General features: G+C 39.0%; 4 protein-coding genes across 4 annotated transcripts in view; 2 read left to right on the plus strand and 2 right to left on the minus strand.

Annotated features, from left to right (window-relative positions):
- Positions 1-7,524: 7,524 nt before the first annotated feature.
- On the minus strand, positions 7,525-10,231 carry LOC117424428 (haptoglobin-like). The gene is made up of 4 exons (XM_034040750.3): positions 10,112-10,231; positions 9,485-9,582; positions 8,929-9,200; positions 7,525-8,205 (listed from the first exon to the last, which is right to left on the minus strand). Exons 1-4 carry the CDS (start codon positions 10,114-10,116, stop codon positions 7,699-7,701), a joined length of 882 nt encoding a protein of 293 aa, XP_033896641.3. The 5' UTR covers positions 10,117-10,231; the 3' UTR covers positions 7,525-7,698.
- An 11,109-nt stretch (positions 10,232-21,340) lies between these two features.
- Positions 21,341-29,331, plus strand: LOC117424150 (trace amine-associated receptor 13c-like). The gene is made up of 3 exons (XM_034040266.3): positions 21,341-21,719; positions 24,378-24,754; positions 25,643-29,331. The coding sequence occupies exons 2-3, from the start codon at positions 24,493-24,495 to the stop codon at positions 26,563-26,565; spliced, it is 1,185 nt and encodes a 394-aa protein (XP_033896157.1). The 5' UTR covers positions 21,341-21,719; positions 24,378-24,492; the 3' UTR covers positions 26,566-29,331.
- Positions 29,332-42,295: 12,964 nt separating this feature from the next.
- Positions 42,296-67,840, plus strand: LOC131698775 (polycystin-1-like protein 2). The gene is made up of 23 exons (XM_058992688.1): positions 42,296-42,723; positions 50,842-50,961; positions 51,547-51,593; positions 52,176-52,236; positions 52,802-52,863; positions 53,437-53,499; positions 54,305-54,472; positions 54,705-54,832; positions 55,218-55,341; positions 55,802-55,930; positions 56,717-56,939; positions 57,447-57,628; positions 58,670-58,900; positions 59,476-59,577; positions 60,951-61,129; positions 61,332-61,478; positions 62,297-62,499; positions 62,625-62,827; positions 63,064-63,199; positions 63,915-64,113; positions 64,614-64,836; positions 65,373-65,457; positions 65,794-67,840. The coding sequence occupies exons 1-23, from the start codon at positions 42,408-42,410 to the stop codon at positions 65,853-65,855; spliced, it is 3,393 nt and encodes a 1,130-aa protein (XP_058848671.1). The 5' UTR covers positions 42,296-42,407; the 3' UTR covers positions 65,856-67,840.
- Positions 67,841-71,447: 3,607 nt separating this feature from the next.
- Positions 71,448-72,089, minus strand: part of LOC117424059 (IST1 homolog) — a 7,181-nt gene continuing 6,539 nt past the window's right edge. The window contains exon 10 of the mRNA XM_034040085.3: positions 71,448-72,089. This exon is cut by the window's right edge and continues 1,578 nt beyond it. The gene's annotated coding sequence lies outside the window, so the exon portion shown is untranslated.

Genomic DNA, 72,089 nt, shown 5'->3' on the forward strand with positions numbered 1-72,089 from the left:
TTTTTGATACTGTCTTTAAACGTTTAGCCATAGCTGTATCTTAGCACAAATACACCCACTGCAGTCTACATCTGTTTTATTAAACTCTTTATTTATTAAAGAGCTTACTGAAAAGATATATTTTTGCTAAATTAACAATTTGTTAAATGCTTCTTACAAAAAAAATAGAAATATATATATATATATATATAATTCATATTTGGTGCATGTGTCACCCCCCTACACTTTCAAATCACTTATGTAAAAAAATAAATATATATATATATATATATATATATATATATATATATATATATATATATATATATATATATATATATATATATATGACAAGAATAATTTGAGTGCGTTTTCCAGTTATGGACGTTTTGCAAATCTAGATGAATAATTTCCCTTTTTTTTTCTTGTACTGAAAGGAAGCTCGCTGTTGCACAGCTGGTAAACAAGGCTTATCTGTTGCCCTGTGTGGAAATGCAGATTCCTGTTTTAACATCTCGTCCCATTATGAATGCATGAATTTATTTAGAGCTCGGAATGTAAAATGCTTTTGAGGAGCTCACAGCAGATGTATTGTTTGCAGTTCTATTGGCCTCCTATAGATTCAAAATACAGGAGGTCCTGGAATGAGCCTGATAAATCATTCGGACAAGCAGAGGGTCTGAACACGTTGCACAGTGCTGTAGCAGGGGGGAGGTGGGGAGCTGCTGCATTAAAAGCAAACCCACTGATTTTCTACCTCATCCACACATTATCTGTGGAATCTGTGAGCTGTGGAATGTGTTTTGGTGATCTTTTCAGTTACATGTTGAACATATTACATAGAACATACCTTAGCACTACACTGTCGTGACACTGTAACCACACAACATTATTACACATGTCCTTGTGTAGTTACAATGTGTAATGATCAGTGATACACTGCTGTAATGCAACAGCATGCTTAATTACACAATTAAAAAGGTTCATATTTACTATAACCACATGTGTAATTACATTGTAATGTAATAACAATTTGGGTACGCTACTTTTTTGCAACTGATCAAGTTCACTTGCGGTTACTATAACTCTCCTCCTGTTGCAAACAAGTCACTTTTGGAGTAGAAATGTCTGATAAACTAACATATCTTCCTGATTCAATGCCGCTAAAATAATGGATGTTGCATTCCTCCGTATAATAGTGATAACACTGGGTAAACAAAAGTTCAGTCAGCTCTGATTTTTGCTTTTTTCAGGTTTTATTTTCATTATTTGCTGATATTAGTTAAATAAGCACAGCACTACATTCGATAGATTTAGTATTACCTTTAAAGAAAAGCAGATTTCACTTGGGCAACGCACATTAATCAAACAAGAATGAATAAAATGAGTGCTTTGCTTTGAGAATATGGGACAGAAACGCCAGTGAATCTGCAAAAGGAAACCAATAAACGTCACAGCTCTTTCTGGACATACAGCGACAAATTCCATTTAAATAGTTTGAAGATGTGAAGTTGCATGCTGTAAGATTTGATGTTGTTAGTTCATTAATGGAAGCTTACTGAAGGTCAGGAGGTGAAACTTAATTTAGCAGAGTTAGAATGAAGGAACAGCTTGGGTAATAACAACCCCTTTGACCCGAACTGCCAGGAACACTGGAATGGTTTAAATGAAAAATAACGAGGGGAACTTATTCTCATTAGATTTGATTCTGGTGAAATAGTGTGGATTGATCTGTAGGTTCTGTGGCTATAGCCAGCACATTAATTTTACTGGGGATTTCATTAGGATGCCAGGAGACAGCCCAGAGCAGGTGTTCCTGACTTATCATATGACCAAGCATTACAAACTTTACAATATTTGTTCTGAATCTGGTATTGTTTGCTGGGTTAAGGAGTTTCTTCAGAGTAGCGTTGGGATTAATATGGCACATCCTTTTGAAATGTGGCATAGGTAGGCCAGTGCTGACTGCAAAGTTTCAATTGTCTCATTTTCCATTCGTTTCTTTTTCTCTTATAATGCAGCTCTAAGTAACAGAGGTTATTAATCTTACCCCAGAAAAGCTTCTGCATAATAAATCTCTTTTAACTCAAGCAACTTTATTTTAAGGCAGTATTTTCCTAAGCTTTATTAAAGATCAGAAATACATGCACTTGTGACTTACCAATTAATAACCAAGATTTACTTCCTGTGCAGCTGTAATACTATCCTACCTTACTTTACATACAGAAAAGGGAGTTCCTTGTTTCTTGTGGGGTCCTTATAATTGTTCTACAGAGGCTGACTCTACAGTGTGGTGGTGGCAAGCTTTATGGAATTCACCAGTCAAGTGAAAAAAGACTGGAAAAAAATAAACGATCTACAGAAAGATAACAGACTTAATGAGAGGTAGGAACAAATCTTATTTTATTAGGACTTAAACCATAACTGCCAGAGTCCCATACAAGGACATTTCCACGGCTGGCTATAAAATCTATTCTTACTTCTTATTAGATTATTAGCGTACTTAGTCCATTAAGAAGTATTTTAAAGTTACACTGTAATTGTGGTTCCTCGCTATTGACCCGTTGGGAGACCCTGTAAAGGAGGCCTCTCGTAAAGGGTGCTGAAGGGTTTACAATGTGACTCAACACTGTCCTTTTGAAAATGCTCAATGAGGACTCGATCATATTATTAACAGTATAATTCTCCTTCTCTTTGTCTGTAGAAAGATAATTCATTCTAAATTAATTTACAGAGATGTCACATCTTGTTTTCAAGACCCTTCTAGGATTACATGAGAGACAAGCAGTTTCTGTTCAGTCATTATACGGGACTGACATTTTCAGCAGACTGCAATGCGGTTGTGAATGAAGGTGCTCTCTGACCAGCTGAAATGCCAATGTCATCTAATGAATCCTGACAGAGTGATCTGTACATGCATTCTGTATAAAGTATATTGAATATATATTAGACATTGATGTGATGCAGCCATCGGAAATGTCTTTGTATGAGATTGTATCAGATGGAAATGTAGTCAAATTAAGCTGTACTGTATTAAGCTATAAGCTATACTGTTTAATTTTTCTTATTTAACCATATCATAACCACAAAAATATAATACAGTGTGCTGTCTAAGATAAAAGTAGATTTTTACCCATTTAAATTTGTTTAGATTTTAAGATTTCTTATTATTTCTAAAGTTATTTTTAAAGCAATGTCATCTGCCAGAAAGTTTAGCCTAGATAGCTTTTCAACTGCATTTGCAGACTGTTTGAATTTTCAATTTCCAAAGAATTACTAATCAAACCATAAAAGAAAACTTCATTCATTTGCGAATGGGATGAATAAATGCTCACTTTATTATTATTTATTTATTTAGCAGAAGCCTTTATCCAAGGCGACTTACAGAGACTAGGGTGTGTGAACTATGCATCAGCTGTAGAGTCACTTATAACTACGTCTCACCCGAAAGACGGAGCACAAGGATGTTAAGTGACTTGCTCAGGGTCACACAATGAGTCAGTGGCTAAGGTGGGATTTAAACCGGGGACCTCCTGGCTATAAGCCCTTTTGTTTAACCACTGGATCACACAGCCTCCTATAAACTTGAATGTATTCAATAAACTTGAATGTATTCAAATGAATTATAGGATGGGGATCCTCACAACAATTGTAAAGCAAACTCAGCACTGCAAGACAAAAGTAACTGTCATGCAAAATAAAACCATATCTCAATCTATTCAGAAGTTTTCTAATATATCATTGGAGGGAGTTAAGATGGAGAAGCCCTAGGATCCTGACACCGTTACTGATAGGGCACATTGCTACTGAAATGTCTAAACAATTTGTTTTTCTCCAGTACTGAAAGTCTTTTTATTCGGCCCCTGGGTTTTGTGGTCTATGACACAGGCAGGGGCAGGAGGGCGTGGGATTGGGATTGCTAAACAGACAGATATAATAACCCTGCAAGCACGTTTGAAGACCCCCATTCCTTTATGGGATGTAACTGATGTTGCAGAATGACTGTGCTGTGCTGTAATCTCCATACAAATTGAGTAAACGGAGCATAAAATCTTGCATGTATTCCAGCTTGAACAGAACCAGGATATGATATTAAATATCAGACACTCCTGGTCATTTCTCTGATTTAGTCCTAACCAGAATAAAACTTCTAAGAGACTCATTCTTATTTAGAGGAGGCTAGGAGGCAAAGAGTACATGCTGAACACAACACAACCTCATATTTGTTTTAGCGAGAGTGTTTATCACTGTGGGTCGTTGAGGCATGGTGTGGCGAATCAATACCAGACGATTTTCCTCTGTATCCCACGGGAGCCCAAAGACCAGTCCATGCTCCCTGGATCCCCAGCCGAAATCTCAAAACTCAGCAGCCAGCCAACCTGCAAGCTCCTGATCACAGTACTTTGAGTATAACTTTTAAGCAGTGCTTTTATGGGGTTACATAGGACCAAATTTACTGCAGGGGTTGACATTATGTTGTAGGGACTTTAGGCTCCAGCAACTCCATGTTACAAACATTTCTGGTAGGGACTGCCTATACAAAGGCTATTGTCTATTGTTTTGGCTATGCTTGTGAAATATATCAACCAGATATCCTCACTTTATAACTCATTTTAAGTATGGCCTTGCAATCCTTATAGCAGTACGAAATAACACAATTAAATGACATTATTTGATATTAACACTACATACATGCCCCAAACCATCAGTTATAATTGTATTGTTTTGGCAACTACAGATAAATTATACAAAACGTTAGTTTTCTAGTCTGATTTCTAAATTACACTGAGAAGTATTGCATGACAGGCAGAATCTTTCCATTATCAATTTATCATTTTTTAGTTTCCAGAAGCTTTTTTTATGGAATGCGCTGTTTTATGTATGGTATCTCAAACTGATTTTTAGACATATTATTATTGTATTTATTTGAATGGGTTGTGTACGTATTTACGTACTGGTGGAATACAGTATAACAAATAAAAACACCCTTTTTCTCCCAATGAACATGGTAACTGGTACTGTAATACTGTTTGCCATTCAAATGATGGCCCATAAAAGGATATTGATAGGCCTAAGAAAAGTTTGAAACATATACACTGGGAAAAATAACTGGAGCTGGTTGATGCTCCATTGCCTTTCTCCTGTGTGTTGTGTGAATGAAATATGTGCTGACAGGATCCTTTTTCTCAACCAAATGTAGAAAATCATGAACTCTGACAAAAGTGGCATATCTGGTGGCTGTAGTACTATTGCAGGAGGGCATGTTAACATTCTGAGTTCCATAAAAGTGTCATCATGCGTACACTGCCCACAAACCCCCTCCTCTCAGCGTATGCTTTGTACACTTTCAGAAAACGATGATCATTTTGGCCCCTAAATAACGTCTTGCATGTGAAGAAACGCAATAGACTAACTTTAAATACGTTCAATAGGCAGAGCTCTTCAGAGCTTCTCTTTGTCAGTTTATATATGAAATTGAGATTGAAACGCTTGGGGCCTGTGTTCTGCTTTTGCATGCCACAGAATCTTGGAAGATTTAATTTATTGGGTTTACATTTTATCTGCTGCTCTTAATAATCTCAGCTACTTCTTCTACCGAATTCAACTTCAGTTGAATCTCTCAATTTCAAAATGAAAAGAGAAACGTTTTTAATTCGATGTTCATCAACAGGTGCATACAATTTTTGCAACTGTGATCAATTGCTTTATGCAAATAGAAGACGGGATAGCTTTCATAATAAATTGATGAAAGTAGAAGATTGAATACCATGTGGGACATTATCTAATGATGACGCTCTTATCAGTAAGTCTTATTTTAATAGATGATAAAGCTATATAATATTACAGGCCTGTCAGGAATCTGTAAAAGAACACTGTATAATCACAGTCATATTTGTCACGACCAAAGTCACTTTTCCTTAAAACCTAATTCTATATGAAATGTATCAAATACATCCCTCATGTTTGTTAATGGAAATTAATGGAAATACTTCCTTGCTGGGACTGCCAAAACTCTGTTGACAAAACAAATCCCAAATGTATAATTGCCCATTAACAGCCCAGCAAGACAATAAACTGTCATCCTTCCAAGCTGGAACTGTTTCTGACAGGCACGAAAAAACAGGATATATCCTCTCCCTCAGCAAGCTTAATATTTTTCTAAGAAGGTTGGTGTTTATCTCCTCTGTTACATGTGGTGGCTGTCAGTTTTCACTTAAGTATCAAAAAAAAAAAAAAAGATTACATCCATCGGTCAAGCGTTTAGGAAGCCTTTTCTTTCATTAACTCAAAGCAAATGTGAAATTAATTTATATGAATGCCTTTTGGGATTGCTTAAAACGCTGCCACCTGTAACTACAATGGAAACTAATTATAAAGCTGTGTTTGCTATTCTGGAAGACAAAGTGAGGAAAGTCATTTTCTGGTTCAGTGGTTTAAGAAAATGAATTTGAGAAGGAGTTACCCTTCACTCAGTTTCAGAGATGTGATTTCATCCTTGATGCCAGGAAGGAAAGAGAAGAGTAAAGAGTGCATTGAGATCATAAAACATTTACATTGAAGGCTGGCTGAAAATTTGCATCATTTTGAAATCTTTTTTTTTATAGGAATCCATACAGTTGGGCTATATCTGTTAAATTCACAAAGCAGTGGAAACACATCTTATAAGGTGTGTTTGTGTGTATTATATACATGTGCTTCCAGTTTGGATTACATTATGGTACATTCTGTACTTGGCTACAGAACTAAATTTCTTTATTTTATTCAGATTTTATGATTAAGTGTTCAGAAAATGAAAGCTTGGATGAAAACTTCTGGTGTGACGATTATATCATGTGACACTGTGGAACTCAGCAGCAGGATATTTATTTCAGAATAAATCAATACTGTTCTCATAGTTATATGAGCCACATCTGAAATTAATACATATCTCACTATCACCTATATCCCAATCTGTGGACTGTGAGAAAATCCCAAGTGGTCTGTGAAATATGTTAGAGATCTGCAACCGCAAATTCTCACACTACCAAACAATTAATATACTACCCCACGCAATGCAATACATGTAACACAGCATGTCATCAAATAAGCTCATAACTGCAACACAGGTGCTGTTTCTATTGCATAGATTTTTTTCACATGCTGAAATAATTAACTGTTAAAAGGTAACCACATATTACCATTTGTGATTTGTGTCTTAACAACAATACCTATAGTAGGTTATCAATATAGCCGATGTAGCATAAATATGTATGTCCGGAAGGGAGTGGTTTTATATTCTCAGTCACTTCTTAGATGTAATTAGAGTTTGGATTTAATTTGCTGTAAACATTAAGCCCTGAGCAAGAGAGCTCTATTTTCACTAATTGTAAATTGCTCAGGTGCATCAAAATGGAATGCATTGATCAGACAGAACAGTATTTTTTGTGCTAGACTATCAGACCATCACATTGCCATAAGAATTGAGCAAATTGTGTTAGCTTTTGTTTTAGAGGCGTTAAGGTAAGTTACTGTTATGAAACTAACAAGAAACAAATTAGGCGTGCATACAGTAGGAGCTTTTCATTTATTTCTGTAGTTTTAAAACACCATATTTTTATTAAGTTAATCTGATCCTATACCAGTGTATAGTAAATTACAAAAAACCTTCAGAGAGGAAAGATCACTACAATGGTGTTTACTTCAAGTATAAAGTTTACTCCCAGCTGTGCTCTGCTCCTCTCAGTAATTCCCCAGGACGTGGTATATCCAGGGCAGGTAGCTGGACAGCTTCATGAAGACACTGTAGGTCTCCACCGAACAGCTCTTGTCGAAGGAGAGGATTCCGGCCAGATACCAAGCACCATCCTGGGGGTCCTGCACTGCAAAGGCTGCCCCTGCATCTCCCCAGCACGTGTTCTCACTGAATCTGGTGACCTCAGTGCAGAACATGTTCTCATTCAGGACTGGCACGTTTCTGAGCAAGTGGGCACTGGAGTTGTAATAGTCATGGCACTGTGTATGGTCAGCCACAGCCAGCATCAGGTACTTGAGGTGCTTAGAGTACTCAAAGTATGCGCCCATCCCAAAGCCCGCCACGTGGCCTTCTCTGCCTTTCACTACGTACTCCTTGAGAGGCAGACAGATGGGCATCACATTTTGGCCCAAGGACACTTTCTCCCCAAGCTTAATTAGTGCCAGATCGTTTTCCCACTCTGAGCTGTTCTGGAAACGGGGATGCATGATCACCTGGAAAACCATAGACAAACCATGAGTCAGAATAGTCAAAACTATATTAAAGGCCACTTGTATAGATGTACCACCTTTCCTTGGTGAAAGATAGGATTACTGTTACAGTATCTAAAGATCTACAATATTGCACTATAGTTGAATATGCAATTGCAAAACATTTGTTGACTATTTTTTGTCCCAGTCCCTTCATCAATCATTATAAGCAGGTATTGTAAAGACATGTTATCCTAAAACACAAAGCTTCAGCTTATTTTAAGCTCTACTTTACTTTATCAAGTTCTAATAGTGATTCTCCACTCGGGTAACAACACACGTTTTTATCAAATTCTGTTTCAACAAAATATGTACAGCATATTCTGTTCAAAATGACCCAGTGGCCCAGTACTTGTCTATAGCAGGACATAGCAGTTTGATCCATTCCTGGTTTTACTATGAGTTTAATAAGACACACCTGAGCTTGTTACCTATACACTGGAGCTGATCAAGCTCACATCAGTACCTGGTATGGATGAAGCTGCTATGCAACGGGAGTCTTATCTCCATCCCTGTATAGTATTCATACATTATTAGGTTGATTAAAGGAAAATTATTTCAGCAAAGTGTTTTGTGACATCGTAAACAACAAACGCATCTTATCCACTGCACAAATAGTCCAGGCTCCATAAAGGCTGCCAGGTACACTTGGTACACGTATGCATTTTGACAGCTGCATTGTCTCACCTGCTCGACTGGCACCTCGGCACTGTGGTTGGCATGACGCAGCTCTGTGATGCCCACGTACACCCGAGGGAGCTCTTTCTCGGTGGCGTTACTGAAGTTGCCCATTAGGTTCCTTCCGCTGGTCAGCACCCAGCGGTCAGAGATCAGGACCCCCCCTCCCCTCACTAGATCCCCCCTCAGAGACACCAGGGCCTGCCAGGGGACATTGGGAGCAAGCAGCCCCCCTACCATGCGCCGGTCACGCCGGATCGATCCAGCCGGCCTCCCACACACTGCAATGCAATGCAAGAACATTCATGTAGCGCAACCAGAACTTTAAACACCCAATCATAAGATATCCAGAAGCACCTTGCTCTTTCTTCTTGCATCACTTGGATCTCATGTTAGTGTAAGCAGTTCATCCACAACTATAAAACATACAATGGTATAATATGTAATAAAAAAAAGCTTGAATTGAAGAGATTAAGAAAGACTTTTAATTTTGGCAAATTATTATTATTATTATTATTTTTTTTAAGTTTACTATAAAGTTAGAAAAGCAACTGATTTGTGTTACCTGGCGGAGTTTCTTTCTGAGGCTTCTCATTGACTTCAGTAAGGGGCTTGTCTGCAAAGCAGAGTCCGGAGATCACAACAAGCACAGTCAGAGAAGACCTGGAGAGTAATCAATGAATCTGTCACGGCCCTGTGTGTTTACCCTGCATTCTAATACACCACTGTCAATCTTCTATATAGAATTAGTCACTCAAACTCTGAATGCAGGTAGTGAGCAAGTTGTATCGACCGGAAAAGTGGTCAGAGAGTTGCGCAGGATTGACTGAGTGGCCACTTTATCAGGCTGACACCTGGGAAAGCAGTTTCAAATTCTTCTCTGATGATTTGGCATTCTTTGATTGGAAGCAGTCAATTCATTTTGCAACACAGTGAGTAATTATGCAGACCAAGCCTCCTTGAACAACAATATGCTCCAGCATTAGTGTGTTAAACTGTCACAATTGCAGCAATTCTTGCCATGCCATGCTTTTAATATGTTTCCCTGTGGAGTTAAAATGCCTGCTAGGAATATTTGAAGCAAATACTTTTTGTGCAGCTGGAATGGATAGCAAAGTGTGCTGCAAACCCCTGAAGGTGACAGCACTTTTACTTTAAAATGGTAAAGTCATACATAACTCACACTACTTACCACATGGCGATGTGTCTGTCAGCATAGGGTGAGAATGCCCTGAGCGGTGAATGTTTGACACTTATATACTCTCTTCTGCGCTCACACTTCCCATAACCAGGAATCACGATCCACAACTATTCCTGTAACTTTCGCAACCATTTTAATTTGACAGGTCAAAACAGTTCAAACGTGCCTCAGCAATCTTTCCACTAGTACAAACTCTTCCCAAGTTCAACTTTTTCCTATTTGCACATTTACAGTTCCTTACTTCCTTACTACCTTGCTATTCTATCACTCTTACATTATTACTATTAGTACATTTTGTAACCACCCCAAAACATTTGTATACCTTGTCGTACCTGACTGGCTACCATGTACATTTTTACACCTAATTCTCTCGGGATTAATAAAAGCACCACCACAAAACACCTGAATGAAGCCAAAATGTTTTTCCACTTGACTTCGTTTCGCCTCCTGTCTGCTCTACTTCACCAGTCACCAGTTCCAAATGCAGGCTCCTGAGCTAATTTCCTCCATTTACCTTTTTTGTTGCATTGTCACACCATAGCAAGCGGACATTTCAATATTCTACTTCCTAAATATGGGGAAAAAAACAGTTTTAAACTGTATTGGACACTAAAAACAAGTGGACAACTCAAAATGCAGTGCAAGTGAATAAAAATGTTTTGAGCATGCAAGAAACTAAGTAGGTCAAACTTTAGTTTCCTTATTTCATGTTGTTTTCTTAAATAGCTCCTTCCCTCCGTAGGCGGAATTGTTTACAGCCAGGCAGTACTTAGAGAAACTTTTCTGAGAAACTGTTTCTCTTGCATTGTAATTCACTGTATGTATATAGTTAGTTTGAATTTGATCTTGTTGACTGTATTTCAATTGGATTTTCTATGTGGCTAAATGGCTAAACCTGTTTAATCCTTGTTTGGCGCAATCAATGTTGATTTTCTGGCAGCATTGGAAGCAAAGTAATAAGGTTGTGAAGAAAAAGGTCCTGTGCTCTTAAATCAAATTCCCCTGGTTTTGCAATTGTTCTTGAAATAGTTTACTGTTCCCTGAGATAAGGTGTTCCAACAGAGGGTTCTATCAGTAAACAAAAAGGAAGTTACGCAATGTGTGGCATGGTAACAAAAATCCAGCAGTATTTGTCCCATTTATATACCCAAGTCATTACACTGCAGTATAAGAAACACACTAACCATCCATCGAATGTATCTCTGGTAAAACAGAACAGTACAGTACTTTATGTTATCCCTTTGCTGCCCAGTGTCCAATATGTTGGACATTGAGAAAATGGGCATTAAACAGGTATGGGAACATACCCAGGGCAGTAAAGGGTTATGTATTTACTGTATTAGGAAAACTAAGGGTTTTATGTCATCAACCTATACCCTGCTATAGATTTTTTTAAACCATTTTACAATACTAGGCAATCATCGTTGATGGCATCAATCTGTGATTACCCCTAGATATGAGTACTTGATGTAAGCCAGGTGGTTTCCCTGGTACAGGAACATGTTTTAAACAGCTGTGGTTTATCCCCATGAGTTAAACAGGCAAACGTTTTGGTTGTTGCCTTTATCAGTGTAATGTATGTAAAGGTAAATGCTGTACTGTAGCTGAGTCAACAGTGTTACAGTAAACTACCACGGCCCAATAACTTTGGATAATAGAGGTTTTACTTTATCAGTGAGTGGTGCTGTTGTATTATTGCTACTTGGTCTACTTCTATTATCACTGTCACTTGTGTAACCCTCAGACAATACGTCGGAACATTATTAGCCAGGGTGTTTTAGCAACGGTGTCGTACACAGACATCGTCAATTTTTTTTTAAATCAACTATTCAATCCTTTAAGCCATTTAATTGTTGATATATTCATGGAGGGATTCATTAAAGTAAAACTGATCCTGCATGCAGCTGATTCTTGCCATTGACTCGGCTGTATCTGGTACACTTAATTTTGTGAGTCCCTCTCCTTAGAGTCTGAGCTCAGAAAAATGCAGTTGACAGACTGCCTAAAAGCCATTGTGATCAACCTGTGCAATCAACAGACAGAGCGTCAATATCGATATAAAATAAATAAATACAATTATTCCAATCTGCATGCCAAGTCATGCTCAGCTCATGCTAATTAATCTTGATGTCAATGCCTATGTTTTACAACACCTTGTGGCACACAGAATGGAACGTTCTTTTTCTGGAATGTTGATGATGTCATACCATCATCGCACCGTAGTTTTCTAGATTTTGGAGACAGAAATACACTTCCTTATCTTCTGTAATTCAATTGCAAACCTTGTGTTAAAAAAATGCTAATCGCACTTCATCAAAACACATAAGAAAGGTCCAATGAAGCTCGGTTAAAAAAAAAGAAAAAGAAAAATACGAAATGCCAACCAGGTAACGTGCACAGGATTGCACAATCCTCAAATAGACACTCAGGAATTTTACAACAGACTTCTCTAAATAATGTAAAAAAAAAAAAAAAGTTAATGTGTTTATACTGTACATTTTACAAAGGTATACATTACAAATACAATATAATGTGCTTCACTACAGCACATTAACACATCTCTTCAGAGCTATGCATTGGAACATTTTTTTAAAATCTTACAAAGTTGTTGTAAACACCCCTTTTAATGGTATGTTCATATGATACGTGATACCTGAAATATTCTCACAGCCCTTGCTGGCGCAGCATTGTGAAGTTTGTTATAAACCCATGTCATAATTAAAAAGAACAGGGTCAATTATTCTACAATCACGGCGTTCACCTCTATTTTCATGGTGAATGTAGCCAATGCTAGAAATCTCAGGATTTAATCGGGTCACAATATTTTAAAAGCAATCAAACTAAGTGGAGAAATCTACTATTGATCTATCTATAATTGATTATTGTCACAATGAGTATTTCATACAATGCTGATTGATTGAGGTTGCATAGACATTCATAATTTCTCCCCTGAGTCTGGCACTTAAATGAATGTTGGCTTTTTCAATCATTGTACTGATGTCTGTAGATAAATCCCTGTCATCTATAAATACAGAAGCAGTGGAGGAGTTCAGCCTTGTCTCCAAGGCAGGTTTCACATTGTAAGCATGACGCTTAGCACAGGCATTTGAGGGTCACTGCGGATCCGGAGGACTGGGCTTCAGGGGATATCCTGACACCACTGCCACGTCCAGTCTTGAGACCTGCAGTCTTTATCTCATACATATTTATTCCGTGACGCATTTCTTTGTAAATACGTACATCCACTTACTATTTATATGTACTGCCTACAATTAATATAAAAATAAATAGAACTTTGTAGGCCTTGCATTTTTATAAAAACATGCAAGCCTGTCTCAATGTTATTTGGTTATTTGCCAGTGGCAATTGGATTGAAAAAATAAATTTTGTCTTCCACATAAGACTTACTTACTTTGGATATCTGATTTGAACTGATAACACAGTGTTATTGTGTAATGCACTCCTGTTTCACATTGTGCAAGAGTTCAGGTCACAAGGTGCATGGTACACACTGGCATATGAATGTATCAGCCAAAAAAACCCCAAAAGCTCATGGTTTACGGTAACACTGTATCAGCAGCCACTTGAACTGTGGCAAAGTTGTTTTTTTTAGCAATACTGCTACAGTTTTTACAATATGAACTTGTGTGGTATACACTTGCCGCTCTGTGATCGATCTTAGCAATCAATGACTTCATCAAAAGAAAATAAGAATTAAAAAAATAACAGTCATTAATAAAATCGTTATTTGGAGGACATAATGCCTTCATTAACAATAACACAGACTAAGTAATCTGAGGAACAAGATGAATCGCCCAAATTGTAGACTCTCTGGCTAGTCTCTTGACCAAAGATTTCGTTGATCACGGTAATTTATTCAGGAACTAGACTAAACTAATACATAGCAGGATAAGCCTTATTAACACCTTTACCTCAAAGGAAGTGTAACATTGATACAGGCTAGCCAATCAGAACCAAAGGATAAAACTTGCTTGTGTAGGAAAAACTTGATAAGCTGCAATAGCAAATGTGTCTTCAAAAATGTCTATATTAAGCATGTTCTTGTTGCACCACTGCTTCAGATTGGCTGGCAATGTGTTTAGGTGCACCACTGCTTCAAACAGGAGGAACCCAGTCTTGCTGTCTGAAGACATCCTTACTGTTTTTACCTAACAGGATGCTAACTTACACAACAGAAACTTCACACAAGTGTTACATAAGGTTAAAGGTACCTAGAAGGAGAGATGAACCATGTATAAAGAGCTGAATTCTCTGCATGCATGCGATTAGATAACAAATCTATTACCGTATACGACAGATAAATGTTAGTTGAAAAAGCTGTTTGGTGAAACAATTTAAGGTACTTATTGTATTCATCTGATTGTATCTAGTACAATTTGATTTAGCCATGGGAAGTACAAAAGAGTTCCCATTGTAATTATTGTAACTTACAGTATTCCTTACCAAGTTATTTTTGGAGAGTTTCTTATCTGTAATACAATAGAAGTTGTTTTTATCACATACTAGTGGAAAGTATCTTAATTACGGATAAGCATTGTCTTTTAAGAACCACAACTTAATGTTAGTTTGGTTTATGGGAAACTAGGAAAGAGTCCCCATTGGAATTTATTGCTAAGTGATACAGTTAATATTATAGATAAATGTGCTTATTACTCCAATAATAATTTAACTCCAAAATACGACATTTATGGAGCAATACCAAGTACATATTCATAAAATGTTAAACGCTGTGTGTGGGAAGTGCAATTTGAATGAAGTATCAAAATGAATAAGTTACAGTAGGTATCTTGTAAATGAAAATGACAAAAGCACAAAACGATAACCATTCACTTGCTTTTCATAAATGTACTTGTAAAAGAAAAAAATACTGTCAGAATGCAAAGGATTGCTTCCCTGAGTTTCTCTCACATCTGTGTGAAGAGCTTCTGACCTGTACCCTGTGAAACACACTTATCCCTTGAAATGGATGGTTAAAACCTCATGCCAGGCCTGGTGTTTGCTTGGCATGGTTACAATAGAGCTCTCTTTTGTATGTTTTCTTTTCAAAACTGACAACAAACTGGCACTCTGAAATTCCTCCGTTTAGCTGTAGCCTTGGGGCTTTTGAAAGAAAAGGTCCCTTTTGTTAGACTAACACTTTATTAAAGCCAATAACTATTCAGCGAGAAGATGCTGTTCTAAGTCACAACACAGGGCAAAGCTTCATTAGTATTTCCCAAGAAGCACAAAAAACAAAATCAATACCTTGAAGGTGACCTTGCAGCAATCTCCTGAATGTTTCAATTTTTACTGTTATTTTTGTATCTTATTTATAGTACAGGTAGCGGACAAAAAAAAATTGAAACACCCATCTAAAGTCACTTAATAGGGCGTTGGGCCACTATGGTATCCCACTCCGTGGAGTTCTCGGCGGACCGTTTTTGATGAAACTGACTGCTCGCACCCCAGGTTGAAATTTGCAGTCAATTGATCTGCAGTTGCTCGCCTGTCTTGCACTTCAAATTAATGCCGACATCACCTTAGACACCGTTGCTCGTGAAACATCAGCAAGTTGAGCTGTCTTGGTCACTGAAGCTCCTGCCAAACGTGCCCGAACAATCACCCCTCTTTCAAAGTCACTGAGGTCTCCTTTTGCCATAATTCTAGGCAACCAGGCCTGTCCAGCATTTTTATTCATGACCCTAAGCATGATGGGATGTTATCTGCTTAATTAACGCATGAGCCACACCAGTGTGGAAGCCCTTGCTTTCAATATACTTGGTGTCCCTCATTTACCCAGGTGTTTCCATTTTTTTGTCCACTACCTGTACAATGCTTGTCTGCATTTGTGGTTTTAGAGCTTTTCACCTCCTCTCATCTCACCGACAGGGGACAGGATCCTTAACAGCAGTGAATCACACAACACTGCCCGTTACTTAAGCATGCCACTGGGAGGCAGTGTGGTCTAGTTGTTATTTTTATAATTGTATTTATTTGATTGATTAGTGCACACTTTATGTTGTCTGACATTTTATAATTGATTTGTATCACGTTGGCTTCTCCACTCTTTTCCGTTTATCTGCCTTATTGGGCACGACTAATTGCATTATTGATCAATGTACGCACCTGAATATAAATAACCCATGTTTTTACAAACGGGCTGGCCATCTTGGGGTTTGTGTTTGCCTGTGCAGGAGTGGGAACGCAGCATTTGAAGCTTGGAATGACGAGTAAGACAGAGTGAAACGGACCAGTAAATGGAGCATCCTGACTAAGTATTGAACGTCTTGGGTGTTTCTATGCTGTCGGTAGCCGACCGGAATTTAGGAAGTGAAGTGAGTAGGCTATATGGTGATGCTAGTTTTTGTCTCTGTCTGTGTTCCCTCCCCTGTACGGACATTGTGATTTCCATTAATGTGAACCTTGATTAACCGTTCAGAATCTTGCTGCCTATTTATAGGTGAATGGAATGATTGTCTTAAACAAGTACCTTGTAAACAATGTGTTGCTATTTTAGGATTATTTTTACAAAACACAAATGTCTTTTAAAATGTATTTGATTGATTTTCTTGGGGACCTTGTCCCTGCTATTTAATTTGTTTTCTGAATAAAAAGAACCTAAGGGTATCCTATAATTTGTTCTGTGCCTTATCCTGAATCCTGAACTGGCGTAGTCGCTCTACATTCTGTGATATTTTACAATTTAAGGCATTTGTGCTGTTTCTGTACACTCACGTAACAGGGAGATGTTACAAATAGAAAGTGAATCACTGGCAGAACACACAATAAATCCCCTGTTTTGATTAGAGATTGTGGATATTAAATGGGTAAATATAAATTGCCAGCAGTTTATCTCCCAACATAAGTAAATGTTACCTCTGTGGGGAAAAAAGCATGCTGCAGTTCTACAGGCACAGAGAAACACTGCCTGTTACAGGAAAGCAGTGCTTTGAAGGACAATGACATTCTGAGAAGTTAAATATTTCCTAGCAACACCAATCTCCATAATAAGCACCTGAGAGAAGCCAGTTTAATTATTACAGACAGAAAGAAATTCAATGAGGAATGGGGTGCTGATAACAGTGGGATATCAATACAGGAAAAAGCACACAACGGGGGAACATGCAAATAAATACCTCAAAATAGTAATGAATTGATTTCATATAAAGTGAATCAGGGATTTCAAAGTCAATAATCCTTGGCCTCCCCACTATGCTATCAGGTATTAATTGAATGAACATCATTATTCAACTGGGTGCCCCCCATACCACTTGCTGATGCATTGTTTTTAAATTGTAAATGCTGCTCATCTCAAAAGCGTTTTCAATTACAGTACTTTAGAGTCTCAAGTGATTTAATAGCAATAAACAAACCAATCACCTCATTGTCCTTTATTGTTTAAAGCAGGGCTGTCCAACTCTTCAGCTATATGTGGCTCACTGAGGTCCACAAAATGGCTCTTTTAATTAAGAAGTGGAGGATCGCATTCAAAGTTCTTAATGGATTGAAAAAGACTACAATGGCCATCTGCAGCCTGTGAAAAACGCTGAATGCAAAGAATGCAAATTCGTTATTTTTTTTACTGACTGCAAATACAGTGAAGCTGTTCCTTTTACAGCAGTCTGGTTAACCCTTCTCATCTGTATCCCATTTACCACAGCTTTGCTACTATTCCCCTATTTAGTTCTCAGACTGATCTTAAAGCACAGCGTCCCCGTCACTACCGCATCATGAAATAGGTTAATATTGGCAAGGACTTAGCATGGGCGATTGCTACAGTGTGTATGTATGCAAGGTAGCCACCCCTCTACTATGGCTTGCTTACATATCTCAAGGGACCATTTCCATTGGTTTGAATCTCAAAACTATTTAGTCCAAATTGTCATAAGTACCATATTTTTTTCTTCAGAAATGAAAAAAAAAAGAACACCAAATACTTTTCTAAAACAAACATGGGACAACTTCAACCTAGTTGCATGCCCCAAAATAAAATATCTGGATGTTTTTTTTTTTTTTCTAAGTTGGTGTTTTTATTTGGTGTGTTTTTCCTTTCTGAACAAAAAAAAATGCGCTAATGACATTTTGAAATAAATACTAGCTGAAAGAATCTTGGCTTATGTGTTTATAAACAAACAGCGGGGGTACTCAGTCTAGATGTGTAGAGTAAATATATACAGTATATTTATTTAGTTCCATTTCTACTCTAATATCCAAGCCTTGTACTGCTTTTTGAAACCCCTTATTGATATATTCAGGTACAGGTTTCTTAAACTACAGGTACAGGTAGTGGACAAAAAAATGGAAACACCTAGGTAAATGAGGGAATATATTGAAAGCAAGGGCTTCCACTCAGGTGTGGCTCATGCATTAATTACGCAAATAACATCCCAGCATGCTTAGGGTCATGTATAAAAATGCTGGACAGGCCTGGTTGCCTAGAATTATGGCTAGCATGGCTGCAAGAGGAGACCTCAGTGACTTTGAAAGAGGGGTGATTGTTCGGGCGTGTTTGGCAGGAGCTTCAGTGACCAAGACAGCTCAACTTGCTGATGTTTCACAAGCAACGGTGTCTAAGGTGATGTCGGCATGGAACTCTGAGGGAAAGGCATCATCAGCAAAGGGCAACAGTGGGCGGAATCGCATACTCCAGGATCGTGATATCCGTGCATTAATTCGAAGTGCAAGGCAAATCAGACGAGCAACTGCAGATCAATTGACTGCAAATTTCAACCTGGGGCGCGAGCAGCCAGTTTCATCAAAAACGGTCCGTCGAGAACTCCGCAGAGCGGGATACCATAGTGGCCCAACGCCCTATTAAGTGACTTTACATTGGTGTTTCCATTTTTGTGTCCACTACCTGTAGTTACACTGCAGTTTCCACTTAATAATAGTTACTATGTGCACTTAGCACACAATTCTGTGATTGTGAGAATGGAACTTCATACATGTACTTAACAACACTTTCCTGAACTTATACATTTATATGTATTAAAAAATGTAACGTGTCACTGCAGTGTAGTTAATGTATTATAATGTTAAGCATTTCCAAATCAATCAATAAAAACAACTTTTAAAATAAAGTGCTTTTATAAAGCTGACGTCTGTTCTGTGCTGAAAAGTTCTTAATCAGAAAGTAATGTTGATACTTGTATTATCTTTAACATTGCATTTCCACTAGCAATCACACTTTTATAGGCATTTTTCTGAGAATCAACTGAATTAATCTTGTCTGACCCTCAAATGCAGAAGGATGAGATTAGTTTAAAATAAAGACAGCTGTTTTTACTAAACCACCTTCATCAGCATACCTAACCACAGAAGGTCTCCTCTTTGAGTGGACACATTTTTCCCTAATAAAAAGACCCTGTCTCCCGAGGAGAGAAGTATGAAGTATAAAGTTATTTACTGCTTAGGGAAAGCTTTGGTGTGTATTCCTGAAGTTGTAGGTGATTATACACTTTGTATCCAGTTTAATTAAGGAGCTCTAGCTGTCAGTGTCTGCTGCCCTAATTAAGACTGAGAAGACACTGCAAAGGACAAAATGAAGACCCTGTTGCATAAGGAATTAAAAAAAAGACAGGGCGGCAATTTAATTCCCTATTTGTGTCTTGCAATTAATTCCAGCTTGCCTGTACCGCCTAGAATTGTCCACTTTAATTAAGAAATGCCAATTTAGAAACCTATTTCCACTGAACAATTAATAAGAGAAAATGTTTTGTAATGCTCATGTCTCCGTAATGGGACATGTTCTACCCCCTATTGAAGCTGCTGGTCCTAATAGAAGATCTTCTAATTGTCTTGACTAATAGAGAGTGATCCTAATGGGGAGCTGCTGCTGGTTTATAAATGAAGCTTTTTGACAAAGAAGAAGTAGGGAAAACTTCAGAAAAAAAGTATTTCAATCAGCAGACTGTTATACATGTGTGAGTGGGCTTCTAAGACTTTTAGTTAGTGTATGCAGTAGTGTTTGTTTATATGGGTCTGTGCATTGATATCCTGCTAACTTGTTGCATCTTATTTCATATTGTACTTTAGTAGTATAGTTTTCACTTGCTGTAAACTATACTGTATTTAAATATTGACCTTGCATTGTAACCCTGTACTGCCCTGTTACACCTGTAAGTCGCCTTGGATAAAGGCATCTGTTTGAGTTATTGGAGTGAGGTACACAAAGGCAGATAAAATAAAAAGTTAGCAATAGAGCTTTTATGACACTATTTTTGAAGAAAATAGACAAGAGCCGACAATGCAAAGTGGCGTCTGGATACCACTCCCAGGTGTGTGAGATGTGAAAGTCTGGAGAACAAACAGAGAAAGAGAAAGTCTAAACAATTGACAGGACAGTGTGCATGTAACTAGACAGTATTCTAAATCAAAACGGAATGGAATGGAACACAAATGCTATAGGGTTACTGGTGTACCTGTGAAACTTGAGCATTACTTAGTCAATTATCACCCCAGGAAATTGCAAGGGGGAATTTAAGTTTAAGAGAAACAGACTGTGATTGGCTGACTCCTGAGGAGACAAGCTGCTTGCTTATTTCCCAAGGTTTGATGAGATCTGTCTCTCAGTCATTATGTTTTTCAATTTGAATTTGTGTTTTTCAATTTTTGTATTTGTGTTTTTCAATTTTTATATTTGTGTTTTTCGATTTTATTTTTGTGTTTTCAATTTGTATTTGTGTTTTGCTCTTCTAGTCTACGTAACAGTAGAACAAGTGCTGCTCCAGCCTGACTGCCTCAAATTTATTATTATTATTATTATTATTATTATTATTTATTTCTTAGCAGACGCCCTTATCCAGGGCGACTTACAATTGTTACAAGATATCACATTATTTTTATTATTATTATTATTATTTTTATTTCTTAGCAGACGCCTCCGGTCATGAGTCCAGAGCCCTAACCACTACTCCACACTGCTGCCCTAAATTTAGTGGAATGGCTCTAACTGCAATGCATGAGGAACCCTTTTCCATACCTGCACCAGCCATCCCTCAGCGATGTCCACTCCTTCCTTCTTTGGTTCATCTCTTCAGTGACTACCTACAAAAAATTTAGACTCATTAGCAGCTATTCATGTTTGCACCTGTTAACAAAGACCTCTGGACATTGCAAGCAACTAAATAAAAGAAAGTGAGCTGGGAAAGGAGGGCAGGGGAGGTGAGAGTGAGAGGGGGAAGAGGGGGAAGAAAGAGTGGGAGCAAGATAGAACAAAAAAATAAAGAAGAAAGGGAGGGTAGCTCCAGGAGACAAGAGATGGCAGCTGTGGTGTAGCGCGAGAGGGAAGGGAGGGGGTTAGAGAGTAGAGAGAGAGATGAGGGAGCAAGAAATCACTTGAGGAGGGAAACTGTAGAGTTGCAGTGTTCTGCACAGTGTGATTGAGACTGCCATAGCTTATCAGTAATTGTTAGATCAGATCAAAAGAGTGGGGCTGGGATTTGGATTGGTGTTGACGGAGTATCTGGATAAAGCAGTAGCACGGGGTACTGTAACTGCTCTGCTTTATAAAAGAGAGGATCTTTGACAGGACATTTTACACTGCAAGGCACTCAGGAACACAACTTGGTTGGCTTCTAACTGATACAGCAAGATGCAGGTGAGAGATTCTTAAAATATTTGTATTCAATGGAAACGGTATGTGTGAGAGTGTTTCTTTTTTTATCAAAGTGAGAAAAATGTGAGAAGTCTTTAAGGATTAAATCAAAGCATTGCTGCAAATCTTGGAGTTGGGTGACAAACAGCAGGAGAATTATATGAAAATCCTAATCCAAACTATCAATTTGCACTGGTATTTGTGTTTAGAAAATGATGTTCTTTTGGGTAATTTAATTGAAGTCCCTAAATTGTTAAGTTAACCATCAAGATATATCAAGAATGAAGAGATATATCGATAGATAAAAAGATGGATAGATATTCTCAAAGTAGAATCAAATTGCTGGGTGGACAGATTGGTTGGATATTTTAATTCAAATGTACCAGATGGCACAATGTGCAAACAGTAATGCATTAAGCTGATGGGGGAATATTCTGTAACATAAGATACATGCATTAGCACCAAACATTTTTTCAAACTTTTTTTTTTTGTAACCACTAGCACACATGTAACTTGCCTTATAAATAGCTTGACAGATTTTTAAATAGTAATTTGTTTAATTTGTGCAGATTGTTTTTTCTTTATCAGGTTAGGCATGCGTTCTAACTGTCTGGATCATTTCTAGCTTTACTGAGCTTTACTGGGAACTTATATTTTACACAGTTAAAAAAAATATATATATATATATATATATATATATATATATATATATATATATATATATATATATATATATATATAACAACCCAGAACAATAATTAAATACCCACCTGCACCTAAATGGCTGTTGCTGTTTTTTTATAAGATGTATGTCTGTTTCTGGGTTTTTTCGGTGATCATGAAAGGTGAAGAACAGTGGCTGGCTGTATCAGTGCTCAAGCAGAGGCTTGTGACAATGGTGATAGCTGTGCAGCATTGTGCCACATTATCTGTGTGGTTTTGCGATGTGAAATCCACTATCGTTCATTTAGGGATAGGATTAGACCACCAAACTCTCTTCTCAACTCTTTCTCTTTGCTAGTAAAATTGAGGGGACGGGACGACGGACTTTGTATTGGTGCAGCCTGGAAGAAAATGGAAGAGCTGTGTCTTTCTGGAGATATGTGTGGACACAGTGTGTGTGGAGGGGGGCGGGGGTTGGGGGGGGGACAGTGAGCCACACAGTGTCACTCAGGGGCTGGGGGCTTGTCACATGCCTGTTTGCTAGCATAAAAACACAGGCTGGCAATGAGCTCTGAATGCCCAAGGATGTGGAGCTGCCAAGATCATTATTCCAGATGAGTGTTCAGTGTTACTCACATTGAATAGGCATTGAAGCAGGCTGGCAGACAACAGCACTTGACAAAGCCCCGGGCACCCACTTCTGAGGAGGAAAAATAATCGCTTTGCACAGTATCACTTTAAAATCCCACATTTCGCCCTCTATTGTTTCTTCAATAACTTGAATCTTCTCCAAGGTGTTGTCACTATGCCTGCTCTCAATGCCACACCTGTGTATATTCTTCTTTCTCGATATCCTTGCCAAGCTAATGCTCAGGGCTAGGTCGGCCAGGGTGTCCTCGGCTCACCGCGCACCAGTGACCCCTGTAGTCTGGCCGGGCGCCTGCGGGCTTGCCTGTAAGCTGCCCAGAGCTGCGTTGTCCTCCGACGCTGTAGCTCTGAGGTGGCTGCACGGTGAGCCTGCAGAGTGTAAAGAAGCGGGCGGCTGATGGCACATGCTTCGGAGGACAGCGTGTGTTCATCTTCGCCCGTCCCGAGTCAGTGCAGGGGTGCTAGCCGTGAGCTGAGCCCAAAAATAATTGGGCATTTCAAATTGGGGAGAAAATAATAAAAACTAATTGGCAACGACTAAATTATTTAAAAAAAACAAAAAAAAAACTAATATTAGAGTATGATTTATATATTGTACAATATAATTAAAATATATTAGCATATATTATATAATACATTTTGTAATCTTCAATATATTGAAATATATTAATCAATATATTAAATTATATTTCTAAATATATTAAAATATATTTTCGTAAAGGGCAAACGGCAAGCCACACTGAATGTGCCACTTAAATAAAATGCTGCCTTGATAGACTTTAAGTTAAATCTCTCCGACGCATGCAAACTACACTACCTTCCAACAGGTCCTAGGACTGATTCCTGAATACATTGGTGTCTCTACATAAACAATTGTCTAGTCATCAGTAAATATTTAACAAGCTTTTAAAGCTTGTATTAGCAGTGGTACTCCAATATGCAATTCATAGGAATGCGCTATGTACGTTTAATGCCTATTGTGTCGCATTCTAACTCTGAGCTCAGTAATTATCTTGGCATCCTTGAATCGATCCCATCTTTTAAGACGCAATCCACCTGACAATGCTGTAATGCCCTGAATATTATCAATTTACTTCCATTGCAATTCAATTTACATAAAAACATAAAAAAAAAAGTTTCTGTAACTGTACATGCAAAGACTTCAGTACTGTAGAATTAAATTGAAGTTTCATATCAAACCCGCACCAAGCCCTATTTACTTCTATGACACTCACAGTATATTTTTCAGTTTTAAAAAAGGGAACTTAGGGATTCGTCTGAATTAGTGACACTTATTATATAGCGTTATTATGTTTTAATTTCTCTCTCTCTGTCTCTCTCTCTTGGCAGGGATGTCCTGCGGACTGGGAGTCAGACCCCTGGGCCCCCTTATCCTAGGAGAGCCCCCCCCAGCAGAGAGTGAGGAAGGAAGGGAGAGCGAGACAGGATCACCACCACGTCTGTGATGCCAACCCTCCTCAGTAACCTGACTGAGGGGTCTGGGTGGCTGGTCGACCCCACAGGGGACCCCAACTTCACAGCAGCAGGTCAGACTGGGGTCCCCCTGGCCCCAATCTGCACGTTATGCTGCTGCGGCCTGCTAAACCGCACTCTGGCCATGGTCTTCATGGTCAGCCTGGCGTTCGCTATTGTCCTCGGCAACGCTATCACGCTCACCGTCTTCCTACAGACCCGGCAGTTCCGCACGCCGCAAGGATACCTAAAAAGTAATGCAATGGGACCCATGTCACTCACTTTATATTATAAGTGGCCATGTCTGGAAACCCTTAAAATCTTGTCACCTATAATCAAAAACAGACGCGATGAACTGAAATGTCTATGAAACTACAATACCAGATAGAGTTCTAGTGCCCTAGAGAAAAGTGCAGTATTGCTGGAATTACACATTACACATAGTGAGATATAAAAGTAAATTAAGTGTTGTGTTTCTGCTAATTGACACTGTTACTTAAGATGCTATTAAAATTTCTAGTGTACAAGAGCTCTTATGCCTCTTTGTAGATTTGCTTGGTGAAAACTCAATTTTCACTGCTGTTTTAGCCCCAAATCCTGTAAGCTTGCTCAATCACAATATATGTGATTGAAGAAAACCAATAAAATTGGTCTTTATCGATGTCTTGATTCAAAATGTTTCTTAAATAATTCTGTAGAGACCTGTTACTAGCTACTGTAATAGCCATTGTCTACCTGTGCCTGCACTGGTGATGCTGATGGGACAGGATAGTTGCTGGGAGCTGATTATTTCTCTGTATTTGTTTAAATGAAGACATTCACAGCACTTTTCTGTGTATGGCTTTAAAAGGGTTGACTTCTGAATGGCTGTGCCCTAATTCGGCTCTGCTGCCATTGATAAATTCTGAAAAGTACTGAATAGCTTGTTATATTTTATATTATATTGAAACTTCCATCTCATGGACGTTTCCCGGTTAGAAACGATTAGAAACATTTTACATTATAAGACTATCAAGAAACATACACATTTAACTGCTCCTACCTGCAATTAACTGCTTGTTATTTATTTATTTGTATTATTATTGTTTCCTTTCAGACACATATTATATAAATGTGTGCTTTGTTACGTTTCTCCCTGGCAGTGTCTCTGGCGCTGGCAGACATGATGGTTGGCATGCTGGTGGCGCCCTTCTCCATCTACACAGAGATCACACTGATGGTGACCAGCTCTCCGCCGGCGTGGTACCAGGGGAGTAGGGGGGTCTCCTCAGGGGGCCTCCTGGGTCCCTGGCAGCCCTGCAAGCTGATTGGGCCTGTGTTTGCTGGCTGTACCTTTGTGTCCATCAGCACCATCTTTCTGATGACTGTGGAGCGCAGCGTGGCCATCCTCAAGCCGCTGCACAAGGATGCTGTGGTGACACGCCACCGCACCCTGCTCCTCATCACCCTCTCCTGGGTGGCCAGCTTCCTGCTGGCCATGGCCCCTCTGATCCTCAGTGATGCCTTCACCCTGGAATACAATGAGTGCAGCCGCATGTGCAACTACGCCCCCTTGTGGAGAGATGGGCCGCCACCACCAAATGGGAATATCATGCTGCTCTTCCCAGCGTTTGACTTCACCTTGTTGGGGGGGACCCTGGTGGTCAACATCCTCTCGTTCTCCAGCATCAGACGGTACTCCCGCAAGCGCAAGATGCTTGCAGAAGGGGGTTCAGGGGGGGACATTCAAAATGGGTGCACGCACAGACCCTCGTTCTCGGACATCAAAGCGGCCAAGACAATTGGCATCCTGACATTTGCTTTCACGGCCTCCTTCACCCCCATCGCTGCTTTCGTGTTGGGCAACGTTGTGGGATACCAGTGGTGCAACTTCTCCTTCTTTGCCTTCTGGATCCTGACCTCAAACAGCTGCTGCAACGTCATCATCTACAGCGTGCGGGACCAGCGATTCCGCAAAGGCGTGACGCTGCTCTTCTGCAGAGGCCCTGCACCACCCCCTGGGGGAGAAGAGTTGAAACTCCCAGGGGGCTTTCGAGGGCTGCCTGCAAAAAGCATTCAGGGGTAGATGTACTAAAGTGTTGCGGATGTCGTAATAGTCACAGACCACTTCTAAACGAGTCGGAAGTCTAGGGTGAAATGTACTAAACATGCGCAATGCTATTAGCAACTTTTTAGGGAATGCTTTGTGGCAGCAGTTTTTCTTTGTAGTTCAGCCTTAGATGAAAATGTAGTTCCTGCATAAATTTGCAGGGTGTTGATGTGCAAATGAGGGTTCTCAAATATTACAATGAGATGTACTAAAGCTGTCGGCAATTGCGACACTTACAATTTCATCAATTTGTTAAGAACTTTTGAAAGCATGTTTTAAACAGTCGCAATTAGGAAATGTGCAATCTGATAGTGGTTTTCAGGTTAGGATTAGGTTTGGGGTAACATTGTGTTTTAAGGTTAGGATTAGGTTTGTGTGTAGATGCTCCAGGAAGCATGGATGTTCCTGGCACATTTGGGTCTGGATAAATAGACAACGTGCAAGTGGGGTGGATATTGGGGACTTGACATTTAAAGTACAAGAAAAGTAAAGGAATCATTGTTTACAGGGCCTTTGCCCATGTATACGCTGTAATTACACAGTTACTAAAACTAAAGTGGGATCACTGTAAATAATAATTCAATTACAAAAACTTTAATGTTGACTATATATTAAGAATATCAGTATATTTGCTGATGGGCAACAAAACCCCTTCCTAGTTGTTGATCTAGGAAATATAATTGAAATCAATCAATTTGCTATAATGTGGGGGTTAATCAAGACAAATCCATACTGAACTATTATATTGTTGTTGATTTATAGAGAACTCCAGAACTAAAAGAAAGCATCGACCCTTATTGTAATGTATCTAATCATTCTTTTCATATTGGCCCTATTTTCTGATAAATGGATCTTCAATCAAAAAATAAAATGCAGTTCATCATGTTCTCCAATCATTCCTATAGTGTTTTAGTTTCATAAAGTACCATTTATCAGAAATAGTCTTTGTGTGATTGCGCTGTCCTTTATCATGATGTCCCTGTGGACTCTCACACAATTCAGCAAATTTAACTGATGAGCAACAAATTGGGGTGCTGATGAGCAACAAGAGGAGAATCAATATCCAAGTCCAGTTTGACTTCAGCTTAAACACAAAGGAGATAATTGAAGATATCTGTAACTGACGCAAACACATTATACAAACATTAAAAAAAAGACTTTGCCAATGCCATGCAAGCTATTTTTCTTAAGGGTTAAATCAAATGATAATAACAACAACAACAACAGCATTACCTACTATGTAAACACACAAGGTGACATCCTTTCCCCTCACTCACAAATGGAAAGACAAGCAGCTGAGAATAATAGGAATATCTGTTACTCCAAAGCATAGCCACCATCTTCATGGTATAATTGTTATTTAGATTAACACTTGGGTTTTTAATTAAAGCCACACAGCTGAGCCCAGAACACTATATAGTGCAACTTGTTTACAGTAAGGCCTTGACATAATCTAAGGAAAAGGGGCCTACTGTGCTAAAGTTTTGCATTGCTGAAATTATGTTTTTTTTTAATTGTATGTGTGTTTGTGTGTGTGCTGAACTGTCACACAAATTACACATAATTTATCTGAAATCAGTATGTACCGACAATATGGAATCTTTTACCAAACAAATCGATTCATATTCAATTTTAGATCACAAATACTCACAACCTTATATATGCAACATTGTCAATATATAGTCCATAGATCAAGAATTGACAGTGCTGCCTCATGGTACTTAATCACTTACTTTGCTTCAGGTTATGCAGCTAGAACCGTGAATACAAAAACATCTTGGATCTGTTGTCTTGAATTTATAATATAATGTCAAAACTTTGACAATAGGGCCAATCATATCTCCAATTAAGTATAGAAAAGAAGCAACAAACCAAAATATCTTCAACATAAGAAAGGGGGAACTATTGATAAAGTTGCTATCCACTCTTAAGGTTTAGAAATGTGTGAGTATATGTGTGTATGGTGTGTGCGTGGGGGGAGAGACTGGCAGTGCTATACATGTTTCAGAGCACTCCAGAACTCAGCAAAATATAAACTAGCCAGTGGTGATATAGTGCCAGTATCTGTAAATATGCATAGTTGCAACACTTTCATTTTTACATATGCAGCAGTATCGCTATGTACTGTAGGATTTTCTTTCTGCAGTTGTAGCTCTCTACTGTGATCTTCATCATATCTACAAGCATGGCTTATCTCTCAAGATCCTGTACTATAAACCCCCCCCCCCCCCCCCCCCCCCCCACACACACACTGGCCTCGAGGCTATCTCAGCTAGTGTTCTACATTACAGATAAGTAGAGAGTATAACATTGGTTCCCAACCTCTCTATTACTTTTACTTAACTGGATGCTAATTACATCGTTGACATATTTTTAGTTCGCTTTGTTAATATTATGAAATTATAGCACGTACTGGAACGGTACTATAACAGAAAAATAAATATCATAAAAAAGTGATTGTGTAACTGTTTGCCTGTCTGATACATGCTGGAATAGACAGGAAGCGAGGAAATCATTTCTGTTTTCTATTTTAAAAAAAAGAGTATGAAATTAGAATTTATTGTCGGAGTGCAATAACAAATTATTGACAGACAAACATTTGTGGTCAGCATGTATTGTTTCTGTTCTCGTCTGTCTGAAGAAGAAGGGGGTCTGTGAAACTGCGCTGGAGCCAATCGGCCCATCTCTGAATGTTCAATCAAAGCAGATTTCCATTTCCCTTTTCAATGTCTTCAAATAAAAAAAAAGACTTTGAGTCGAAATGTTTGCCATTGAAGTTTCTTTTAGTATTCCTAAATTCAGCATTGTTGAGTGTTTAATAACAATGAAAGGGTTTCCATTCCTGCAAACTGCAGTGTACCACAGCTCAGATAATACACCGTGTAACTGAACAACCCACCCTAACCTTTCCCCTTTCACTCCCAGAATCAAGAGACGTCTAGAACACAAATCCTCGACCCATAGTCCGCTTATCACCTGCCAAAGACAAAGAAGAAAGCTAATACAACCTCAAGTCTGTATCTTTATAAAGTTATGATTGTTGCTGCCTCTGCATATTGTTTCAAAATATTTGTATTAACACAGTTGTATGGATTTCATTTAAATGTACTTTCACCAATCAACTGGGACATTGCAAAGTAACTCTGTTACCTCTTCACCTCCAAACATTTCTGTACACACATGTCTAAATAAAAACCTTTCTCAACTACTGCTCCTGATGAAACAGAAACAATACAGTTGAGAAGGACTTTTATTTAGACAAAGCACAAGAATTTTCTATTTTAACATCAGCATGCACTGAAACATCTTTTCTTGGAGAGTATTGGAGTTTCACATTGAGCAAGCCAGGTGGTGAATAGATTACATTACACAGAAGTGTGGTACATAGTTTGCTTTGCTTTTCTATTCCTATTCTTTATTATACTTGTTTCATGCTTTACCACGATTCAGATATGATTTCTTCAGCTTTCCAAAGACTTTACATAAGGCCATATCAAATTGGAAATACACAGTATTTTAGTCTGAACCACGACTGAAAGCATCATAAAAAGGTATTCAAGGGTACTTTAAGCTATTCTTCAATAAAGCATCACCATAAAAGGATTAACCAGAAAGATAAAAGAAAAAAATTATAATATTGTGTGTCTAGTGTCCAGTAAAAGATTAGAGTCAGCCAAGATCAATATCGTTCAAAGAGCTTCAGTGGTAGAGAGACCGTACTACCCCCACCCTCATGGTGATTAAAAACTCTCCAGGTAGAAACAACAAAACAACTATTGCTTTTCAAAGAGAGAATTGTGAAAGATGTGACTCCCTGATTACTTTGTCTCATGTGTTGCACCAGCGGCAGGCAGATGGTACTGTGCTGTAAGCTAGACAAGAACAAAGACAGAACCAATACCATCATATCTCCTTCTGAGACTACAGGCTTATGGGAGTGCTGCCACCTTATGTGCTGTTGGGGTACAATCAGGACAGATGGGGTTGGGTTCGAAGTGGTTAGCTTAAGCGAATTCATTGTAAAATACATTGACATTAACCCTTTTCATCCAGCATACAACTGCATGTTATTTTAGGTATTTAGTGTCAAACTGGATTGCAGTTCTAATTTTATGAAAGTACAATAAGACTCAAGCAGTAGTTCATCTTAAGAGGCAGTTGAATATTGTTTATCTATACCAGTATTTATCATGTTTTATACTATTATTTGTTTCTTAGCAGACGCCCTTATCCAGGGCGACTTACAATTGTTACAAGACATCACATTATTTTCACATACAATTACATTATTTTTTACACATTATTTTTTACATACAATTACCCATTTATACAGTTGGGTTTTTACTGGAGCAAGCTAGGTAAAGTACCTTGTTCAAGGGTACAGCAGCAGTGCCCCCCACCTGGGAATGCACCCACGACCCTCCGGTCGAGAGTCCAGAGCCCTAACCACTACTCCACACTGCTGCCCCAATACTAGATGCACCTGTAATTACACTTTCTTTTTAGAAAACAAAATCTTTTTTTTTTTCTTCATAGATATTTGTTGTTGGTGTAATATATTCCCCTTTGGTAAAATACAACAATTGGATAAAAAAAGGGTCCATATAATAATATATGTACATACCTTTGCATATTCGCAGGAAGTTGTATTAGACGATTCCTTCTTTTCTGCATCCACAGAATGTAGACCTGGTGGAAGAACTGAAGAAAGAATTGTCTACTAATACATTATAACAGAAATGGTTTAACTTTTGTGTAAAAGCAGCTCAATAAGTACTAGCTATAGACTTTTATAGACAAAAAGCAAACTGTTCTAGGACTTATATACTGCTCAGCAGATCAAATGACGTATCAGATAGCAAAAAGTTTCCTAAAAGTGCTTAATAAAGCAACCACGTCTACTAGATAGATTAACACATATCCAGAAATAAATATCAACAGGAATAAATCATGCATGGAGGTTGTAACCTGAAAGTGTGGTGATGTCACGGCAGCCGAAGCTCTGAGTTATGCAGATTAAAGCCCTTTTGTACACCTGCTGTCTCCAATGAAAACCAAAATGCAAATCAGACCTTAGATCACAGTAGCTGATGAGAATTCTGTAGCCTCTGTGCAGCAATCAGTAACATCGCCGCACATTTAAATGTGCTCCTGAAATATAAGCGGTAACCTTCCTTGTCTGCTGTGAATCAATTCCACATTGTCCCAGCAGGTGCACACTTCACAGATTCATTATTTCTTGATGAATCGCAGTGACAACTGGAAGTTTTGAAGAGCCTTTCGGGTGAGATTAGCTGTGCCTTTTTCAAAGGTTTAAGCGAACAGATGTTTTTGAAGTGGAGCTTCCCCTGAATTTCAAATGTTGTTGTAGCTCATCATGGCAGATACTTTTCCTGTTTTGTTATATATATATATATATATATATATATATATATATATATATATATATATATATATATATATATATATTATTATTATTATTATTATTTATTTCTTAGCAGACGCCCTTATCCAGGGCGACTTACAATCGCAAGCAAATACAAATACATTCAAGTGTTACAATATAAGTCATACAATAAGAACAAGAAATACAATAATTCTCAAGTGTGACAAACCACAATTCAATAATACAGCAGATAATAGTGAAAGTTACATCAGGATATGATTAAGTAGTGATAGTTACATCAGGATATGATTAAGTACAAAATACTACAGATTAAACACTTGGGAGATTACAATATTCTGAGGTACAGGATTAAATGCAGTAAAATAGGGGGCAGATAAGAGCAAAATAAAGCATATTTAAATGAAGGGTGATAGTGTCCCAGGATACAACAGAGGAGTTCTACAGGTGCTGTTTGAAGAGGTGAGTCTTAAGGAGGCGCCGGAATGTGGTCAGGGACTGGGCAGTCCTGACATCTGTAGGAAGGTCGTTCCACCACTGCGGAGCAAGGGTGGAGAAGGAGCGGGCTCGGGAGGCAGGGGAGCGTAGCGGAGGTAGAGCCAGTCTTCTAGTGCAGGCGGAGCGGAGAGGTCGAGTGGGGGTGTAGGGAGAGATGAGGGTCTGGAGGTAGCTGGGTGCAGTCTGATCAAGGCATCTGTAGGCTAGTACAAGAGTCTTGAACTGGATGCGAGCGGTGATCGGGAGCCAGTGGAGCGAGCGGAGTAGTGGAGTAGCGTGGGCGAAGCGAGGTAGAGAGAACACCAGGCGAGCAGCAGAGTTCTGGATGAGCTGGAGCGGACGGGTGGCGGACGCAGGGAGGCCAGCCAGGAGGGAGTTGCAGTAGTCTAGGCGGGAGAGTACCAGGGCCTGGACCAGGAGCTGGGTAGCATAGTTGGTGAGGAAGGGTCGGATTCTTCGGATGTTGCTCAGGGAGAATCTGCAAGTGCGTGCCAGAGTGGAGATGTGCTGGGAATAAGAGAGGCAGGGGTCCAGGGTGACTCCAAGGTTTTTAGCTGAGGAAGAGGGAGAGAGTGTGGTAGATTCCAGAGGAACAGAGATAGAGAGATCAGAGGAGGGGGAGGAGGAGGGAAAGAAAAGGAGGTCAGATTTAGAGAGGTTGAGTTTGAGGTGATGCGAGTGCATCCAGGAGGAAATAGCAGACAGACAGGTAGAGATACGGGAGGAGATGGTGGAGTCAGAGGTGGGGAAGGAGAGGAAAATCTGAGCATCATCAGCATAGAAATGGTATGAGAAACCATAGGATGCGATGAGGGGGCCCAGGGAGCGGGTGTAGAGAGAGAACAGGAGAGGACCCAAGACTGACCCTTGGGGGACTCCAGTCAAGAGAGGGTGAGGTGTGGAGGTTGCTCCACGCCAGGTTACCTGGTAAGTGCGGTTGGAGAGGTAGGAGGAGAACCAGGCCAGAGCAGTGCCAGAGATCCCCAGGTCAGCAAGAGATGATAGTAGAATAGAGTGATCAACAGTGTCAAAGGCAGCAGAGAGGTCGAGGAGAATTAGGACAGAGGAGAGAGAGGCAGCTCGGGCACACTTAAGTGAGTTGGTGACAGAGAGAAGGGCGGTTTCAGTGGAGTGAGCAGAGCGGAAGCCAGATTGGAGAGGGTCAAGCAGAGAGTGGTTGGACAGGAAAGCAGAGAGCTGGCGGTGTACAGTCCGCTCGAGGGTTTTGGAGAGGAAGGGTAGGAGGGAGACAGGACGGTAGCTCTGGAGGGAGGTGGGGTCGAGGGTAGGTTTTTTGAGGAGGGGAGTGATAGAGGCTTTTTTGAAGGCAGAGGGGAAGATGCCAGAAAGTAGAGAGGTGTTGAGGAGGGAGGAGATGAAGGGGAGTAGAGCAGGAGCAGCAGCTTGAAAGAGGTGAGTGGGGAGGGGGTCCAAGGCACACGTGGTGGGTTTGTGACCCTGGAGCAGGGAGGAGAGGTCAGAGTCTGAGAGGGGCAAGAAGGTGGAGAGGGAGGGCGAGTTAGTAGGGGATGTAGTGGGTGTAGGGGTTGGAGCAGGAGGGGGTGCGGGGGAGGGAGAGGTGTTAAAGAGTTTGCGGATATCTGAGATTTTAGAAGAGAAGAAGGAGGCAAAGTCGTCAGGGGAGATAGAGGAGGGAGGAGGAGGGGGGGGAGGGTTTAGGAGGGAGGAGAAGGTAGAGAATAGTTTACGTGGGTTGTTAGTGGAGGCTTGGATTACAGATTGGAAATAAGCACATTTAGCAGAGGAGAGAGTAGAGGAGAAGGAGGAGAGAAGAGTGCGGTAAAGGTCTAGGGCAGCAGGGAGTTTGGTTCTCTTCCATTTCTTTTCAGCAGATCGCAGTGTGATTCTTGCCGAGCGGAGCACAGAGGAGAGCCAGGGATGGGGAGGGGAGGGGCGAGCGGGTCGGGAGGTGAGGGGACAGAGGGAGTCGAGGGAGGAGGTGAGTGAGGAGAAGAGGGTGGAGGTAGCAGAGTCTACGGAGAGTTGTGAAATATATATATATATATATATACACACTGTATATATATATATTTTTTTTAAGAGCAATAAACAATATAAAGGGGGTTGACCAAAGCATTTGAAATGCTTTCCATGAAATCGTCAATATGGTCTCGGTCAATGTGACCCTGAGCCTTCATATAATAATGAGCACCTTGGTCTCCAGCATTGTCAATCTGCATAGGAAATAGATAATAAGAAGCTCTTTAAACATCCACCCTTAATATAATAATGAGCAGTGGTTTAAAAACTCCATTCTCAGCACTCCAATCTGACTTCAGAGAGACAAACTGATTGGAGAGCATGGGAAGTGCAGCTCTTATACTCACTAAACATTTCTGTTTGACACTGTGAACTCATTACAGCCATGGCACGAATCTTACAACAGAAGGAAAGCTTATAACAGAAACGACAGGTTCTGCATTAACAGTGTAATTGTGAAGGTGTTTATCCGGGAACGCATCTGTCAGGTACTGTACAGAGTCTAATCCCCAGTCAGTGAGCCGTTAAAGTGTTGTATGCTGCATTACAAATACTGCAATCTCTGGAACACACATTCATTGTGTGTTCATTGGCTAAGAAAAACAAATGTAACTCCTTGTGTCTGCATTGGAATTGCCAATGCCTGATAGAAACCTTGCTTCAAAAGCCTTCACAATATTGACACATGCTTTGTGTTAAACTGAATCAACCACCCATACAATTACTGTCATCAGGAGACTATATGGTACAGGGCATTTACTGTAGACTTGTCGCTTGCCTCGTGAGCTGTGCACCATGCAAAGAAACACAGTGACCCCCCACACGCATACTCGGATTACACTGACACAGTGGAACCAAGACCATTTCATTAGGAAGAACCCAATGACACATTTCGGTATGAAACACAACTGCAAAAAAGGAGAAAAGTGCCGTTAGACTGCTGTTTAGATAATGCACCAAAACAGCAAATCAGAAAAGTGCTGTTAGACTGCTGTTTAGATAATGCACCAAAACAGCAATTGAAATGCAGTCTGTCACAGGGCTGCATTCTGTTTTTGTTCCTCTTCATTTTTCGTGAACTCGTAAACAAGTTGATGTAAATGTCAAGCATGTTTTTGCATGTGGCAGAAGGAGAAAGGTTAGAGATAGGTCACACACTTACACAGTGATTATATTATAGAGCAGCACAGGCAACAGCTGGTGCTATGCAGTGCATTATCACAGATACATACAGAGAGGCACACAGTGTGGTAACGCAGCAAGAACTGAAACCAGAGCAGTGCCCTACTCACTCACACTGCTCCAAAGAGTTATGTTTCCATTGCTGTGGATCTATGTCAACTTCAACAAATTATGCAGCCCTCTGAAGTGTTAAACAGGATCTCTAATAAACACTTATTTTTCTCTCATCAGGGGAATTGATTGTAACTAATACATGTCAGCCTTTTTTCATCATTGAAATGAAGAGAGAGCTCTTACTGAAAGTAGCATTTATTTTCACAAGCTTACTTAAAGGTTAGTAAACATAAGCACATGCATATATACATATATATGCAGATAGCACCTGAAGACATTGGTGTAAGCTGGCCTGAGCGGTGACGTCAAAACTGGAAGAAACACACACAGTACTGCGAGTGAAATGTGAATGCGTTTGATTGTGCGCTTTTATAATACACAGAAAATAAAACAGTTGAACAAAACAGCACACGGCACTTTGAGCCAAAATAAAGAGTCAAACAAAACAGACTTACACTAAACAAATGGTGGACGAACAAACAAGTATCATGCTGGTTTAAAAGCCAGCACGGTTAGCAATTGTTATTTATATTATAAGGAGGCTGTGTGGTCCAGTGGTTAAAGAAAAGGGCTTATAACCAGGAGGTCCCCAGTTCAAATCCCACTGACTCATTGTGTGACCCTGAGCAAATCACTTCACCTCCTTGTGCTCCGTCTTTCGGGCGAGACATATTTGTAAGTGACTCTGCAGCTGATGCATAGTTCACACACCCTAGTCTCTGTAAGTCGCCTTGGATAAAGGAGTCTGCTAAATAAACAAATATTTAATAAATATATTTCTTTAATCATTAATCCTCTTCTCTCCTCTCCTCTCCTCTCCTCTCTAGAACACACAGCCCCGAGTGAGTGAAACGTGCACTTATATATATACAGTTATTAGTATGGCAAAAGCACCCTGAACTTTGATACTTAATCAAATTAACATATGGCTCAGAATATATTATCACACAACAATCTGGTTGGTTTTGGACTGGTGGCTGTCCAAAACCAACTTGATACATATATTATTTTGATGATAATATCTTTGACCCATACATTATTTGATATATTCCATGTTTCTTAAATTAGACTGTGATCTTTCTTTAAATTTTTCTCTTTTTGGAATGAACCTTCCTGTCATTTCTTGGTTGAAATCTCAATGTCTTTATTTTGAGTGCATTTTTTCTTCTATACTGTGCTTGATTCGCCATGCTTGCGATTTCAAAACTTGCTTCTGGAAAGACTTGTCAAGGCTCATTATGAGGAAATGAGGTAGGGAAGTATATATGTGTTACACAGTGTTTCAACCTATGGGCTTTAGTGTACAAGGATAATATGCTTCCCTTTAACCCAGCACATGCATATATACATATATATGCAGATAGCACCTGAAGACATGGGTGTAAGCTGGCCTGAGCAGTGACGTCAAAACTGGAAGAAACACACACAGTACTGCGAGTGAAATGTGAATGCATTTGATTGTGCGCTTTTATAATACACAGAAAATAAAACAGTTGAACAAAACAGCACACGGCACTTTGAGCCAAAATAAATAGTCAAACGACAAGTAAATGCTGAGCCACAGACTCACCCTGTCCAGCAGGTGGCGCAGCTCCTCTTTGCGCAGCGTCTCTCAGTCCGGGGGTGTTGGGGCTGCTCACGTTCACCACAAGGTAATCAGCTAGCATGCCCAGCACTCGCACCCCCTCTGAATAATTGTCCCGGGACAGCTTGTTCTTACCCAGGTTATAATACCCAGGGGCCGTCCAGCAAAATAAGCACAGGGGGACAGTAACAATAACACAGTGATTCTTCAATACTATTGTATTATTATTATTGTTACTATTAATCCTGCTTTTACTGTAATGACAAACTCCTCATAAAAAATATAGTGTTCTGCAAGTTACTTAACAGATGATCATTATAATAGGTTAAAGTCAAACAAAAAGGATACTGTACAAAACAGTCTAATACAATCTATACATTTCTTCTTCTTGTACACTACTGTCAGAAGGAGGTTCCAGGGATGCGAAACAATTCCGCCACAATTAGCACATCAACAACATTTGACTGCTGATCCTACAAAACACAAATTGTCTTTTGAATTTCAGCTACAGTGAAACCTAAACTAACAGGATTCCAAAGGGATTGATACTATGTGACTGCTTATTTGAGGTGTCTCTGTCATGCACTTTTGAAATTATTGATAAAAATAACATATTTGTGGGCATGCTTCAAATACACCTGCCTGAGAAATGAAGAAGATCACATTTGCTATTCAAAAGACAAGCGCAACACTCCCTGGAAAAGTACACAAATAAGCAGCACACAATTTGCATGTAAGTGATATTGGCCAGTATTTTTTAAATCTCAGGGAGATTTTTCCTATGACTATTTTTTCAGTGACTATAGTATTTAGTAATAAGTTGCCCATATCTGAGCTTGTTACCTACATAATATAATGTACTAAAACTGCAGAGCCAAGAGATGAACTTATGGTTAGAGTGGAGGAGTGGAAGCCCAGGGGAAATGGTTTTAAATCCTAGCTCACTCCTGTGATTATATGCCCTAGATTAGGTGCATCCTTGGTGTCATCCTTTCTGAGAAATCTTGTGACACTGTGACCTTTCATTTCTGTTCGCTCCACCCGCTTCTAGTCTATACCATAGAGCCGGTGCGGTTCAAAGGTTACAGTGTTTTTTAAGAAAGCTGATAAAACATGGTCAAGAAAAAAAGTTCAAAGACAGTTTGAGAAATCATAATTTATATCACAATATTAATCTCAGAAGAAATTAAAGGGTACAGAAGTGTAAATAAAAAAAATAGGTTGGTTTGTAACAAAAATCTCCCACCATGACTGTAAACAGATGAGAAAATAGACCACCATTACCTGTATCCACCATGCAGATGTAAAAATATAAGTGTGACATAGAGAAGGATGGGGGGGGGGGGGGGGTGAGGGAGATACAGGAGACGAGAGCAGACAGCCAGAAAATCAGTGTGCAGCAATAGGGGACTGTAACTCATCCTGACCCATAGACTGAACTGTGCATCACTCCCACTACTGTACAAGCTTCATCGGCTTCCACTTACAATTAGATTGTTTTTTGTTTTGTTTTTAAGTACCAATGTTTATTACAAAAATAATTCATAGTAGCTGGGGTCTGAGCCATTCCAAGGAGGAGTTTTTGCCTCAAGTGCTGTAGACCACCAAAATCTATTTTTTATAATTAAAATTCATAATATAATTGCAGCACTGTAATTATTGACTCTTAAGAATGACAACATCAGAAAATCTAGTTAGAGTTATTCTTGTTCTTCTCCTTGCAGTAAATGATTTTCATGAAAGTTTGCATACTTGTAAGGACTGGAAACACACTTTGCTTAAGAATACAGGCGGCACAGCCTTTGGATACAGGGCCCCTAAACTATGGAATGATCTGCCTAGTTCTGTAAGGGAAGCACCAACTGTTGCAGCCTTTAAAACCAGACTAAGGACACATTTTTATAATCTATCTTATTTATCCTAAAATGATTGTGTTTTTCTTTTACTGACTTATGTTTTGACTGTTTTATTGTATTTACAGCTTTTATTGTATTCTCTGCTTTTTATGGCTTATTGTTACTCCTATCATAGCTGTCAATATACTGTTTTGTCCATGTAAGGCGCTTTGCGGCAATTTATTGCGAAAGGCGCTATATTAAATAAAGATTGATTGATTGATCAATTGATACAAATGCTGGTATACTGTATTTTGATCCAACGCTGTTTAAATTAGACTCTTGTGCAAGTACTGTCAACAAAAAGTGATTTAATCAAAATCAGATTGCTGGTCACTGGTAAGATTTGAAGTAAATTAAATACAGGTCCTATAAATAACACCTGCTGATGTAGTTTTACATTAAAAACATTTATGTGGTATACGAGTACACGGAATAAAAAAACCAAGCTATTTGATATACAAATAGCAAAATGATTCTGAGCTGTCATGTAAATGAAGGCAAGCCTCTATGCGGCTTAATTTAACCGCACACTGTTAAGATGGTGTCATGCACCATTTACGAGAAAGCGTTCTCAATAATAGACATTTTAGTATTTGTATTATTATTTCGAAAACTGTTTAACAGGAATTATGCAAATTTGTATGACATTTAAACATGTAATGCCTCATCAAATGTACAAAAACAATACTCCCTATCCACACAAGCTACTGCTGTGTCGATTAAAAACAGATTGCTTGACTTTGCAAGGTTTTCCTTTAAAAAAACAAAACAAAGCGTAAAACAGTACATGTAAAAATGACTTGCAACTTTAAAAACAAAATGTAACGTGAATTCACTTTTTTGTCTTGTGAAAATTCGTTGGGAAACATTCCTTTGTAATTCCTTGAAACCCTATTCCTTGAAAAATCTAAAAATAATTATTCAATATGAACATCTTGGCATCTTATATTATATATAAACAGGCCCCTGGACTGCCTATACAAGACATCTGGTCTTTTTTTTCTGTGGACTTTAAAATCCTTGAAGTGACTTGCTTTAGTGACACCTCAACAACATTGAGATAAAAAAGCAGTGTCCTAAATGTTGCTCTTGAGCTGTGTGAGATTATGTATTTTATTCCTATTTCTTTCATACACACACCTTTGGGTATACCTTGACATTTCACAGACTTTATTTGAAGTCAGCAACACCATCCTAATGACAGGCCCAACACTTTTGTGGCAATGGGTAAATATTTCATCTAATAGTTAAAAAGTACAATGCTTATGGGGCTGTCAGGGCTTGTTTTCAAAAGATATCGGCACAGACATTATATACAAACCAATGGAATACCTTGTGTTTGAATGTATGTTGTGTGTTTGTGTGTGTATTAATAGAGGGAGAGAATATATGCATGTTTCCAGTCATATGTGGGTTTCACAATCACACCGCCTTGTATTGTCATTGCCCGCTCTCAGAGGTGTTTTTTACGACACGACCTTTGCCAGAGAGATGCGACGATCACATCGGGTGTGTCCCCGGCTTAAGAGTCAACACAGCGATTTACTTCCTGGAGAAAGACTTGGGACGACAACTTTATTTCTGTGTTTGTTGGAACTAAGGTGGTGACGAGTACGAGAGTACTATAACTTGGCTAGTATAGCAAGTTCTGTAAAATGTCATCCTTGTATTGGGTATAATTTTGTGTCATTTGTGAACTGAGCGCTGCGTGTGTTGCGATTAAGCAATTCAATTAAAACAGTGTATTGTCATTATGAACATAAGTGGGGACACATACATTTCCCAGTTAAGGTTTGGCACACGTTCTGTGTCAGGAACAGTCCCAGCCCGGGGGTCAATATATTAGTCATACAGTTAGACACTTTAATTAAAATACATACATCACAAAAACAAATGAATAAAACCCAAAAAAACAAAACAGATAAATCAATGTCGTAGATATGTGTAAAATAAGTTTGAGGCATTAGCTGAAATATGTGTTTACTTGGAATACAGGCTGATTTGATTAACATATGGCGAATGGTAAATGGGGGATCTCAGAAATAAACTTCAGCCAAAGAACAGTCACCCAAAGAAACACCTATCTTTACAAATGACTGTACTGGTCTGTTCATCTGACATGATGATTTATGTAACAAACATACATTTACACAGAGTGGCAACTCTGCACAATGTAAAGAATGGTCATTTCAAGCTATAGATTATAAAAAAAACAAACAAACAAAAATAAAACAAATTTGCCAGGATCTGGGGTCACAGGAAGACCCCTAACCCCCTCCCATTGTGGAGGGACCCAGTAAAGAACATGGAATCCTTAGAAATCATAGACATAGAAAAGTAGACCGCCATAAAAAACAAACTGTTAGCTATTTGAAAGATAGGATTAAAAACAAGCAAAGCAGGGCCAATTAATAATTCACTGCTGCTTTTCACCACTGGAAACCAAATTCAGCTTCAATCTTGCTTGAAAGAGATTGCTTAAGGTGTGCTCAAAGATCATTGAGGGGACGCACTGGCCATTACTTAAGATTTCTTGCAGTGCAAGAAATCTTGTATATATATGGCACAGTTGCAGAAAGACAGGCCAGTCAGTCTAACCCTAACCCTAACCCTAATTAAGAACTGATTTAAACCTTAAGCTCTGTGTTGGAATTCTCTCAGTTGGCCTGCTCATCTTTCTACACCTATGCCTTTTATATATTATTATTTATTTATTTTTTACATTAAGTCGAGCATTGTGGTTATATGGAAAGCATACACTTTTTATATGGGATAGCTCACAATCCTATGTTTTTGCTATTCCTGTTCTGTTTTTTTCTCTGATGCACAAATAACCAATTGGTAGCTAAAAATCTGAATAAATCTGTATCTAAGGGTATTCCAACAACAACCATTAGCTATTCGCAAACGGGGAAGGGAAAATACCCTTGAATTTGCCTGTTGCTACTGGTGTTGCCCTGATTTCCCTAATAAGCGAGAGGACTGGCTGTTGTTAGCGCATCTTCCTGACTTTCATGAGAAGAGAGGGAGGAGAACTCTGGTTTGGAGGCTGCTTCGGTCCTGCCACACTACCTCATTGGACTGGACACACACATACAGCAGCACAGCAAGAGCGCTGCACAGTACATTCAGAGTGATGTTTCAGAGATCAATGCCCTCGGTGGCCCTAGTTGCCACCCTTATTCTGGTTTTGGGGTGTAACACCCCTGCGGTACAGGGGGACAGCTGTGCTAAGGAAGATATGAAATTTGGGGGCATATGTTACAAGTTTGTCAAGCAGCCCGTGTCCTGGACACAAGCCCAGAAGTTTTGTATCAGCAAAGGAGGGAATCTGCTCCACTCTATTGACGGAGAGACAAAGGAGTTCCTCAATCAGCATCTGGACCAGGACCAGGCATGGTGGGTCGGGCAGGACCTGTCGGATGGGGAGACTTCGAAAATGAAACCAACAGGTAAACTTCCCTTAAACAATTCAACCGAGTGAGAAAATAAGTGTGTGAAAGAGAGAGAGAGAGAGAGAGAGAGAGAGAGAGAGAGAGAGAGAGAGAGAGAGAGAGAGAGAGAGAGAGAGAGAGTGAACCTGACCTTCTAAATGACTGGTATTCCTAGTTTTAAAGTATGGGTCTTTATTCGCAAAAGCTTTGATTCTTGAGTTAAGAATGTGTTTTTAGGAATAAAATACTGTTATTTATACAACAAGCATTGAGATATCTAGCATGAGTGAATTATTATTCTTACCCGACCCCAATTTTGGAAGCTATCTTGCATTAATTAAATTAAATCCAGCGGCCGAATGACTGGGAGAATCACACTTCTATAAATTATGTTTATTTAGGTTTACTTTATTTTCCATAATTATATAAACAGAATACTCCATGAACGTTCATAGAATGTTGTGATTATTCCACTCAAGAGGAGAGCCATAAACAACCCACTCATCCCTTTCGGTGGCTTGTGGGTTATTCGACTGTCCTCATTCATAGAATAGCTACAGTGCTCTATGAATGCTCATGGTGTAGCCTCTATACACTGAAGAAACTTTATTAGATTGTTGTTGACTACCTTAACAACAGCCAACAACCGTTGTGTATAGTTTGACTACAACTCGGCAATTTAAGATCCATGGATGCTGGATGTCTTTTGAAACCTAGGACTAGGCTCCGTACTATGGGAGACCGAGCTTTTTGTAGTGCCGCCCCGTGACTATGGAACATGCTGCCCAGATCTATTCGAGATTCTGAGTCTGTGGATATTTTTTAAATCTTAGTAAATAGGGTGCATTAACTGTTTTGTATTCCTTCTAGAATAAACTGCAGCTTTGATGTAGCTTAGCCAGCCCCCAATACTTATCTCGTGCATTTATGTGAATTCTGATCTAGTGGTGCTTCTATTATAGTTTTGCATTGGTACTTTTTGTTTTTAAAGAAAAAGCGTTACACTGAACTTCATTTCAAGTGAACATTTTATATCTACAGTGTATATTTTCACATTTAAAAAGGGGTTTCAGATACTGTAATTACTGTTGATTATTTTGTAATTAAAGCAATATGTTGTGACGTTGTTTCAACCACCTAGATATCTGAAACCGTGTTTTATGATTAAACCACGAACTACTAACATGGTCAACCTTGCTTTAATATGGTGAACCATTGCTAGACCATGCCTGGTATGTGGCACCACACCACTGTACCACTTTTTCAATGTAAAAGCACTGGGTGAAAAAAAACAGTTCTTGTGATGAGGTCTCACAAATTTTCAAAAATTTTAAAAGCCACCGCGACAACAGTGGCGTCATCATTTTTTTTTTATTTTATGCTACAACTGTTATACCATCACTGGTCAACATATTTATTAAATGTTTGGATCGCTTATATCAGTTGGGAGGATATAAAAAATAAAACAAGGAGTAGACTAGCATACCTATCAACTCTTACGAGTTTCCCGTATTTCTTATGTTTTCAAGTTGTAGGATGAAAATCTTACGGGCAAATCAAAACCTTACGGTCAGGGAAAAACACGCAGGGCACACGTGTCACTGATTGCTTTCTTCGCAAAAAATGCCACCGCCAACAAAATCTTCTTCTCCTTGGTCCGCAAAATCCGAACAGAATTCTGAAACACCATGCTTACTGACGCTCTAACTGCATTCTTGAAATCAAAATGAATTGTGATGATCCATGCTTCAAGCTGAAAGTAACCCCCAGCAATTCTTGAAACATCCAAGAAAGCTACAAGTGAATACAACAAAGCTCATGTTTAACCCCTGCACCATGATACACTGGACTTCAGCTTGACTCGTGTTCATTATGGAAGATGGTTCTAATGTTGTAATGTTAAAGATGTTAATAATGTTATTCTGTTACGTCATGTTATAATGTTAAAGATGTTAATACTAATGAACACAGCAAATGATGAAAAAAAAAATTTCTGCAGATTTCAATTAATAAACTGGGAGAAGTTCTGTATTTTGTCTTTCATATTTTTTTTGATACTATGCTGTTCGAATTTCTTAAGGTTTAGAAGCATTCCTTAAGGGTTTGAAAGCTCTGGTGTAGAAGTTGGGCTCAAAAAGGGTTGACAGGTATGGACTACACATTTTAGTATGGTACAGATTATATATGATCAGTACTCTGACCAAACTACTTGATTTCTGATAATCCATTGAAAGCATTTTTTTTTGTTATCCCCTAAACACTTGTGAGAACAAACTGGTCTAAAATAATAATCATTGATACAAAACAGGCCCACAAACTCACTCACACACACATTTGCATGCTGCCCCTTGTCATCTTTGCACACACAACTGTGATTTCCATGCACTCTGAAATCGGACACTGCGGGTCACCTCTGCCCTATGTTGAGTGTGAGGCAACACTGTGGGGACTATTTCCACCATTTCCATAGCATTTACATCTTCAGAAAACTCAGAAGACTCATTTGACTTTTTTGTATTTAACCCTATCATACCTGAATGTGCGTTCTGAGGCTGCTTTCTGTATATGACTATATTTGAACACTACCACTTGAGATTCAAAGGCATGCCAATTATTTTATTTATTTGATCAGATTTATGTTATTTTCATTTCATTTAGGAATCTTTAGAAATATGTAACTTGTCTAAACAACCCCATGGTTCTGACTGTGAAAGTGACAGCTTATTTGACAGGTAATGAGGGCCAGAAACTAACACATGATTTGACACCTTGTAATATAAAATGAAATGTAAAAAGATTACTGTAGTATACAATGCGAAAAGCATAGCAAAGCTCAGTAAAGAAAAATATAGGGAAATCGTGGTAAAGCACAGATAAGCATGGTAAGTCACATACAGTAGAAATATTGTTAGGTATGGTAAAAAACACAGATAACAATGTTATTGGTACAACAAAACATCTTAAACTGCTAAATTACCTTGAAAAATTGTGATAATCTATTAGAAGTCTTTAAAATGTAGTCCTGTGAAACACAACATGCACCTGTAGAGAAATCGTTCCCCCAGAACCACAGCCTAATGTTTCTGATGTCCCAGCTTGTGGTAGCTGAACCACACAGCTCCATGTAAAATTAGCGTGTGGTCTGAGCTTGTGGTAGAAGCATATGAGAGTAAAGCTTTAGAATACCTGTTTTAATTCAAAGATAAGTGCTGTTTTCACTTTTTTTTTACATGTGGTACTGAGGTATCCCAGGATAACAAAAAGGCTTAAATTGGGATGTTCAACTGCCCCCTTACCTTTTTCATTCAAACCTTTATTTAACCAGGTAAAGACATTCTCATTTAAAATGCCGAACTGGCCAAGATGCAGCATAAATATATTATTATTATTTGTTTATTTATCAGATGCCTTTATCCAAGGCGACTTACAGAGACTAGGGTGTGTGAACTATGCGTCAGCTGCAGAGTCACTGACAACTACGTCTCACCCGAAAGACGAAGCACAAGGAGGTTAAGTGACTTGCTCAAGGTCACACAATGAGTCAGTGGCTGAGGTGGGACTTGAACCAGGGACCTCCTGGTTACAAGCCCTTTTCTTTAACCACTGGACCACACAGCCTCCTACAACAGACAACAATACCTAGACAGTTAGAAACAATACAGCAATACGGGAAAAAAACAAAAAAAACTAATGAATCTTTTAATGTTGTTTGCCATCATTCTGAGTGGTGCTTATTGCAATTGCCCACATCCTGTGTTTTGTAAATATGAGTCTGTGATGAGGTGGTTTTACCTGAGTCCAGAAGCTGCTCTTCAGCCACAGGCATAGAAATGAATAGGCTAAAGAACAGTCAGCGCCACTTTATCGGGACAGCTCGGGAGAAGAAAAAATATCCTGAATAAGCGGCTGTCCCAATTAAAATCACATTTTTGTTTCTAAATGAAAAGAAAAAGAATGAAATCGCATCACATTATGATTAAATGTTAAATACATCATTTAAAATACGAGTCAATTGTTTTTTTTTTTATTCCTAAATAAAATAAATTGCTGTTTTTTTTATTGCTACATGAAATAAAAAAATAATTAAAATAATTAAATCCCATCTTATCACAAGGCGGGACACTTGCGGTGTTGACACAGCAACTTTCTCTGCCACAGCCTGAGAAACCACAGGAGACTCGGCTCCTTCAAGTTCAATGTGGTTAACGCAATTTACGCAAGTCACTGTGTAATCACGTACTCACTGAACCGCGCTACGCGAACCTGTCTTGCTCTGAAAAGCAATCTCCGTTCATCATTTGAAAATACTGTATCCCAATTAAACAAAGTGACATCCCAATTAAACAACATAAATAGCATTGGGAAGAACCGTCTCCCAGAGCAATCCCGATTACAAATATCCCGATTAGGCGGCGACAACTGTATCTCTGTAGTAGTAAGAGACAGCATCAGCGTAGCCGTTTAATAAAATAATATTTGAGTAATTTCAATAAGAACAACTGAGCAGGTCATAAAATGGCAGGGTGCCAGTTAAAAAGATGTGAAGCAATGCCCTCTTTAAATAAGTTTTGACCTCTGTTTCACCAAAGTGTACATTCCCTGCAAAAATATTCTTCGAGTGTGCTGCCCTTCAGTTTTGGAGCCTTAACTGTCATAGCAGTGATGTATGGTAATGGTTTTACTGGAAAATGTATTGGCAGCCAAGTGCTGTCATCACATAACCCTGCATTCATTGATCAAAAACATTTCACTTTTCAGTTCACCGATGTAACAGACTGATTTCAGATTTCAACTCAGTCCCAATGACAGATGGAAACATGGCAAGATATTGATAGGGGTGCAAACTAGCAGTGATATAGTACCATAGTAATTCCATGGTTTACCAGTAAGTATTGGTTCATACTTAAGCAATAACCACAGGGCACAGTGAGTGTACAAGTAGCGGAGAACATATTGCAGAGTCAAGGATTTTACATTGGGAGACTGTTCTAATCAAGTACACTAGATGCACTATGTAGTTATAGGTATATATTTGAACTGTTTTAGTGTTTCCTTTTTTATGGCCTTGGGCTTGTCATATAATATTATATACCACTGGTATGAAAAATGTACTACTGAACTACCATTCTACCAAGGGGGGTTACAGTAATCGAATGTGGGATTGCAATGGACTGAAAGAACTACAAGTGAATACCACTGTCAAAGAGTAGACTAGCTGGTGTATTGGTTTGTAGTACACAGGAGACCTAGCCTTGGTTCCAATCAAATGAGCAGTGATTTCCGGTGGTCAGTGTGGGGTATGGCCGGGCCATGACTGAATTGCCACAGGGATAAGCCAAACAGCTCACTACGTAGTAGTGGTTTCCAAATGCCTCCTAGTTACACTGCACAGCTTTGCATGTGCTTTGTATGCATTTTAAATATCCTTTCTATTTAAATTGCCATCATTTGTATCAGGTTTGAGGGCACGTAGAGAATAACATGTAAGGCCAATATAGTAGCCAGTTCAATGGGGTCTTAAAAGCAGGGGTAGGGGGTTGTTCTTTTGTCAATAAACATAAGCTGCTTTAGTTCTCAGTTAAGTGTTTAACAGACTTTTCTTTTCTTAATCAAACTTGCCAGTGAGTTACAGTGTATCATGATGCATGTGGATTTCCAAAGGGGTTTAACATGGTTTCTTTAGGATGGTTCATACTTACTGTATCTTGGTTGTATTTTATTTAAGAATATAAGAAGAACATAAGAAAGTTTACAAACGAGAGGAGGCCATTCAGCCCATCTTGCTCGTTTGGTTGTTAGTAGCTTATTGATCCCAGAATCTCATCAAGCAGCTTCTTGAAGGATCCCAGGGTGTCAGCTTCAACAACATTACTGGGGAGTTGGTTCCAGACCCTCACAATTCTCTGTGTAAAAAAGTGCCTCCTATTTTCTGTTCTGAATGCCCCTTTATCTAATCTCCATTTGTGACCCCTGGTCCTTGTTTCTTTTTTCAGGTCAAAGAAGTCCCCTGGGTTGACATTGTCTATACCTTTTAGGATTTTGAATGTTTGAATCAGATCGCCGCGTAGTCTTCTTTGTTCAAGACTGAATAGATTCAATTCTTTTAGCCTGTCTGCATATGACATGCCTTTTAAACCCAGGATAATTCTGGTTGCTCTTCTTTGCACTCTTTCTAGAGCAGCAATATCCTTTTTGTAACGAGGTGACCAGAACTGAACACAATATTCTAGGTGAGGTCTTACTAATGCATTGTAGAGTTTTAACATTACTTCCCTTGATTTAAATTCAACACTTCTCACAATATATCTGAGCATCTTGTTAGCCTTTTTTATAGCTTCCCCACATTGTCTAGATGAAGACATTTCTGAGTCAACATAAACTCCTAGGTCTTTTTCATAGTTCCCTTCTTCAATTTCACTATCTCCCATATGATATTTATAATGCACATTTTTATTGCCCGCATGCCATACTTTACACTTTTCTCTATTAAATTTCATTTGCCATGTGTCTGCCCAATTCTGAATGCTGTCTAGATCATTTTGAATGACCTTTGCTGCTTCAACAGTGTTTGCCACTCCTCCTATTTTTGTGTCGTCTGCAAATTTAACGAGTTTGCTTACTATACCAGAATCTAAATCATTAATGTAGATTAGGAATAGCAGAGGACCTAATACTGATCCCTGTGGTACACCACTGGTTACCTCACTCCATTTTGAGGTTTCTCCTCTAATCAGTACTTTCTGTTTTCTACCTGTTAACCACTCCCTAATCCATGTGCATGCATTTCCTTGAATCCCTACTGCGTTCAGTTTGAGAATTAATCTTTTGTGCGGGACTTTGTCAAAAGCTTTCTGGAAATCTAAATAAACCATGTCGTATGCTTTGCAGTTATCCATTTTCAATGTTGCATCCTCAAAAAAGTCAAGTAGGTTAGTTAGACACAATCTCCATTTCCTAAAACCATGCTGGCTGTCTCCCAGGATATTGTTACCATATAGGTAATTTTCCATTTTGCATCTTATTATAGTTTCCATAAGTTTACATATAATAGAAGTCAGGCTTATTGGTCTGTAGTTACCTGGTTCGGTTTTGTCTCCCTTTTTGTGGATCGGTATTACGTTTGCTATTTTCCAGTCTGTCGGTACAACCCCTGTGTCAAGAGACTGTTGCATGATCTTGGTTAGCGGTTTGTAAATAACTTCTTTCATTTCTTTGAGTACTATTGGGAGGATCTCATCTGGCCCAGGGGATTTGTTTATTTTAAGAGCTCCTAGTCCCTTTAACACTTCTGCCTCTGTTATGCTAAAGTTATTTAAAATTGGATAGGAACAGGTCGACATGTCGGGCATGTTGTCCGTGTCCTCCTTTGTTAAAACCTGTGAAAAGTAATCATTTAATATATTTGCAATTTTTTTTTTCTTCATCTATGATTTTGCCATTTGTGTCTCTTAGACATTTAACCTTCTCTTTGAATGTTCTCTTGCTGTTATAATATTGGAAAAATATTTTGGAATTGGTTTTAGCCCCCTTAGCAATATTGATTTCTATCTCTCTCTTGGCCTTTCTAACTTCCTTTTTGACTTGTGTTTGCAGTTCCAAGTACTCTTTCTGTGTACTTTGTTTTTGGTCCCTTTTAAATGCTCTGTAAAGTGCCTTTTTTAGCTGAATATTTTTTTTAATTGATCTATTAAACCATTTTGGCCATTTTGTTTTAGATTTAGATTTGTCTACTTTTGGGATGTAATTGTTTTGTGCCTCTAGTACTACATTTTTAAAAAACAGCCATCCTTTTTCTGTGGATGTTTTCTCTATTTTACTCCAATCTACTTCTGTTAGTCTCCGTTTCATACCTTCATAGTTTGCTTTTCTAAAATTGTAAACCTTAGTTTTAGTCATTACTTTTGGGGTTTTAAAAAATATTTCAAATGAGACCAATTTAATTGATGCTCACTGTCGTGTTCCTGAGATCATGCCCTCAGTAATTATTTGCTACCTGTTATTCTTTTTATTGCCTTAATAAAATGGAATAAGTTGATTCTACAGTTATTTACAGATATTTTGCAAAGTTGTTAGCGGCACTAAGACTCCACTCTAACTCTGTGTTTCATGGCCCCCCTCCCTGGATGCGGGGGTCAGGAGTTGTCCCTTCAGCCTCTGACAACGACTCTTTCTGCACCTACATCATCCTCCACCCCACTTTCCAGTTGGTGACCACATCCAGATGCAATCTGAGGCTCTACTTTGTCTGCCAGAAAGGTAAGCCATGCCAGCACGCCCTCCACTGATATTAAAGTAATTTAGAGTCTCCCATGGCATACAGGGACCCAGTAACACAAGGGCAGCAGAGGAACGGGGTAAAAAATGACCTCTAGGGGGTGTAGTTTCTGTCCCCTGTTAACCTGTGATTTTGTATAGAGATTTTCCATTTCATAACTCTCAGCTCCTACAGTTGAGGGGGGTGGGGGTCTTTTCAGAGGCAACTCCAGAAGGAAGGAAATGATCGAAGGAAACACAACAACACTTAAAGTCAGCAGATCTTTATAATGCTTCAATTAACAGCACTGCAATTACATTGTAATTACATAGCTATTAGAAATTGAAATTGTATGAAGCAGCCATTATTTACAGATACCTTTCACATTTATTATGTGAAATCATAACAGACACAGGGTCACTAAGATGAAGAAGAGCTGAAAGTACAACTTTGAAATTAAGTGTTTCAGATACTTTGTGTGTGTGTGTGTGTGTGTGTGTGTGTGTGTGTGTGTGTGTGTGTGTTGTTTTAAAAAATAAATATTTAAACCAATGCTAGAATCACTAAAAACTCTGCCCCCCTCCCAGAATATGAGGTAGAAATCCGGAAGAGGCGTGACTCTAATTCTGCACAGGTAAGGACTTTCTCTGTGTTTGGACAGAACTTCTGAGATCACGGTACTGTAGACAAAAAGTAGTGTTCAGTGGAGGTATAACCCTAATAAGAATATTAAAGTTTGCTTGTATGTTCCTTATTTTCCTATGAACTGCATAGTTAACAGCCTTGTTATCATTTAATACTTACATCAGAACTGTAGTTAAACCATCATTAGGAAAGCATGCAGCAATACAATAGCTTTTGAAAAACATTGAGAACCAGCTTGATTGATAGGACTCTTTAAAAAGTAAACTTCACTTTAAGACAGAGAAATGGCAGATGAATGGTTCTGTTTCCACTCAAATAGGGTCTTTTATCATAAAAGACAGGGTTAACTTTGCACATATACTTGTTCAAAGCCATATTTAGTTAGGATAAGAACAAGACACACATATACAATTGTATTAATTTTGTTTTCTATTATTAATCATTTTCACAATAAAATCCTCTTTGAAAGTTGTTTATTGTTTTTGTTCATTTGGTTGTTGTTTGCTAACTTAGTGGTTTAGAATTCAACTCAAAAGTACTGACACAACTTTGTTGAATGTTTTTTTTACAGACATCTAATTTGGATACAAATGCATTCGAGAGTCTCACTATTAATCAGCAATTTCAGAGAGGTAACCAATTAGAGGCTGAATGGGTCTGCTTACAAAAGCTTACATTTTTATGTAATAAATCAGATTGTCCGACTAAACCTAATATGAAAGTTGACTCATTTGACATTTAACTTGCTAGTTTGCTACTTTAGGAGGGTAAAAAAAGGTTCTTTTGTGTAAGGTTTTATGTAAGCCCACCTTACATGTTTCATAATTCAATAAATCCTACCTGATATGCACTTCTATTAGCTGTACAGAAAAATTGTATCTGGTCTTCCTTTGTAATTTCACTTAGAGAGTGACATTTTACTCTAAGGACTGATGTTTTGCAGCTTTCCTTTGATGCTCAAAGTAAAGAGTGCAAACTGAGAGTTACCTCAGACCTTCTTTAACATGTTCAGAACGTATGACACATGAGATCTACATACAATATCGAACGGAAGTGCATGACAGATAAGGTTTGTGGAATTACTTGATCAGGTTTCACCCCTTTAAGCAGCTTAATTGAAAGGGAGGCTTCACAAACATGCTTCATTGGATGAAGCCTCCCCATCTCTCCGCTAACACTGTCCTCTCTCCCCCATAGCTCTGAATGCAACCATGGAGAACATGAGGAAACCAAACTTCAACATCCTTGAGAGTGCCCAGGTAAAATGTGTGGGTGCGGATGAGATATCCGTTATAAGTTCTGTTCTCGTCAGGGCCAAGTAGCCAGCCTACTGCAATTCCTTTGTGAGAGGGTTTCCACATCCATCGGGTGCAGGCCAGACATTTCAATTGTTCTGAAGGGATAAGTACCCTTTAGATCCTAACTTCATCGATAACATACTTCAGAAGCATTGGATGTGTTACATGAACAGGAGTTTATCTCGTATAAGAATAAAATGGATAGCAACTAAAGCGAAAATTCTATGTTACTGTTATACTGTTATTAAACATAATAATAATAATAATAATAATAATAATAATAATAATAATACTACTACTACTACTACTACTACTACTACTACTACTAATAATAATAATAATAATAACATTTGAGTATTAGACCTTACATTTTACGTATTTTAAGTAACAGACTGAAAGTACAATAGGCCCCTAAAGGTCCATTTATCCCATGGCAACAAGATAGACGTCTGCTTGGGTACATGGTGTGAAGAAGAAACTGTTTGTCCACCACAACCTGCTGATTGTTAATCCAATGTACTAAACGTGTTGCAGGTGGCTGAGAAGTTTTTGAACTTGGCAGAAAAGGAAGTTGAAACAGCTTCATTTACTCACAAGGTAAAGTGTGTATATACTTACATAGATATACAGTATATATATATATATATATATATATATATATATATATATATATATATATATATATATATATATATATATATATATATATATAGATATAGATATAGATATACAGTATATATATATACTGTATATACTATATATATATATATATATATATATATATATATATATATATATATATCCTGTACAGTCACTTTATTGGTTAAACTGGGTGTTTTTAGTTATTTATACTTATATGCTGGTGCTGGAAATCTCAATATCTATTAAAATAATACATTGTCTACAGACATTATCCTGTGTGTGAGTGAGTGCAAACATCACCAAGCCCCATATAAACATGGTCATAATACTGTTGATGCTGTGTCTGTAGGCTTTATTTCCAATGTGAATCAGATGGGTCGCATCACTCTGTGGGAGTACTAGGCTTCCTCTGTCATTCATTTCATCCACAGTGAATTAATATAATAAGACTGCTCTATAATTTCAACTCGCTATTAGGAAGCAAAATTAAATCCTTGGTAATGATGTTGCTTCCATCCCTATTGCTACCCTAAGCACCATCTTCTCCTGTTCACAGCCCTCTGCTGTTCAGTTCAATATAGAGCACTTGGAGCTGCACCACACTACATAAGTTAATTTCTCTGTATCCACAGTGTTGTATTTGAAAATCCTGAAGCTAAATAAGCAAAGGATCAACTGTGTTTTTTTTTTATCTAAAAGAGGGGAAGGTGTGGTTCACTGTTCAGTATGATATGTTTAACTGGCATTGCTCCCCCTACAGCTCCAGTACATGAACATCTTGCTGAACAGCTCTGCCATGCTCCTTTCCAGAGAGGTCATCCCAGATTCGGGCCTAAACAAGACGATTGATTTTATCATCAAAGGAGCCAATTCAATCCTAATATCCTCCAGATCTGTCTGCCCCAAACCAAATTTCACTTCTAAAGAGGTATGAGAGGTCATAATGGTTATAAGGGTGATACAGTGATAATACTCCTGCTGATATTGATGTTAGCCAAAAAAAAAAAATGAATACCATAGCTGTTATTTAAAAAACCTCTTCCTCATCTCATTCATAACAATAGTCAAAATGCTTTTGTTTCCCACAGTGAGACTGATCATTAAAATGTGTCCACTCTGTATCACTTTCAAGCTTGTTGTTTGATGCTTTGTTGTTCCAGATTGAAATACTGTCGGATCTGTATATGAAGATCATTGATAATATTGATGAGGCAAAACTGAATGCAGTTAAGCCTGATGATCCTCCCTTTATCACCGAGACTTCATTATTCAGCTCCTACATCTCCAGGTAGGGGGCCATGTAGAACAATTCTGCTGTTCTGCTGAGGTTTCTCTGGAAACTTGGGTCTCTTAAAGAGCAACAAATATGAAATAACCTGTGTAGTAACTGCTTTATTTGTCTTAGTATTTGTCTTTTGTGGGCTCCGCCCAGCCTTTGTTATAAATACTTGCATGAGCAGAGGGCCTAAGGAGAAAGGGCGGGATTATAAATGAAGCCAAAAGAGTAACTGCATTTCAAATAAAACAGTGTGCCTGTTTGCATATTCTGTTATACTAATTATATTAAATACACTTAAGTATAAAATAAAAAAACATCCCTTTACTATTTTTACATTAGTGAAGGGAGCTGTCTAGTCTCTGGTTTATTTACCCACATTTCTCTTCTTCTGTAGTGTAACATTACAGGATCTGGGCAACAAGAATCTGTTTATCAGTAACAAACAAGCAAGCTTTCTTTTGCCTGATGTTGACATCCTGATGGCAAAAATAAAGACGGACAAGCCAATCAAAATACGGGTTTGTTTCACCAACAGTGTTTTTCCCTCTCTGTCTATTTGTATCTATCTCTCTGTCTGTCTTTCTACATAGTGGTACCCATGAGTACTGATACCCTCTATTTCGTTTCAATATTATTCCCAAGTAGCATGCAGAAAAGTGTTATTTGAAACACATTCAATGTTTTAAGACTGGGCAGGAAACATCAAAGTTCTTGGTCCGTAGCCCAGAACTACATCAAGGTCTAAAACCTGAAAAAAATACCTGAAAAAAACCCCAGCCAAGTCAACAAGATAGTTTAAAATGATCTTTTGAGAAAGATCAAAATAAAGTGAATTACAATAACTAGTAATTCATTAATTAGCTATTAACCCTAACTATTAGCTAAAGTACTGATTGACTGTCTGTCCATGTGTCTGTCTGCCAACATTACGTTCTGTCTCAGAGTCAGGTCACTAACACTATTTGTGCATCTCCTCAGATGATGAGCTTTAATCAGAACCCCTTCACCTCGCCGTCAAAGGTGAACATCACAGGTACCGTGGCCAGCCTGTCAATGAATACTGCTGGTGAACAGATCGCCCTGAGCAACCTTACAAAGTATATTGAGGTACAAAGAGAGTGCTGAGTAAGAGAGGGAAGTACGAGTGTCCTTCTATAAAATGTGTTCAGCTGAAAGATAAAAACTGATGATAAAGCTGCAGCTTGTTTTGATGGGTATCCTGTTCCCAGAATATATAAATACAGTAGCATTGGTGAGATGTCAGTAGAAGTAAGATGGCAATGCATATTAGCATTGTGCTGTGCTCTGAACTGTACAGGTGAAGCATTGTTAAGTTGACCGTATGGCTCCGTGTTCAGCAAGACAGTTTGGAACAGTTCAGGCTTTTCAACTCGCAACCCAATGCATTCTGGTACGTTTTCCCTGTCTCAGGTACCATTCTTTCCTTTAAGCAGGACTACGCTTACCAGAATGCATTGGGTTGTGAGTTGAAAAGCCTGAACTATCCCAAACTGTCCCGCTGAACACAGAGCCATATGGTCATCTTAAGCATTGTGCATTGTGTTGTGCTCTGAACCCTATAGGTGAAGCATTGTGCTTCCCTAATTCAATCACCAACAATCAGCCTTGTCACAAGAATATTTTGCATAGCAAATGATGATCAAAGCCGAATCAACAATAGAATCATTAAGAACACGCATACCGTGGTAGGTTATTCACCTGTAATTCACTTTAATGTCATTAAAATATGGCCTGCAAGGGTTAGCAAGGTTATTAATTTCAGGGTCATGATATAAGGATTTAGCTGTTTAGATCATTTAGACCACACTCCCCACCAATCATACCATGCTAGGGTAATTGTTTTGTTGTGACACTGTCTCTATGTCTGTCCAGTTTACCCTCCCCCGTCCAGAGATTCAAAGCCCCCCCTCGACATTTCTGAGCACCCCCGGGAACCCTATCATCATCACCCTCAACATCACCAATCCCAATGATACAGTCATTCTCACTGTGGAGCCCAGCAAAACCATCGTCCTGCAGCTGCACCTGGCACGAGGGTTCGAACCCACCTCCAAAAAGTATCACTTCACCACCGACCTGTCATTTAAAAAGCCAGGTAGACATAAATACCACCAAACAGACACCCTTTGAAAGGTACCACGCACACAGCTCAACCCTTTGTGTTACTGTCTGCATTTCATCCCCAATACCAAATCTTTACAAATGAATTCCCATATTGAATAAATAATCTGCTTTGTATTCCTGTTGAAATTTCTCGTCATTTCCAAAGACTTTTCTTTATGTTATGTGAAAAGTATTGTGGTGGATCCCTTTTGTTAACTTTCATTTTAAACCTGTTAATTAAATTTGCTTTGGGGATCTAATGAAATCTATACCTGCCTGAACGATTGGACACATGTTTTAAATTCTATTCTATTCAATAATGCTTTATTAGTATGACACATTAAACAAACTCCCTGTCTCCAAGCTCCCAGTCCCTCCGTATTCAACTCAATTACTCTCTCTCACTCTCTTTTATTCTCTCTTCCAGTCTCCTGTTGCCCCTCTCACCCCCTCTCAATTCTGTTTGATTCACTTAATGCTTTCACTCTCTCTTACTCAGCTGATTATCGCTGGTTGCTGACTCCAGAGATGCTGAATTTAGGATTGGGAACCTGGTACCTCAAGGTCACTCCAATTAATTACATGGACAAGGAAAACCTGACCCTCAGGGTGATGTCCTTCACCTCTCGTTGTTTGTTCTGGAATCCGGGCAACCAGGACTGGAGCGACGATGGCTGCAAGGTCAGTCTCTCACGCACACCTATTCATAGCATCAAAAAGTACACTCCAAGATGTATTGGGACAGATGAGCAGTTCAGAGTGTTACCGCACTCAGGGAACTGCATTCACTTACATTGTTATCTAACAATCCCCAAATACTTCACATTCCTACGACAAAGAATAAATGTCAATTAATAACAGAATTATGTTTAGTTTACCCTATAATGATATATTGTATGTGACTATCGAAAGTAATGTGGGTCTCAATTCAGTTAATTTAAGCTTGGCAAAGGGGTTTTAGTAAAAGAAGAATTCATTATTTATTTATTTCGTAGCAGACACCCTTATCCAGGGCGAATTCAGTTTTTATTTCTACAACCAGTGATGGGTTAATCAAATCAAAATCAAAATTGAATCATATTTACTGTGTTCATTGTATACATTTATATTTTCCCAAAGCGCTTATTCACAGCTAAAAGTTAACAGAATTGGGCTTTTGGTTTGTTTATTTAGCAGACGCCTTTATCCAAGGTGACTTACAGAGACTAGGGTGTGTGAACTATGCATCAGCTGCAGAGTCACTTATAACAACATCTCACCCAAAAGACATTGCACAAGGAGGTTAAGTTAAGACTTGCTCAGGGTAAACACAGTGAGTCAGTGAGGGAGCTGGGATTTGAACCGGGGACCTCCTGGTAACAAGCACTTTTCTTTAACCACCAGACCACACAGCCTCCTATTCCAACATAAATTGCCTATTTGCATTTTACTTGCTGTAAAACAAATGGTCTGACAGTTATTTCAAAAGGTTTGACAGCAAATAAAATGCAAAAGGTATCATTTATTTAGGAATTAAAACATGTCTGGTGCTTTCCAGCCACTCTGTCTGGCCCTCTTCATCTGCTCCTACCTGCAGCTCAGGGAAGAAAAACATTTATAAGCAACAATATTTTCAACATGTTGTAATGTGACAACCGTCTTAAATATGCAAACATAATGTTTCAAACACCTTGTCATCTCCTTGGGTTTTTGCTTTGAGTGTAACCCCTCGTCTCCCGGCAGGTTGGCATACGCTCTCAGCCAGGGGAGATGCATTGCCTGTGCAACCACCTGACGTTCTTTGGCAGCTCGTACTTCGTCATGCCCAACACGGTGGACCTGTCGCGCACGGCCGAGTATTTCTCCACGATCAATCAGAATTATGTGGTGGTGTTGCTGGTCTCTGCCTTCTACGCCCTCTACCTTGTCACAGTGGCCTGGGCCTGGTGGGAGGACAGGAAGGCGATCAAGAAGGTAAACCATCTGGAGGCTGGAGGCTGGAGGCTGTGAAGCAGTAGAATGTTGAACCCCACACACACAGTAGTGCGGTTTGTCATAATTGGCATCCCGCCCCCCAAAAAAATAAAACATTTCTTGCCTAGGTCTCCCTCAAGCAGACACTTCCACTGAAGCATAATTGTGAGCTGGATGAACTTTGTGTTGCCAGATATTGCTTTCTTGCTACATTCAATTGTGATTTAAATATATATATATATGTGTATATATATATATATATATATATATATATATATATATATATATATATATATATATATATATATATATATATATTTTGCTGTAATAAAATGTTACCTGAAAACTGCATTAGTCAATATAGGCTTGATATCCACTGGGGGCTAGGTTGTGACCACCAAGTTTCCCCAGAGGGGAAATGCATGTTGAACTAGCCTCACAAAAAAAGAAAACATGACTTATTTAGAAATCATTTATAAATATTATGCTCTATTATGACTTATTCAAACATGTATATGATCTTTTTTATGTGTCTGGTTCTCTGGTAATTCTGGGCATCTCCGTATGGTTTTCAGAGGAACCTGACCCTGCTGACTGACAACAACCCCTGCGCTCAGTACCGCTACCTGCTGGCTGTGTACACGGGGCATCGGCGTGGAGCTGGCACCTCTGCCAAGGTGAGGAATGAAGAAGCGTCACATTTAATTTTCTTCAGGGTTTCTCTCCCTTCTTATGGTGATCATTATGATATTATATGTGATTCTATTTGAATTTACTCAAAGTCTGCGTTAAATTGATTCTGTCTGTCATAGATCTATGCATCCCAGACTAGATCACCCAAAGTGCCTTTATATAAGAAAGATCAAGCGCCACCTTGACTAAAATTACCTTTAGTGTTTTTGGCAATCCTCTGCTGTGCACTGGATTGTGCTGGCACTTAGCTGCATTGCATAAGCCTATGCAACAAGAACTGATGAGCATCTTTTTACTTATTAAAAAAAATACTTAAAAATGACTAATATTAATAGGAATTGCAATTACTGGTAATTACTGGAAATGTGAAAAAGTCATTGAGATGTCATCGTGTGTGTGTGAGAGAGTGTGTCCCAAAGGCTGCCGATTCCATCCTAGTCATTTGTTTTAATTGATTTAGGGAATGCTATTAATGGTAAAGCAAGGATCAGATTCCATTGCCTGTAGAGTTCATTGAGGCAATGAAGAAGCAGACAATAGTGTTTGCTATTGGACAGAGATACAGCAGGGCAGACAGGCGTGTGTCTGTGTCAGGCGTGTGTCTGTGTCAGGCATGCGTCTGTGTGGACAATTGCTGGAACAACCAGACAATACATTGGGTAGGTCAGAGGTGGCTGACTGTAGTGAAAAAGAGTTTCATAAATATCTAACATTATTGAATTACTAAAAACAGTTGAAATTAACATTTCTAAAATTAATCAAAGAAATATTGGTTATTGATTATTGATTTACATGCCTAAAGTAAAGAAATCCTACAGATCATTTTTTCAATGTAACTTTGATTAAAAGTAGCTCATTCCATGGGAGAAGCTTCATTTGTAGTTATATCTCTTTGCAAATAATTGATTAACTGCAAACAATCAAAAGAGTCTTTCTAATATCTTATCCTGGCGAATAAGAAAGAGGATGTGGTCACATAGGCATTTCATATAGATGTACTGTAAACAGGCCTTTGGACCACAATGGTAAAGATGGAGGATACTTTCTGTTATCTCAGGTCAAGCTGTAACAATGTTTACAGGTGTGTTCATGTTTTGGGATGTTTATTTTTTTTTAACTTTTTTTTACGGGAATTTAGGGAATTTAGTGGGAATTTAGTGTTCTGGCTACAGTCAGGGTGCTTCTGTTAATGCTCCGTGCACATTTCAATCCTGACCCAAACCCCCCCCCCCTCCCCTCCCCTCTCGCTCTTGCTCTTGCTCTTGCTCTTGCTCTTGCTCTTGCTCTCGCTCTCCCTCTCTCTCTCTCTCTCTCTCTCTCTCTCTCTCTCTCTCTCTCTCTCTCTCTCTCTCTCCAGGTAGTGGTGACTCTGAGTGGCTCAGAGGGGGAGAGTGACCCCCACCACCTGACTGATCCTGAGAAGCCTGTCTTCGAGAGAGGGGGGGTGGACATGTTCCTGCTGACCACGCCCTTCTCGCTGGGGGAGCTACAGACAGTGCGGTTGTGCAACGACAACTCAGGGGACTGTCCTGCCTGGTGAGTGAAGGGGTTAGAAGTAGGATTTGATTGGCTCCTACCGTAGATAGAAATGAAGTCTAGTACCAGGGGTTACTACTAGTAAAGGAGTGTAAGGAGTATTGCTGGATGAGAAATGGAGGATCATTATTAGATCAGTGTTATTCTTTGCCATTCAAGAAGTGATGATCATTGTTAAATATCATGACTTACCTGTGCACAGGTACGTGGTCAAGGTGGTGGTTAAGAATCTACAGACGACGCAGCGCTGGCACTTCCTGTGTAATTCCTGGATCGGCCAAGGGAAAGGTACAGGAGAACTGCAGAGGACCTTCACTCCCGCGCAAAAGAATGAAATTACCAGCTTCAGGTAGGAGCCGCATGCACAGCTACAGCACGTGTTCTCTTAGGAAATGCCATTTGAAATCAGGTCCACCCAAAGAAGAGCCTCCTATTTCATGTCTAGGTCCAATGATTTAAGTTCAGGCCTAGGTTAAGACTAGTAGTCCAGTACATAAACTTAAAGTAGCTGGACTTCAAGATTTAGACTTGAATCTTTAAGACTTGAATTTGAATCATCAGGACTTGCACTTAAATATTCAGATTATGGACTTCAGTCTTTAGCACTTGGCCTACAGTAAATATTGATAGGGATGAAAGTAACTTTTGTTTTGCTCACTGTTGTTATGTACATGTTTCACCTCTTACTCGTCTCTTACATGCTGTTTGAACATTAAAATCATTATATATCTCCCTTGAATCCAAATACCCTAGTTTTCTTTACTTAGCATAATAAACTTTTCAGTAAACTGCAGTTTTTTCCTCTGACGTAATTTCCTGGTGCACCAAAAAGGGTCACATGAAGAAACATGTTCTCTCCAGACCAGAGTAACGTTAATGTAGTCATTTTTTCCATATATATTGTGTAATCAAGTTCATTATTTGCACTGGACTTAACTTAATGCATTATTGTTTTAATGTTCAAACTGCATCCAAAAAGCAATGCAGTGCATCGGAGTAAGGGCAAACTTGCACGCATTGATGGCAAACTATCAGACCTGTAAATATTCCCTTTTAGGGGAAGACAGCTCTACTCAATTCTGATGATTCCAGTCCCTTTGAACACATGGGCTTTTTTATATTGGTGACTTCCAGCTGATTAACCCGGAGCTCTTTGTCATTGAACAGCAACATATTCCATAGCAAGACGACGAGTGGGTTCAAAGATCAGCACATCTGGATTTCGGTTCTAGACCCACCCCATCGCAGCCCCTTCACCCGGGTCCAGAGGGTCTCCTGCTGCATGTCCCTCCTGCTCTGTACCATGGCTGTCAACATCATGTTCTGGAACTTGCCTGTCGACCCTGACTCCCCTGTCGTCTTTAAGTTTAGTAAGTTATGCCTGGTAATCAACTATGTGCAGGTATACCACCTTATTATGTCAGCATAGTGCGCATTGCTCAGACTGAGCACCCCAAAAAATAAATGTACTGATGAAGTCTCTTTCCCCCTGCAGCTAGCGCATTGGTGTTCACCAGCCAAGAAATAATGATCGGAGTTGAGAGCGCGCTTCTCATGTTTCCCATAAACATCCTCATCATCACCATCTTTCGCAGTATCAAGCCAAGAGATCCCAATTCTAAGGAAAGCAAAGACAGCCTTCCGAAGAAGAGCCCGTGCCCTCAGACACCGTCCGAGGCCTTTGAAACTCTCCTTACGGTCAGTGTGCAAGTCGTGAGATGAATGGGGCCTGTGGAACTCCATTACCCTTGGGTGGACTGTACTTGCCATGATAGTTCTTACAGGACTTGCATTGCAATCCCTTGTTTTGTGAATAAAAAGAAAATAAACGTTAACATTGTGCCAGTTTGGTTTCATAGCTTTTTAATATCCCACTATATTTTACTATTCCTGTATCGGCATAATTGAGCAAGAGTCATTCTCTTCCTGTACAGGACACAAAGATGCTAGTGGATGTTCTCAGTAAAAATAAAAAGAACAATGTGCCACCACTGGATGGAGCTCTTACTTCTGGGACTGACTTCAACACCGCCCTGGACCTCGTTGAAATGTTTATCCTGCAGTTACAAGGTAACATAAAAACATCAGAAAAGCGCTCATTTGGCCAATCAGTGCTCATACCTTTCTAGAACACCATTGGCCCCTGCTAAGGGGATCTACTTTAGTAGCATACAATCCATTTTTTGTGTATGTTCCTAGTGTTTTGGATGTCACTGCTTCACCAGTTAGGCTATGCCATGCATTTTCTAACTGTAAAATAGCACTTCCTACCTTTTGTTCAAAACTTTTACTCAGCTTCAATGTATGCCCTTTTGTCCTACTCTCTGTCCTAATGTCAGGGGCATTCAGGGTACAGTTGCTATAGACCAAAGCTGGTAGCAAAACTGAGAAGTTACATCATGGATCTATTGCATCCCTGTATTCTGGGACATCTTTTACATAAAACAAATCAGGCATAAAGATCAACTTTGAGTCATTTTGTCTTCAGGAGAAAACCCTTTGGTCTTACCCACATTTTTCAGGGGTATTATATATTAGAGTGTGGTTCAGTTTTTGGGTAGAAGATCTTAAGATTGAGATATCAGTGTTCATAACGTGACTTTCAAAGGCAGATCCTCATCAGTTTAGAAAAATATCATGTGTAGGTGCATGTGGATGTGTGTGTATGCTATTGAGAGTTCCTGTGTATTATCAGACTGGTGTGTTAATATATGAGTATGTGTGTGATGGTGTGTGTTGATTGTGATGTGCTCTGATGTGTTCCTCCTTCCTGTGATCCTCATAGGAGAAAAGAACCCCAGTGAGCCGCACTGGATCCATGCCAGTCGATATGTGTGCCTCAGCCTACTGCACTTGTCTAAGGGTCTTGAAAAGGTGGGGCCAGAATTTTTCCCATCCCCTGAGGCCTACAATTACTCCGCAAACAGAGTCAAACAGATGGTGGAGTACCTGGACCAGGTATGCACCAAGCAAGCCCCGGACAGGTAAGAAAATGTTATAACAAATAATATTCCACTTTTTGTTGAATATTACTGTTTTGTTAACTTCGATTGTTCCCAGAACCACAGAGATGAGCATGTTTAGGGAATTTATAATTTCTTGAAGCAGCCAATTTCTAAATCTCAGGTTGTTTCTCTAGATAATACAAATAGGGTGTATATTGTTTGTTATAATTAGAAGTGAACGTTCATATTTGCACATTTTCACATCTAAATATTTAAGACAATCTCAAGAAAACATTACCTCAAACTTAATTTAACATATTTAAAACTGTTAACATGAGAAAATAAGGATGAAGTCTGTGAAGACGCTTGTGTTTATTAACTACAGATGGCATGAGCAGTTGTTGTAAGATAATAAGACAGTAAACTCCTGTAGTTTATACACTGCTACTACTAATTACAATAAGAACAATCTTCTGCTCTCTCTCTCTCTCTCTCTCTCTCTCTCTCTCTCTCTCTCTCTCTCTCTCTCTCTCTCTCAGGCCCCCGCCACCACCCAGCTCAAAGAAAAAGAAGGACAAAAGTTGCAGCCTGCCCTGGTGGTTTGTGTTTATTGGGTGGCTCATGCTGGTGTCCATTAGCGTCATCTCCACCTTCTTCACCATGCTGTATGGCTTTAAATATGGGAAAGAGTCTTCCATCAAATGGGTGCTCTCCATGGGGCTCTCGCTGTTTCAAAGTATCTTTATTCTGCAGCCGCTGAAGGTGAGAGGTCTGGGAGGGCTACCAGGGTCATTAGCACTAAGAAAGGAAAGCAACAAATATTTCAGCTCTTTCTTAATTGAAAGCAATGTAGAATTCAATGTAGAGTCAGGAATTTGCTTGGGTCTGGAAGTGCAAGCAGCAACCCATTTCCCAATCAAATATTGTCCCGGGATAAAAAAAACGATGCCTTGAGAAAACTTGAACAAGTGCATATGCTAATAATATAATATATGTAAGACAAGTCCAAGTAGGACACCAGAGATTAATCGCAAAATAAAAGCCATGGCTATAATATTGAATAACAGCAGAGTAAAAGCATGAACTGTATGTTATAGAAAAATCGCAGAGCCTGTATGGAACAAAGCTTTTTATGAACCAACTGGTCACTTAAACATTTCCCCCCTCAAGAGGATCCTCTTGGTGCCAGGGAGAGGCTGGAGCTGAAGGAAAGGAGAGCGAGCAGGACCATGCCACAACGTGACAGAGGAGGGCTTAGTGCAATGGCAATTTCAACTTATCCCTTGTATGTCTTACAGGTTCTGGGCCTTGCGATTTTCTTTGCTCTGATCCTGAAGCGAATGGATGACGAGGAAAGTGATGAGGTGGAGAAAATTCTCTTAGGTGAGACATTGCCAATCAAATATTAACAGCAAGGTCGTCTATAGAAGAGTTGAAAAGAGGAATAGTAATATATTTGTCCAATGAGATAATTACTGTTTGTAATGGTTTTGTGACAGTGAGGTATGACCAATGAGATTGTGACGATGAGATACAGAGATAATGAAAGCGTAGTGTACAGTATCTCACATTACAGGGATGTAAAGAAAAACATGTAACAGATATTTAGTGATCGTTAAAGGCATTACTCTTCTAACACTCCTGTAGCACCTGCTTTTATTGTGCACTTGCGTTTGATTAACTCCACTAAGCATTGTTAACTTTCGATTGATTTTACAGAACAAAACTGTTCCTGGGAGCAAGTGAAAAGAGGACTGTATTCTGGGGACAAAGGACCATAGGAAGATGTCAATGTCTTGCTTTGCAGATCTCAATATAACTAGCAGTCTTTTTCATAAAGTCTACTGGTGAACCTTGTTGCTGTTTTCCACATATTTACTGTGTCTCCTGTAAAACCTTGAGTTTTTAAAAACTGAAATGTTACACAATATCCACCAAACATACGAACCAGTAGCAGTCCACGGGTTAAGAAAAATAAATAAAATGGCTAATAAATATGACTTATTTGCGTTTTAAAATATGTATGTTAAAATAGTAAGGCATTGTTATGCATTAATATATTGGATAGATAAGTTATGTAAATGATAGTTATAGACTGGAGAGGAGGGCTATAGTGGAAAATTATTGACCCAAGGGAAGACTATTGTTACTGACAGGGGGCTATGATGCCCAAAGCCACAGAAATCTTCCCAAGGGGCATTTCATTTTCCACTATGAGCTGAGTCTGCAGTACATATTTAATATATGAATCAGTCAAGAAAATAAGTGAGGCAAGGTTGGATAGTAAATAAGACTTTATATATTTTGTTTAAATATAGCTAATACAGCATAAGTAAATAAATAAATAGCAGAAAATGATTTTGAAGTTGATACCGCATACAGTAATTATATACGTTTTTTTGGCGCCCAAATATATTTTTTTCTACCTTTTAACAAAAAACAGAATTTAAAATGTCTATATTAGTTCTGACCCCCTACCACTGACCTCCAACCTTGTGTGTCGCTAGTTGTCAGAGACATATACAGCATACAGTCTAACAACCATGCGTCATACATCAATAAACAAATTAATTTCCATATAGTTAAAGTTGTACAGATATCTCTGCTTACAAGACCAACAGCTTCAAACTTTTACAGTGGTGTAGTGCTATATTTAGAAGTGAGGGGTGCTCTCCCTGCCCAAGAGAAGTGGGGGCAGAGCCCCCCCCCCCCCCGACCCCCCAGCACTACACCCCGGATTAGAACATAAGGGAAGGACATGGCATTAAGGATAATGTGCTGAATCTGTGAAATATTTAGGCAGTTATCTCTTATAACATATCTATTTTCTAGCCTTATTTCCTTATTTGCATTTGACTTATTATTATTATTATTTTACAAATATAGTTTTCAATTTGACTTTATAGAAGATCAAATTAAGACATGAAAATAATGTTTTAGCCTATACCCTTACCATAAAGTTCCTTAGAAACTTACTGTTTTTTTGCTATGATTTACTGTTGTAAATCATAGCAAAAAACATAGCAAAGTGTAGTACAGCATACTCGTAAAATCACAGTGGAAGCACGGTAAAGTGCAGACAAGAATACATTATCACTGGTTAAGAACAATAAAATGTTATTCCTCACAGGGGCAAGAAAATGTTTTCTGAAAAAAAGAAAGAAATCTGGTCTCGGGTCTAGCAGAGGTTATGGTAAACCAGCCTGACGTACTATGAGATACTGAGTTCGCTAGTTTTAATATTTCTTTTTAATGAGCCCTCGTAGTTAAGGCTTTTGTTTTACACACATAACAATTGTTCGAATGTTATAAACCCTTTTCTTTTTGTTTACTAAGCTTGTATGTGTATATTCTAATTGAAATAAAACCCCTCATTTGACTCCCCCTGTCTCTCTGTGTGTATTTGTTTATTTAAATACATGTACTTTATATTCATTTGGCGTATGTCAATTGAATCATCTCTTGCTCTTTGGTTTGCAGTAGTGTCTCTTGGACAGACTGTAATTTAGTGATAATACAATTTAAAAAAGGACAAAAATACCAGAACCTGTGTCTGGATGTCTGATTAAAAAGTGCCGTGAAAACCCAGGTGGTCAATCGATCAGTACCTTTTACAGTTTGCCATTAAAATGCTGATCTATTAAGAAACATGATGATGATTTCATATTTAAATGTGATGAATCCTATGACAAATTACATTGTGTTGAATTAAATGGTAAAAGAATGTTAGGGGAATAGCATTTCTGACAAACAAAAAACTCATATGTAAAAAACAAAGCGGTATGTCATGGAGATGTCCAGCGGTGAAATGAATTTGGCAATAAAACTGAGTCACAGAAAACATCCATTATTGTAATGTGTGTGGTCTGCATTATTTATATATCCAGAGGTTAAAACAATGTGAAAATATGATATTTTACAGCGGCAGAATTACATTTATTTACAAGCTCCCCTCACAGAAATGTAACGTCCCCTGTACTGGTCAGTGAGACCCCTTCATTTCAACCACCAATAGGTCTTAATAAAGTGCTGATTATAACAGAGGGAGATCTTCACATGCAAGAGGTCTGAATGGTGCGCTGGAAATTATATATGGTTTGCAACAATATGGGATCCTGCCTCCCACAGGGATTTCTTTTTCTTAACCAGAACAGACCAGACCAATGGAAGAGTGCAAGCCACAGCACAACTAGGGCCATCCAGGATTACTTTGTACAGCACAGTGCATGAGGGTGTATATGAGCTATATCTGTACAAGAGCTGTGTGCTAATATACAGCAGAGTGGAAGCGATAGAAGAAAGTCAAAATTAATCTGCAACCTACGGGCAGCAGTGTGGCGTAGTGGTTAGGGCTCTGGACTCTTGACCGGAGGGTTGTGGGTTCAATCCCTGGGGGGGACACTGCTGCTGTACCCTTGCGCAAGGTACTTTACCTAGATTGCTCCAATAAAAACCCAACTGTATAAATGGGTAATTGTATGTAAAAATAATGTGATATCTTGTAACAATTGTAAGTCGCCCTGGCTAAGGGCATCTGCTAAGAAATAAAAAATAATAATCCACAATGATAAGATTTTTTTTGCTATTATTGAAGAACATTTTTCCAAAATTCAATGTATGTATCATACATTTTTTTTTTTTAATATTGGAATTTAGGCTGCAGACATCGATGGCGCCACCCTGGACAGTCTTTCCCCCTGGCACTGAAACTCAGCTGACCATGTTCCGGTACAGCACAACACCAGACTGTTGACTGAAACAGCTTTGTGTTTAGAAGTATTCAGCTTACAGTCGGGTTAACAAGGGCTTATATGGTTTGTTTTATTCATTTAAGTTTGTTAGCTGGTATGGGCTTGTAGAGGTGTAACATCTAATTGACAGTGTCATCCAAAACTGGCCTGGTGAGCGTTGGGGTGTTAAACATGTTATAGCATAGACTTGTGCGTGTCCACCTCTATTAGGATTGATTAGGAAAGAAAATAGGTACGCCATGAAGCAAAGCTTGTCAAGCAGAAGACAAAAAAATATGCGGAAGCAAAACAAAGAGTTTGTAAGGGGTATGATAGTGAGTGCCTAGTTATTCAAAGTATCTGTATCACAAACTGCACAGTTTTTTACAGAATCTTTGTCATGCACCTTTAAGGAAAGATAAACATCCAAGATCACAGCTATCATTTCATCAACTGTAGAAGCGGTCAGAAACGGCTGGTAACTAATAGGGGAAGGGTAGCTGCAAAGGTATGGGATTTCTGAAAGGCACATTTACACTGAATTCAAATAGTGAGGAAGATTGTGCACAGTCTTTGACTGTTGCTAATGCAGTGGTGTATTTGTCTGGACGTTTGATTTAATAGCTTCATAAAACAGAAACATAGGGTGTGCTGTAATATTGTGCTCCAGCTATATGTGTGATATAGGTTGTTTAATAAATGTTTTAGAGTCAGGCCTGTTCAGATTACTCCCTCTCTCTCCCTCCGCTACCTTCACGTGGCGGACGACGCAATTTCGTTGATGGGCACTTGTGGATGTCGGTTCTGACCTGGCCGGTTCCGAGCCGGTTCACTCGGGTCCAGTGGGTTTCGTGCTGCTTCTCTCTGCTGCTTTGCACCATGCTCTGCAACATCATGTACTGGAACATTTCATCTGGGCCTGACAGCCTCACCATCGACCTGGATATGCAACTACTGCAGCTTAGTGAGACTGTTTTGGCTATCATGAAAATCTCCACTCAAAAAGGCTGGTCTGTAATGGCTTGTGCTGTCTGTTTGTTAGGAATGTACTCGCTCTCCTGGGCAGATGTGATGGTGGGGGTCCAGTCGGCTCTCATGATGTTTCCCGTCAACCTCTTGATCGTGCAGCTCTTCAGACTGTCCAAGACGCGGCCGCCCTGCCAGGAGTGCCAGGCAGACAGCGGCCACAAGGTGGAGACAACCGCACTGTCAGGCACCCAGCCACCTAGAGGGGGCACCACAACATAACCCAATTCAACAAGAGGGGGAGCCTCAGCCCCCTCCCCCACCCATCTCCATCCACGACCTGGTCATGGTAAGCAGGGCTTGAGCATTCCCAGCCAAGTTTTTGCGAATGAAGGATTAGAAATACTAGAAGCGCAAAACTGAAACGCAATTCACATGGAATGTCTTCTGTGTCATAATAATCATAATATGATTTCAACTTAATAAATCATAATAAGAATACTGGAAGAAAGGACATCATTTCATTTGTGTCGTTTAAAAACAAGCACAGTTTCGCAAGAAAGTAAGCATTTGTTGTTGTTTGTTTGTATAGTTGTAAATTACAAACAGACGCCAAGGCTGTAGTCGGGTATCTTTTTTATATAATCCAGGTTAATCTTTCATCTCCATCTCTCTCTCTCACTCTTCCTCTCAGGACCTCCAGTATTTGGCTCACCTGTATGCAGGAGGCAGTGATAAAGGTGTGAGTTTGAGCCCGGAGAGTGCAGACAGTGACACTCAATTTAATCACCTGCAACTCAGTTACGTAAATGTTTAATAAATTGTCTCTGCTGGTTTGTTTTTTCCTGTCAAGATTAAAACACATCACTCCAACATTTAAGGTTTGGCTCTGCACAACCCAACCAGAGACACGCACACTACAACTGGTTAATGTTTGTTTTCAGTTCAGGGTTCATTTCAGATGGGCACTCCCGGCTGCTGGGCAGCCCCCGATTGCTGCAGGTGGGAGTGCGTACCAGGTCGTGCCCAGTGATAAGCAAGACCCGGCAGCAGTGCCACCCTTCCTGTGATAGAGTTACAGCCAATTTTAGTTTGTAATACTTTTTCTTTAAAAATATATCTATTTGGTAAAATATTTAGTTTTTAGGTAATGCTTTCTCTTAAATGTGCTTGCATTTTGGGTTCTATTTTGTAACAAACTAACATAATTCTCAAGCTTCAGTCCAAGTATTTAAACTGTTTTCAATCTGTTTTGTGAGATTGGCCTACCCTCCGGTGGTTAAAAGCAGGTATTGCCTGTGAAGGTCTGTTGGTGGCACCGTAAAGAGGTTCTGTGGATTTGTAACTACTGTCTTGTTTTAAACTAATTCATGTTCAGTAGCATCATTACATAAAATATCTTTAAGTATCAATTTTGTCTAAAAATCTTTTAAATTATTAGATTAGGTCCTTCCCTGCAGTTATACATATTTTTACAAGAAGTACACTAAAGTGACTCGCATGCATAGTTACTGTAGAGATTTGCTACACAGCAGATACTACAGTTTTTGTAATTATCTAAACAGTGCCGGTTAGATTATCTGAATAGACCCCATTCTGTCTGAAAAATAATAAATTTACAAGCAGTACACTAAAATATCTCTGCAAACCTGAAATCAGAAATGTTGGAAACATATATGTTTTAATATAACATTATTTATTTGACAGACAAAACATTTTAAAGAAATGTCAGTTAAGAGTAAATAAATTGTTGTGTCCACCAAACTGAAATATAAAAACTCCTGGAAAATGCTTTCTAACACCACAAATGAAAAATAAACATATTTGAGTTACATCAGAAATCGCTCCAAACAAAAGTATGGAAGTGAACCAAGGCTGTGTAACAAGAAGAAAGGATATATTGGATGTACAGTAACAATCCAACAAGAACTAGGCATGGTATTAATAAATACACTTAAACTGGCCCACTTCAAATAACTGCAGCTTGAAAGAAATGTTTTTGGTAATGTGATACCCTCATACAATAAGTAACAGCATTTATTAATACGATAGCCAGCTCAAAATACCGTAAATACTGTTCCACTTATTGCATAATCTTATGACATTACTTCCCAGACTTTTCCAACCCCTCCCCCGTCCCCCCATTTAAAAAGGGAACAGAAAATGGTCATGTACTTCAGAATTAATAAACACACCCTTCAATCTGATTGATAAACACAGAAATAAAGTCCTACTTAATAAACATAGGGGGTATAAACACATGAACAAACACAAGCCCTCATGACTGCTTTGAAACCCATTTAACTGATCTCATCAAAA

The sequence above is a fragment of the Acipenser ruthenus genome, chromosome 19, assembly GCF_902713425.1.
Source record: "Acipenser ruthenus chromosome 19, fAciRut3.2 maternal haplotype, whole genome shotgun sequence".
NCBI classification, from domain to species: Eukaryota; Metazoa; Chordata; class Actinopteri; order Acipenseriformes; family Acipenseridae; genus Acipenser; species Acipenser ruthenus.

What these genes read in the sequence shown, in the direction of transcription:
- LOC117424428 (XM_034040750.3), bottom strand. An exon ending in TCAGAAAGAAACTCCGCCAG is followed by an intron (nt 9,201 to 9,484) that starts GTAACACAAATC and finishes ATTGCATTGCAG; the next exon opens with TGTGTGGGAGGCCGGCTGGA. An exon ending in CCGAGGTGCCAGTCGAGCAG is followed by an intron (nt 8,206 to 8,928) that starts GTGAGACAATGC and finishes ATGGTTTTCCAG; the next exon opens with GTGATCATGCATCCCCGTTT.
- LOC117424150 (XM_034040266.3), top strand. Translation starts at nt 24,493, where the DNA reads ATGCCAACCCTCCTCAGTAACCTGACTGAGGGGTCTGGGTGGCTGGTC. An exon ending in GCCGCAAGGATACCTAAAAA is followed by an intron (nt 24,755 to 25,642) that starts GTAATGCAATGG and finishes TCTCCCTGGCAG; the next exon opens with TGTCTCTGGCGCTGGCAGAC.
- LOC131698775 (XM_058992688.1), top strand. Translation starts at nt 42,408, where the DNA reads ATGTTTCAGAGATCAATGCCCTCGGTGGCCCTAGTTGCCACCCTTATT. An exon ending in CCTGTCATTTAAAAAGCCAG is followed by an intron (nt 56,940 to 57,446) that starts GTAGACATAAAT and finishes TCTCTTACTCAG; the next exon opens with CTGATTATCGCTGGTTGCTG. An exon ending in GGTGGAGAAAATTCTCTTAG is followed by an intron (nt 65,458 to 65,793) that starts GTGAGACATTGC and finishes TTGATTTTACAG; the next exon opens with AACAAAACTGTTCCTGGGAG.